This window comes from Euphorbia lathyris, chromosome 2, assembly GCF_963576675.1.
Source record: "Euphorbia lathyris chromosome 2, ddEupLath1.1, whole genome shotgun sequence".
NCBI classification, from domain to species: domain Eukaryota; kingdom Viridiplantae; phylum Streptophyta; class Magnoliopsida; order Malpighiales; family Euphorbiaceae; genus Euphorbia; species Euphorbia lathyris.
The window spans coordinates 94,143,505-94,215,593 of NC_088911.1; the positions used below are offsets into that span (position 1 = coordinate 94,143,505).

Sequence of the window (72,089 nt, forward strand, 5' to 3'; positions counted from 1 at the left end):
TTTCTTTAGTAGTATAGAAATTAATATGTAATTTCAAGGCGCCATGGAGAAGACGGAGGACCTAAAGAGAAATATGTAATAGTTAGTATTTCCTTAGGTTTGCCCTTTTATTCCGTCTCTGGCTCGACGGAATAATTTAGATGATATGTCCATAACGCCAATGTATGTGTCTGATGTATGCTAAAGCAAATCAAGACTAAGTTAGATTATGAGACCGAAAATAAAATCCCTCATTAAAAAGTTAAGTAAATAAACAAGTTATTAAAATCGGTTGCCCCTCCCTAATATTATAATTCAGCCGGCAGTGCTGAGGGCCTTTGGGTTGTTGAGTAAACTCAAGCTCGGGGTCCTTTCGGTAACACCTGAATTATCGAAAATCATTTTTCATGAATATGAGGTAATACTTAAATTAGATTATGATAATTGGATGAGTAAACTCATGTTGTCATAAACTAATGGGCAAGACGGTTGGGATTAATATGAATAGCATATTAGTTACTAATGTGGTTAGTAACCCAATAACCTAGGAATCACATTAAAGATGTGATTGATTACATGAATCTACCTAATGAATGAGACTAGCTTGTTGAGTAAACTCAAGGCGAAATCTCAGGAGTTCGGATCCTAGCTCACTAAAGGATTTGTGAAATTCTTCGAATTAATATGGAGGGCTATTAATTTGGCAAAATAGTGGGAGCAATCTAAAATAAACTAAAAGGCCTATAATTTTAGATTGATATACTTTAAGCAAATGAATGACATACGTTTACTCTTTCTCACTCTCAGGTTTAATTAAACCCACTCTTATAATCATGACTAAAATCAATCTGCAAAACATTCTTACCGATAACAAATTGAATGGTTCAAACTTCACCGATTGGTTTCGTAACCTCAAAATTGTTTTGAAGTTCGATAAAATAGGGTATGTACTTGATACATCGATACCCCCTCTCCCTGCTGATGATGCTCCCATTGAGGAAATTGATGCTTACCAGAAGCATAAGGTTGATGATGATCATGCCGGATGCATCATACTTGCATCGATGACACCAGAATTACAAAGGCAACATGAGGAAATGGATGCCTATTCCATCATCATGCACCTAAAGGAATTGTTTGGGAAACAAACCAGGTGCGAACGCTACGAGATATCCAAGTTGCTATATCGTAGTAGGATGCAAGAGGGCACATCTGTCATGACATATTGTGTCAAGATGATTGGCTACATTACCAAACTTTCTAGTATTGGATTTGCGATGGATAACGAATTAAGTATAGACTTAATTCTTCAATCCCTCCCAAAAAGTTATTCACAGTTCATTATGAACTATCAGATGAATAACTTGCAAACCTCTCTTGAAGAGCTTGCAAATATGCTCAAGTCAGTTGAGCCCAATATGAAGAAAGACAAAGCCATACCGGCTCTAGTCATAGAGGGATCAAAGAGGAGGAAAGGGAATTCTCCCAATCCTAAATATCCCAAGAAAGGTAAGAAAGTCGTGCCCAACAAAACTAAGGGAAAGGAAGTGAAGAAGCCCAAAGGAGAGTGCCACTTTTGTGGTAAAGACGGGCATTGGAAAAGAAACTGTTGGTGTACCTAGCCTTCCTCAAAAGGGGAAGAAGCTGGGACTTCAACATCTGGTATGTTTTATATTGAAATTTCACAGTCTGAATCTTTTGGTACTTGATACCGGATGCAGCCTGAGGATATTCCAGGAATATCTAGAAATATTATTTCTATTAGCCGCCTTGTTGACGACGGCTTTTCATATTTCAATAAAAGACAAGAGTTGCAATTTTTATAAAGATTCGATCTTTTATTTTTCAGGAATATCACAAAATGGGATTTATGTGTTAGATGACAAAATTCCTGTTTTTGCAATTGATATCAAAAGACATAAGCTAGATAATTCAACTTACTTGTGGCATTGTCGTTTAGGCCATATAAACAAGAGACGCATGCTAAAGCTACATTCAGATGGGCTTATAGATCCAATCGATCCCGAATCATTGGAAACATGCGAATCATGTTTAAAAGGTAAAATGACAAAGACACCCTTTAGCAATAAAGGTGAGCGTGTATCAGACACTCTAGGACTCATTCATTCAGATGTATGCGGTCCTATGTCAGTCCATGCAAGAGGAGGATTCAGATTCTTCATAAGCTTCATAGATGACCATACCCGATATGGTTACATCTACTTGATGAAGCACAAATCAGAAGCTTTTGAGAAATTCAAATACTTCAAGAATGAAGTAGAAAATCAATTAGGAAAGAAAATAAAGACGCTTCGATCTGATCGAGGTGGCGAATATCTTTCAGATGATTTTCTGAATTATCTAACTGAATGTGGGATATGCTCACAATGACACCTCCCTATATACCACAACACAATGGTGTGTCCGAGAGGAGAAACCGTACCCTATTAGATATGGTACGATCCATGATGAGCATGGCCTTACTTCCAAAGACGTTCTGGGGCTATGCCTTAGAAACTACCCTCTTCAACCTAAATCGAGTACCAACTAAATCCGCTAGTTCCACACCATATGAATTGTTCGTTGGTAGGAAACCCGTGTTTTCATTTATGAGAGTATGGGGTTGTTCAGCCTTTGTCAAACGCATTGCGTCCGACAAACTAGATTCAAAATCTGATAAATGTTTCTTCATTGGATACCCTAAAGAAACTATGGGATATTACTTCTATCATCCAGATGATCAGAAAGTAATCGTATCCAAACACGCAACCTTCTTAGAGAAAGAGTTTCTCGAAGAAACGCAAAAGGGAAGCATGATTGAACTTGACGAAGTTCAAGAAGAAGAAACACCGACTGAAACAACATAGGCGGTTGAGGTACCCGAAGGAGTCCCATTAGATGAGACTCCAGTGCCACCTATTCGTAGATCACAAAGAGTTCGTGAACTCCCAGTTAGATATGGTTTGCTAGTGGGAGATGATAATGAGGTTCCCGTGTTAGACGACAAACCCGAAAACTACGAAGAGGCTCTTACTAGTCCAGATTCTAAAGCATGGCTTGAGGCCATGGATTCTGAAATGGATTCCATGTATACTAACCAAGTGTGGACTTTGGTTGATCCACCCGAAGGGATAATACCCATTGGGTGCAGGTGGATCTTCAAAAAGAAGACAGACATTGATGGAAAGGTTAGCACCTATAAAGCTATGTTAGTAGAGAAAGGATAACGTCAGAAGCAAGGAATTGATTATGACGAAACTTTCTCTCCCGTGGCTATGTCCAAATCAATCAGAATCATGCTTGCAATTGCCGCTCACTACGATTATGAGATTTGGCAAATGGATGTGAAAACAGCTTTTCTAAGCGGAAACCTGCTTGAGGATGTATATATGATGCAACCTGAAGGTTTCATATCGAAGGATGCAAATAAAGTTTGCAAACTTCAGAGATCCATTTATGGACTCAAGCAAGCATCTAGAAGCTGCAATAAGCGTTTTGACGAAACCATAAAACAATTTGGTTTTGAAAGTATTTACAAGAAAGCAAGCGGGAGCTCTATAGCATTTCTCATACTATATGTGGACGATATATTATTAATGGGAAATGACCTTGCTCTCTTACAGTCAGTGAAAGTATGGTTATCTGGTAACTTCTCAATGAAAGACCTTGGTGAAACAGCTTATATACTTGGTATAAAGATCTATAGAGATAGATCGAGAAGACTGCTTGGTCTTTCATAGGCTACATACATTGAAAAGGTGCTAAATCGGTTTAGCATGCTTGAATCGAAACAAGGTAACTTACCCATGTTACATGGAGTAAAGTTAAACAATCATCAATGTCCTAAAACCGATGATGATAAACGACGCATGGCTGTAGTCCCGTACGCCAGCGCAATCGGTTCGATTATGTATGCTATGCTATGCACTAGACCTGACGTAGCGTTCGCGTTATCTGTAACGAGTCGTTACCAAGGGAATCCGGGAGACGAGCATTAGATTGTCGTCAAGAACATTCTTAAGTACTTGAGAAGAACTAAAGATATGTTCCTAGTGTACGGAGAAGGTGATCTGAAAATAAAAGGATTTTCAGACGCAAGTCATCTCACAGATGAGAATGATTATAAATCCCAATCAGGATACCTGTTTATCTTGAATGGGGGCGCGGTCAGTTGGAAGAGTTCCAAGCAGGGAAGGGTAGCTTTCTCTACGACCGAGTCAGAGTATATCGCAGCTGCGGAAGCGGTTTGGATTAGAAAGTTCATTACAGAACTAGGTATGGTGCCTGACATTGTCAATCCCATTACACTGTACTGTGATAACAATGGAGCCATTGCGCAAGCAAAGGAATCACGGTCTCATAATGCATCCAAGCATTACCTTAAGCGATACCACATCATTAGAGAGATTGTGGCTAGAGGAGATGTGAGAATAGAAAGAGTACCTACAGAGGACAACGTTGCAGATCCATTGACAAAGCCTTTAACCTAGAGAATACATGATCGTCATTTAATTTCTACTGGGATAAGTTTTAGAAACAATTGGCTTTAGTCCAAGTGGGAGTATGTTGGGGTTTAGTGTCCTATAGACAATTGTTCTAGGATACAAACTTAATGTAAATGAATTGTTCTTTATATCATTTGTTTAATGAGATATATGTTTTATAACTATATAAAGGCAATCCCTTTTAAGCACTAAATTAAGTCTAATAAAAGGAAATCCGTAAGTTTATTTAAAGTGATTATAAAGTGTTTATACAAGCATGAAGTGAGACAAAACTTTATAGTAAACTGATAAACTTAAAACCACCCCAAGTCAAGTGATATGTTTGGGATTGACATATCACTGTTGAGACTCGTATGTAACAATGTCTTCTGTCCGATAGAAAGCTGATCTCACAAGCTTCGTATATACAGATATCTGGACAGTTACATAGATCCGATGAAACGTTGTTCATTAGGATTGGGGATCCGATTTGAGATAACAGGATGGGTAGATTCATCCTTGTCACATGTTCATCTCATTGGTATTAATAGGTATAACTAATCCTCAGACTCAAAGGAATATTAATTGGTATTCTGGATTACGGAATGTGATGCTTTGACTCTGGTGTAACACGATCCTTAACAGAGATGACTCTAGGGTGTGAACAGTAGACGTTGGGTATCACAGGAAGTAATTGCAGAGTCGTTATATATTGGATTGAGCATTTATCACTCCCGATAAATGGGAGATACATCCATGGATCGCTTGTGAAAGACTCGACTCTAAATCTTTGCAAGGTGATACCTTAAGAGTAAGAAATACAGATTTCACTTAACCTATCTTTTTGAGTTGACTCGGCCTGTACAAGTAAAACGAATGTCTCGCTATATGTGACTTGACATCACCCATAGTCATAAGATTCAGTTCAAGGATGTAGTTGATAAAGGATCGAATTATACTGTAACTAATATGGAAAGGTTAACGACAGAATCAACCTGTCTTCTTATAGCTCTGGGGGAATGATTACGGACTTGCTAATCACATACTCTGTACATCATTCCGTTATGCAAAGATTAAATATAATTCTTTGAAAATTAATTTAATAACGTTGCATACGGCTAGAAGCAATAAGAACCTAATGGATCACACATAAGACTTGGAACCTAAAAGAGAGATGGATGTTAATTAATTGATAGAAGCCCAATTGAGCCCAATAAGGCCCATGGACATAAGGGGGGTCGAAATTCATGTAGTGATATACATGAATAATTAATTTGATTTTGTTAATCCTAATTAGATTAGGAATATGAATTAAATTAATTAAGAGATAATTAAGTTAGGAGTTTTAATTAGATTAATATACTCCTATTATTATCCAATAAGGTTATTATTATTATCCTTAATATATTAGATATATAGTGAGATAATAATTGGGAATTATATTCCGAATGGAATTCCTATTCAGTAACCTAATTCTATCTAACTAGGGATTAGATACAAGAGATTATAAATACCCCTTCCCTTGAGATTTTCGAAATCCAAGCAAGCCATACCCTACTTGTGATTTTTGAAATTCACCTACAGTAAAACCTCTATAAATTAATACTCGATAAATTAATAAACTCTTTAAAATAATAATTTCTTCTGGTCCCGACTTGGGCCAGTTCAAAAAATGATCAATTTTAATAAATTAATAAGATAATAATTTTCTGGAACAACCCCTTATAAATACATTGTATTATTACCTCTATAAATTAATAATTTCTCATATACATATGCGAAATATATATAGATATACATACTTGGGATAATTTAGCAAAATATGAATCTATAGTATTTTGTTTTTTCTTGAAATTTAAATCTAGTTGAATTTCATCTCTAACTATTCTTAGTGCATTCAAAAGTTCCGGTGTATCTTTGTCAAATTTTAACAAAAAATTGTAAAGAGTTGATGATGTTATAATTGCTTCATTTCTTGTGATCGATTTTAAAGGTACCAAATCATCTTCAGCTTCATCCTCAATTGAATTTTGCATAACGCTTGATATAATTTTTTCTAAACTTTGGACTTGTGAGCATTCATTGTTTTCACCTGGATAATCTAATATTTGATTGACATTCATTTGATTGTGGTAACCAAGCTGACCAATCATTCCCTCAAGTTCATGAATGTCTTCTTCCGTGATTCTTTCCTCTAAATTCATTGTGACATATTCATCCCTTGTACGAATTTTACAATGTTTGAAACAATTAATAATTTAAAATTTATTTTTTAAAAATTTAAAATACTCTATAAATTAATAATTATTAATTTATCGATTAATTAATATCTCTCTAAATTAATAAAATTCCATGGTCCCAACATTATTAATTTATAGAGGTTTTACTGTAGTCCAAGAGAGAGAAAATTCGACACCCCTAGTTCGAGGACGAGATTTCTCTACGGCTTCGTTTGATCAATTGATTTTCATCTATTTCTTTTATCCTTGATCTTGTGTTGATTAGTTAGAGGCAATCTACTTTGGTTGCTATTCAACGGTTGATACTAAATTAATCTTTCCGTGTTTTATTTCGTGTTTGGGAACTCAAAGAAGAAAAACAAACAAAAGGGAGAAATTCGTTTTACTACTCCTACATCAGGTCAGTTCAAGATTTCGCGGATTCCCGGATATTGAACCGTCGGATCGTCACGATTTTTTGACAGGAGCTTCTAGACATATTCTTCCACGTTTCCACCGAAGGGATTGTCGTTCGGAGGTCTGGAAGGTCTGTTTTGGATAGGGGAAGATTGGTAGACAGTTTCTATCTCTTTTGAAGTTGTGGGCACTTCGTTTGCAACGGTAGATAGAACTTCTAAAAGGTATTTCTTCTTATCCTTCTTTATATGAAATAACGGTTAACGGATCTTGTGGTTAAACGGAAATAGGTTAAAATTTTATATTTTCGCTGCTATACCTTAGCCTAATTTCCAACAGTCCTCATCCTCTACCATTTCCTCCTCGACCTCTTCTGCGTCCTTCGCTGGACTGGCTACTTTTGCCATTTTTAAACACAGTCTTCATTGCTAAGACTTGTTCTGCGGAATCTTCTCTTCGTTTCTCAAACCGCTCCTCGTGTGCTTGTAATGACCCTACAACTTCATCAACGGACATTTCACTGATGTCTCTAGACTCCTCCATAGCCACCACTACGTAATCAAATTTTGGTACTAGTGATCGTAGAATTTTTTCAACAATTCTGGACTCTTCAATTTTTTCTCCATACTGCCGTATCTGATTTACAACAGATTTACTCGGGATGAGTAATCACTAATGGCTTCCGTCTCTTTCATCCTCATTGTCATAAAACCGTTTTAGCTAAAAGCTCAAGCTGATAGTTAAAGGTCCACTTCATATTAATAGTTGACACTCATCATCTCAAATTCTCCTCTCAGCATCTGCAAACGAACCTTTTTAACTTTCTCCTCCCCTTGAAGAGAAACTCATAGGATTTCCCACGCTTGTTTGGCGGTAGTAACTTCAGCTACTTTTTCGAACATTAATTCATCGAAACCTTGATGGATGAGAGTAAGCGCCTTTTGATCGCTTTTGCGATTTTTCTGCAGAGTATCTTTTTCTGTCTGCGGCAACGCTGTCTCGTTGGCTAGGACTACGTAGCCTTTTTCAACAATGTCCCAGACATCTTGACATCCGAGTAACACCTTCATTCGAATACACCAACTTGAATAATTGGTTTTGGTGAGCTGAGGGTATTGATAAGGAAGTTTGAGACCATTTGACATTTTTATAGGATCTGTTTTGCGAAAGACTGACTCTCGTAATGTGGCTCTGATACCACTTTGTTGAAGTAGATGGACTAAAATTGTAATTTATAAAGGATTAAATTGTAATTTTGAAGGAATATTTTTGTAATTTGGATGATAATAATTATGTGGAAGAAATGACACAAAAAAAAACTCTCTACTTCAGCACTCAACTCTTCTATTATTTCACTCACAAATCTAAAAGAAAGATTACATAAAGCCTTTATAGGCAAACATAATAATTTCATCATATATTACAAGACTTGTAGATAACACAATGATGGTCAAAATCAACTTCATCTCCATCCTTCCCAACTACTTCTTTTTGACATTTTAGATTCAATGACAAAAAGTAATTAAATGTACATTTATTTCTTGTTTTTATTTTTTATTTTTTATTTTTTATATAATAATAAAATTAAGTTTATTATTTTAACAAAGTCCTCTTCTAGCGCTTCCATGATAAGGGGGTAGTCGATGAGATGATTGGATGCCAAATACCATTGCATACTCCCCTCCATTGACACCCTTATTCTAGCGCATTAGAAAACCCCATGCATTCCTCACTACAAGAGTCGATGACCCAAAAATGAGCATTGTGCACATTTATGAGCATCATGAACCTGTACACAAAATGATGCAATGTTGTGCAAGATATTTCCCACCACCCTATTGAGGGTAGCACAATAATGGTATAGAGTGTTTGCGGTAGGTTCCATAAACTCCTTCAGACACCTCAAAGGTCTCTTCGTTGCGTAATTTGTATGAGCAATCAAAACCAGGCAAATTTGCACTTCCTTGCATGATTTCTGCCAGCGCGCTACAAATTCGCACTCTCTTAAGCCATAAGACACGCCTTAAGTGGATCTTTCAATGACTACATATCGATATTGAAATATGTATCCTGTGATGATATCCAACAAAGAAGGGATCAATGGAAGTATTTTGGAATACATATGAATGAGAATAAAAATTCATAGGAAAGGTCCAAAGTCAACATTTTGATCGGAGAAGAGTTAGGCATTGAATATACTTTTGCGTATACTGGCCAGCTAGTAAAGTAAATATACTATTACAAGTGAATGTTCAAGGGTTGTTACCTACCTGTCTAATGGAAATATCGACGGTAGAACCTTATCACCACATCAAATTCTTTTTTCTTCCAATTTCATTTATGTGGGAGATTGTTGGAAAAAAAATGTATATAAATAACAATTTTAGAATGTTATTTTTTTGTCAACTTGAGGTTTAAATATATAATGAACAAATGGAGTTTAGAATACTTGAAATACGTCAACGTATTCTATGTCATGATCTTTTTAACGGTATATTATAAGCTCAAAAAGGACATATGATGAATGAGAAATGGATGCTCAAAGTGAACTATCTGACATGGTTTTGAAGAGGATAAAAAGAACCAAAGCAAAAGTAAGCTTTCTCATCCCACATAAGAAAAAAGTAAGACTTTCCATTAGTTTATGGCCATGTTTGGTACAGAGTTTTTTTTTAGGTAAAATTAGAAGTTTGAGCCACTTTACATGTTTTGATTAGTCAACCCTTTAATTTTGGTGTTTGGTGAAGAGATGTTTGAAATAGCTTATTGGATCCAAAAAGATAATTTTGAAAATTCTCATTTTATGAGCATTTTCAATTAGCTTATTCCTCCATTTCTTTTGTCCGTTCATGTTTTTCTTGTTTTCTGCTCCGGTGATAATAAATTTACGCGCATTTTAAGAGTTCGCTTATGTAACTTGTTGTATCCTAAGAGATGATCGTCATTATCGACAAAATATGTCTTGAGGAGACTGTTAATACACGCCTCATATTTCTCTATTTATGTGAGTAAATTACACCCATGGCCATTGAACTTTACCATTTTAACATTATGGCCACTGAACTTCAATTCATAACAGTATGGCCACCGAACTTTACACTTTTTAACAACGGTAGCCACTCAACACCTCAAAATGATTGTTGACAGTCTCAAAATAAAAAATTAGAAAAGTTAATGATATTTTAAGAAACTTTAATTCTTGAAATTTTTCGTTTTGAGGTCATTTAGGTGTTTTTGGTTAGGAGAGAGAAAATAATTTTTTAGAGAGAGAAAACTCCAAAAAATGTGATTTTGAAAAATAAAAAATGTGGTTTCATAGTAAATGTTCTAAACAACTTTAATTCTTGAATATTTTCATTTTGAGGTCATTAACGGTCATTTTGAGGAGTTAGTTAAAATTGAGTAGTCACCAATGTTAAAAAGTATAAAGTTCTGTGGCCATACCGTTAAGATTTGAAGTTATGTTGCCATAATGTTAAAATGGGTAAAGTTCAGTGGCCAGGGATGTAATTTACCTCTATTTATGTTCTTCAGAACTGTTTATAAGTGTTTTATATAATTTCGTACACTTTCACTTTATTTCACTTCCTTTCACGTACCGTCACTTAATTTCTATCAATCCAGTTTTTTTTATTGCATATTTATGTATCTGGTTTTATTTTTAGATTAATCACATCTAACACAATTATACCTCTAATATTTGCAAGAATAAATAATTTTACTCCTAATTACAGTTATGAATCTCGTAATCTGTACTTCACATGTGAATCATCTTATTACTCATTAGTAACAAATCAAATATATTTTCACATACATGCAATGGCGGAGCCAGGATTTCGTATCTGGGGGGGCTAATTTTAGCCAGATGGTTTAGAGTAATTTTCTAATGTCCAGCCCGTCAGGGCTGGACAAATTTTTTTTTGCTCTCTAACATAACTTGTTTCGTTTTAGTGCATATACACATTTAATTTTCTAAAATTTAACGCTAGTTTCCTAAATTAAAACTTCTAAACAAGTATATTTTTCTTTATTTGAATATTTACATTGGCATTTTGATTAAAGAAAAAAATTACAATTAATTAATAATAATGAAAAACAATTAAATTAGATAATAATATAGATATTTTAATTTAAAGAAAAACTATAATTAGATAAAAACAATGATGAAAAAAATTAATATTCACGTTACATAATAAAAAAAATATGGGACATATTTAAACAAAAAAGGAAAAAAAGGAAAAAACTATGGGATATAAGGAGTACAAGAAAAAAATTAGAAAGAAAAATATGGGATATACAATTTTGACATTTTAAATAGGAAAAAAAGGAAAAGAAAATATGGGATATAAGGAGTATGTACAGGAAAAAAAATTAGAAAGAAAAAATATGGGACATATACAATTTTACAAAAAAAAGGATGAGCTGGGGGGTTCGAACCTGGGCATTCTAGAAACCAAGGGATTATTATATAGCACATTCACCAACGGAGCAACTCCATTTTCGTGTTATATGTTTACAGCCTAATTATAAGTAAAATTAAATTATTTTGGGGGCTATCCCAAACAGAACCACTATTCCTTAAGGGTGGAGTCGGAGTCCGGGGGGCTGGAGCCCCCGGGCTCCGGGCTGTCTCCGCCCCTGCATACATGATTTTTTTAAATATTGAAAAAAAACTGTCAGACTAAAATAAGAATAACATAATAAATCATCATCGAGATTAGAAAATCAATAATTGTTGATTTTCTTATTTCTCAACAAAAAATGGGTCCAAATCTTCGATGTAGACTTAAAAACATGATCACATAAGACAACACTGATCAAAGCACATCAAAGAGGGAACTTTCTCAGCCTTATTGAGCTATATTTGAACATTTTTCTTACGTTACTCTTTCAAATCCCAATCAATTGTAAGATTACACACGTATATATGAATTAAAGTTTCTCACTCAATCATTGAGAAAATTGAGCTAGGTTCTCAAGTACCGTTGAAGCTGCTTAGATTTCATTCTTAATATATCTTGTAAAAATTGAGTAAATAGTTTCTCAAGCACTTTTGAAACTTGAAAAAGTGAGTATTGACTAAATATTAAAAGCTTCATACAGGATATATTTTTGCCCAACAAAAATTGGAGTAAACCAAATTTTCTAGAAATACTTTTAAGGAGAGGATGTAGTACAGAGTAGTCGAACATCCGGTCTCTCTAATTCCTAATCCCTTTACACTATATATTGCATTAATAGTGAGATTGCTAAATATATTTATATACTATAACTATATATTATATTCATAAACAATATCATGCATATTTTTTTTTTTTTTTTGAAGTAATATCATGCATATTTAGGAGCGTTTATTTCACATATTCATGTTTAATGTCGCTGTTAGCTATTATTTATAAGTAATGGATATTTATTGGTTTTTCTGTTAAAAGAAGCTGTTTCGAATTTTTACCCAATATTTTTTTTTATCTCATGTTTATAATTAAAAGGTAAAAAAAGGTTCCATAAAATGGAATCAAATGGACACTTAATTTGGATTAGGTGTTATGGAGTTACATTTGAACTACTGTTTTAAAAGTGATTGCACATTTATATTAATTTTGGTAATTATGTGGAGGACCATTTAGGGAAATTGTTACCATTTTGAAAGTATGTAGCCGCCTACATGGAAAACCACAATAAGTAAAAATGAGTTGCTATTAATTGCCGTCCACATGTACTTTCTATGAAATTAAGATCACCTATTGTATTGTATTGTATTGTAGTATTGTATACCACTAACTTCTTATCCATATTCTCCTGTCTCAACACACTTCAAAAATATACACATAACCAAACTTTGCTACTCATTTGTATTTATGTTATTTGGCAGAAATAATTCTAGGTATTATAGTATTGACTTTACAACAGATCACAATATAATGTTCAAGATCATGGTGAGATTGCTAAATAAGCGATAAATATCATGTTCAAGTTCATACCATAAATCAATTTTCTTAATCACATCAGATTGGATGTATTAATCAAGTCTGAAATACCCAAAGTTGGTGTTATCCTCTCAAAGCAAAACCGACATTTTTTACGAGAAATTTTACACTACTTCACATGTAATACACCCGACCAATAGAAATCGTTTTGCCTACTGCTACATAGAAGATAATTAGTGTAATGAAAAAAGTGTATATATGTAGCATGAATTGATTGGTAGGGAGTGTTACTCCAGAAGTAAATACAACTGAGCGTATTTTGAGGTCTATATATATCTATTACAAGTAGTGCGCATCTCATACCCAATTCAAACACACAACTATGGAAATTATCATCTTCCTTCTGTCAGCTGTTACTATTTTCCTCTTATTTCTCCTGCAAAAACATAAAACAAGAAGAAATCTTCATCTTCCACCAGGGCCTCAAGGTCTACCCTTCATAGGAAACTTACTTCAGCTTGATAACTCAACCCTTCATCTATACCTTTGGAGACTTTCCCAAAAGTATGGATCTTTAATGTCCTTACGCCTTGGTTCTAGAAAAGTCTTAGTTGTTTCTTCATCCAAAATGGCAAAAGAAGTAATGAAAACTCATGATCTCCTCTTCTGTAGTAGACCTTCCTTTCTTGGTCAGCAAAAATTATCCTATAATGGTTCAGATATAGCTGTATCACCTTATAATGCTTATTGGAGAGAGATGAGAAGAATATGTATAGTTCATCTCTTCAGTTCTACTAAAGTGCAAACTTTTCGACCAATTCGAGAATACCAAGTCTCTTCTATGCTCCAGAAAATATCAGAATTAGCTGTTGCTTCAAAACCTGTCAATTTATCCGAGGAAATGATGTCTCTTACGAGTATTATAATATGTAGGGTTGGTTTTGGGATGAGGATTGATGAAAAGGGTATACAAAGAAGTAGATTTCATGAATTAATTGCGGAAACTCAGGCTTTGTTTACAACCTTTTTTGTATCAGACTATTTTCCTGTGTTAGGTTTCATTGATAAACTCACTGGATTGATCCGTCGTCTGGAAAAGAACTTCCAGGATTTTGACATATTCTATGAGCAGATAATCAAAGAACACCTTGATCCAACCAGACCAAAACCCGAGCAAGAGGATATTCTTGATGTCTTGCTTCAAATTTGCAAGGATCGTTCTTTCAAAATTCAACTGACATTTGACCACATCAAAGCAGTGCTCATGGTAATTAGATTACCATATCCATGACAAAATTAGAGGCAAAAAAAACTATGATTGTGCCTATAAAATTGAGATTCTCACCTTAATTATTTTCTTTGCAGAATGTATTTGTGGCTGGGACAGACACTAGTGCAGCTGTTGTCATTTGGGTCATGACTTTCCTAATGAAGAATCCTGCAGCAATGAAAAGAGCTCAAGAAGAAGTTAGGGATGTGGCTGGGAAGAAAGGATTTGTAGACGAAGACGATGTTCAACAGCTATTATATCTCAAAGCAGTGATCAAAGAAACAATGAGATTACAACCACCTGCTCCATTATTATTGCCAAGAGAATTATCTGAAAATTGCAAATTAGATGGATATGATATAGCAGCAAAGACTATTGTTTACGTGAATGCATATGCAATAGGAAGGGATCCAGAAGTGTGGCAAAATCCTGAAGAATTTTGTCCAGAAAGATTTATTGGTAATTCTATAGACCTAAAAGGTCAGGACTTTGAGCTAATACCATTTGGAGCAGGTAGAAGAATATGTCCTGGAATGCATATGGGTCTTGCAACAGCGGAGCTATCCCTTGCAAATCTGCTTTACAAATTTAATTGGGAATTGCCTGATGGAATCCAAAGTGAAGACATAGATATGGATGTGAAACCAGGCGTTACTATGCACAAGAAAAATGCTCTTTGTCTCATGGCAAGTACATGTGAACCATATAGTGGTGCAAATTAAATTTGGCCAGTGGGATTAAAATGTATGCTTATTATTCTTTAGCTTGTGCTTATTATGCTCGTTTATTGTTACCCTATGCATTTATTGTTAGCTATAAATATGGAGATTTCAATTCAATTTAAAAATCAGAATGCAAACAAATTTCATATTTCTTCATAAAATTCCGCCAGCATACTATTACACACATGGTCCTCAATGAAGAGAAAAATGAAAAATGAAACTCCAGGATTAGGTCTGGGCGAGACCTCCAAAAATTGCAGAAGACAAGGGATTTCAGCACTTGGTCTTGGCGAGACCTGTGCAGTTCTCAACTGAAAATTGGGGGCTCCTCACTTCAAGAAACGCTCATACTCCTCCACATTTGGATACTCAAGACCATTCAATGCACAAATCAAAAATGTACTGATTGTTTGTTGTTATACTTATACAAACTCCACATTGTATTTAATATTAATCTATCTGACTATTATTCTCAAAGTATTTCAGGATGCCTTTGGATTTTAATTATATTTGCAAAGGTAGAAAACAAGCATGTTTTGGAATCTAGAAATAAGAACAATTTGGAAAAATTAATGGAAAAATCAATGGACTATGTCTTAAGAGACTCATTGACAAGTGGAATTTCCCATATTGAAAGGGGTGAAATTATTTTCATTTAAAAAATGACCACGGTTCTAATTGCTAATTGTTGTGGTTAATTTATTATATATTTTAAAATTGTTTAAGATGGTCCTTTAAACTTGTTGAAAGTATACGCACTTCAACTTGTTTAGAATTTCTACTTTCTCAATCACGTGAATTGTAGAAAGTCAATATGTCATTTTAAATAAATTTAGGAAATAAATAAAAAAGTTTTCAAAGTATAAGAAAACAATTTAATTTTCTGAATAAATATAAGGTTTTAGAAATGTATAATGTTAAATCCCTCAAATCAAATTTAGGTCATCAAGCTAACTAAGTAGGAACAAAAATTGAATACAACTCAGACTCTTTAAGTAACCTAAGACTCTTAATTTCAAAATAATTGAAATAAAATAATATAAATTAATATCTTACACTCAAGAGCTTCGAGGTTCTGGGTGTAGGTTGTCCCAGGGGTGCCAACCTAGTTGGGATTCCTGTGGTTTGCCTTCTCCTCTGCTTTATTCAAAGAGTTCGAGGAGACTTTTTTTTTTTTTTTTGATAAATCAAGGTGACATTTTTAGTTTTATATATTAAAGGGTTAAGGTGCAAAAATACCCCTAACGTTTTGGACCAGGAACAATTTTACCCTTAACGTCTAAAATTGTGCAATTTTACCCCTAACGTTGGAAGCCAATAACAATTTTACCCCTAACGTTGATAAATTGGATCAATTTCAGACACTATTATAAAACACAGATATTTTTATTCATTATTCTGCGCCAATTGCATAATAATTCGTTTTAAAAAAAGGATTTCATGTTTTTTGTAATTTAATAATAAAATTTGAGATTAATATTTATAAATTCGGTGGATTTTTTGAATTTTTTTTGTCTAATCCGTACAAAAAGACAGTATATTTTTTATTTTTTTATTTTTTTTTTCAGATCCCAACGAATGTTTGTGATTTGTTACTGATAAAATGACACACGTATGAAGTGTAGATAACAAGATTCATGACCGAGAAGAAAGTTTGATGAATTATTTCTCAAATTGATCCAATTTATTAACATTAGGGGTAAAATTGCTCTTGGCTTCCAACGTTAGGGGTAAAATTGCATCATTTTAGACGTTAGGAATAAAATTGGTCCTGGTCCAAAACGTTAGGGGTATTTTTGCACCTTAACCCTATATTAAAAGGCAAAAAAAAAAATGAAAAGACATTGTAAATCCTCGATTGAACAAACAAGCCAATGGAATTTTCTTTTTTTATAATTCACAAGTCCCTAAGTTTGCAATGTTGTAAATATAAATATTTAAAAAATAATTTAAGATTATATTTGTACCATAAATTAAAAGTGGGAAAATTATAAAACTAGGTCAAATGTGAGGCTCATTTACATATTTAACTAATTTACTCAACCTACTACATATATAGACTGATTTTGTGTGACTTTCCCATAATACTCCTAACCTTCCCACTTTCCACCACATCGCGAACGGTCGCTCCCCCTATCTCCTTGGTTACGCAAAAAGTTGGCTCCTCCATTAATGATTTCAAGACTTTTGATCTTCCTTTCTTCCTTTAAATTACACGAAATCTGCAACATTTCGCCAAATCACAATGAATTTCTCTTTTTCTTCTCTTCATCTCTTGATTCTGCAAGTTCCTAACCCTAGAAAATGAAGTCATGGTTCTTCATCTTCCTGTTCGTTACTTTCTTTCTTCTTGTTACCATGTTAGAAATGGTTATTCTACGTTATTTCCTTCGTTTTTCCCATGTTATCATATTGTTATTGTTGCTTTTAAGGGTGAAAGGGGCGAAAAATGTAAGTATCTGTTGTTTTTTTCTGCGTTGTTTCATGAATACACTTCGTGAATCGATGGTTTTGCGAAGATTTACGAAGAGAAAGAGCCTGGAAAGTAACGATCTACTTCGTGAATCGATGATTTCGCGAAGATCTGCGAAGAGAAAGAGTCTGAAACGTGTGGATCTACCTCGCGAATCGATTAGTTCGCGAAGTCTGCGAATAGATCGTCGCGTTTCAGACCTCGCAGACTTCGCGAAAGCATGGATATGCGACGTAGATCGCCACGTTTCAGACCTCGCATACCTTGCATACCTCGTGAAAATATCGATTAGCGAAGTAAAATCACCTCTTTCCATGCACATTTACATTCGCATGCTTCGCTAATCTTCATTTAGCGAAGCCAAAATCATCTTTTTCGCTGCCTAACACGATTAATTTTTTCTGAAGGTGGTTGAATACGTAACATCCCTTTTTGGAAGGCGGTGTACTGGGCTGCATGGGAGATAACTTTCCTTCCTGTATAGGGATGAACTTCCCTCAAGATTGACACATTCACTCCTGAAATGGTTAGTTAGGAGAGATTGTACCAATAATCCGGTACCAATTTTGAAGCGGATGAATAATCTTGGTGTGCACCATAGGACACATCCATCCCAAAAGGTCTGGACTTCCATTTCTCATCCCAAAAAGAAATGGAAGTCCAGACCTTTTGGGATGAGAAATGGAAGTCCAGACCTTTTGGGATGAATGTGTCTCACGGTGCACACCAAGATTACTCATCCGCTTCAAAATTGGTACCGGATTATTGGCACAATCTCTACTAACCAACCATTTTAGGAGTGAATGTGCTTTGTTAGGAGTTTATTGTGGTAATCTTGTTGTAAGTTTTGAAGTTGTTGTGATTTTAATGTTGTTATTGTGGCAATCTTGTTGTAAATTTTGATAATGTTATGATTTTAATGTTAGAATCCGTTGTTGTTTGCCATTTTTTGTTATATGCCACTTCGCGAATTAGCTTCAAAACATATCTAGGCTTCGCATATGCGAACTAAATTCATCAAGTAAACCAAACTTTAGCTTCGCAGGCTTTGCATATGCGAACTAAATTCATCAAGTAAACCAAATTTTAGCTTCGCATGCTTCGCATATAAACCCAAACATTAGCTTCGCAGGCTTCGCATGCTATGGAATCTACGAAGTCAGACGGGAGGGAGCGAGACGCGCGTAAATATTGATGGTATTGGGAAAGTCACACAAAAACAGTTTAGATATGTAGTAGGTTGAGTAAATGGGTTAAATATGTAAATGGACTTCCAATTTGACCTAGTTTTGTAATTTTCCTATTAAAAGCATGAGGTACTAGTAAAAGTGTTCGTTTTGTTTTGAGTGTTGGTTTTGTTTTCCTCTTTCCATGTTTCAACTTTGTGCTGGGCAAAACAAATGAAGAGGTAAATTTTATATATGATGTATAATCTTTGTATGTTTTACATTTTGTGCAACTTTCAATTTTGTACACCATAATATATAACTTTATGAGTGACGTCTCAATGTGGTGTAAGGGCTGAAATTATAGCCGGTCAACGCTGGTCAAACTACCACGTTATCAATTTTCATCTAGTAAAAGTGGAATCAACACATGTGCTATTACTAAAGTACCTTTATTTATTATTATCTGGGTGGTCGAAAATCAAACTTTCCATACCATTGTAAAACTTTTTAAAAGTAAGATTTAATGGTTTTGAATTCCTGTCATATGTTAATTAAATACAAACTTCAATCAACTAATTAACCACTTCGGATCTTAATTTGTTCCGGATAAAAACGCTGAGACCACTCCAACCTTAGTTTGCCGCCAGAGTATCCTGTAGGCATATTCCACGGAGAAATACTGTAGATGTTGAAAGCAGTTGAATGTTAAGGTAATTTTGCCAGGCACATGATGACATTCATGGCTGATTGATAGCTATGTTGTTTAATAAGTTAATTGTAATATTTCCAACTGTTAAAAAACATAAATTAATATAAAATATATGCATTCTAAGTCGACACATTCAATAACGTTAGACAGAACTTTTCTAACTCACACTTGTCACAAATTTAACTGGTCAATTGGCCCCATCGAAGTGGGGAAATCCTAATTAACACTTTGTTTTTACTTCAAAGGAATCTCCAACCCCAAGCTGAGGGTTAAAAACAAACTACAAAATCTACTTTACCAATTCAACAACACAGAATGATTCCAGTTGGACAACATGCCTTAGAATCATCAAATCTAATGTCATTTTCCATGAATTATCATGCCATATCTTTTATAACCAAAGATTCCAATATTCATTCCCTCAACAATAAATGAATCTCTGCCGGCAATCACCATTAATTTATACACTTGGCATAATAGATAATGACAATGGAAGATTGATATAGGCCTGCACTACATTAAACAATTCATACTAATTGCATATAAAAATCAATCAAGTACAATAAGCAATCTATGTCCATATTATTTGATGAAGCTAATTAGAAACTAGAGAGTTTCATTACTACCAAAATGGGAGGAAAAGATAGTATGTTTCGAAATGCGGATCGAACCGACAAGTTGCTAATGCTATTTGGGGCATTGGGTAGCATTGGAGATGGTTTGCAGTACCCTCTCACTATGTATGTTCTTAGTGATGTGATCAATGAATATGGAAAGCCTAATAGCTCTTTGTCTCATGATACTGTAGATAAGGTAACATTTATTTTCTTTAATTCTCCCCTAATTAAGCAATCATACACATAAATAAACTAATTGATTTAACTAAGTACTTGTTTATTTTCTCTAATTTACCTTGACAGTATACACTCAGGCTGCTGTATGTTGCAATTCTTGTTGGAGTTTCTGCTTTTGTTGGTAGGTTCCTTCAAAATAACTTCTTTAAAAAAGTCCTTTTGATGAGAAAAAAAGGAAAAGTATACTGTAGACATGGTCCGTTTTGGCCCAAGTCCTATTTCTTGGGTTTCACGGCTTTAAAACGTGTCTACATGTATTAGAAACACACCTTACTAATATACTCCAGTAACTCTATCTCCATTTCCAATGTGGGATTGAGTTCTGTCAATCCCGGCACCACCCACTCCGGACCGGGTTATTACAAGAAGCTAATGTGTTGGTGTTAATATATGCAGAGGGAATGTGTTGGACAAGAACAGCAGAGAGACAGACATCTAAAATGAGAGCAGAATATCTGAAATCCGTGCTTAGACAAGAAGTTGGTTTCTTTGACACCCAAGAAGCTGGTTCTTCTACAACTTATCAAGTTGTCACAACCATCTCCAATGATGCCAATACAATTCAAGTTGCAATATGTGAGAAGGTTGGTTAATTTCACAATACTCCACTAATTCGGTTCAAAATGCAACTAGTTTGATGCTGAATTAGCCTGTAAATGTAATCAAAATGGACGTTTCGTGATTGCAGATTCCTAACTGCCTTATGTACATGTCAACATTCTTCTTCTGCCTCTTGGTTGCTTTCATACTATCATGGAAGCTTGCCTTAGCTGCTCTTCCTTTATCAATAATGTTCATAGTTCCTGGACTTTTCTTTGGTAAACTCATGATGGATGTGATAATGAAGATGATTGAATCTTATGGGGTTGCCGGTGGCATTGTAGAACAATCAATTTCTTCAATAAGAACTGTATATTCGTATGTCGCGGAAAGCTATACACTCGATAAATTCAGTCAGGCACTTGAGAAGACTATGGAATTAGGAATGAAGCAAGGTTTTGCAAAGGGTTTGATGATGGGGAGCATGGGGATAATATATGTAGGTTGGGCTTTTCAGGCTTGGTTTGGTACTTATTTGGTTACTGAAAAGGGTGCGAAGGGTGGTTCTATTTTTGTTGCTGGAATCAATGTCATTATGGGTGGATTGTGAGTCTATAAACTCCTCTTTACTGCTAATTTAGTTTAACTTATGTCCTTTCTGAGCTCATTATTTCACTTTGTTCTTTGCAGGAGTATCTTGGGTGCACTTCCAAATCTAACTTCTATTACAGAAGCAAAACTTGCTGCTACTCGAATTTCCGAAATGATTGACCGAAATCCTAGCATAGACTCAGAAGAGAAGAAGGGGAAGGCTTTATCATATGTAAGAGGAGAAGTTGAGTTGAAAGACATTCATTTTTGTTACCCATCAAGACCTGATACACCAATCTTACAAGGGCTGAATCTTACAATTCCGGCCGGTAAGACTGTTGGTCTTGTAGGTGGAAGTGGATCAGGAAAGTCAACTGTTATTTCATTGCTTCAAAGATTCTATGACCCCATTGAAGGAGAAATTCTCCTGGATGGATACAAGATAAAGAAACTTCAACTGAAATGGTTCAGATCCCAAATGGGTCTTGTTAATCAGGAACCTGTCCTTTTTGCTACTTCTATTAAGGAGAATATATTGTTCGGAAAGGAAGGAGCGTCTATGGATGATGTGATCGATGCTGCTAAGTCTGCAAATGCTCATGACTTCATTGTTAAGTTGCCGGATGGATATGAAACTGAAGTAAGCTAACCTTGTTCTGTTCTCTCTAAGCATCCTAAGCTGCTTTTATATATTGAGACTTTGATTACTTCGTTTTGGATTAACATCAGGAGATTTGTCCATTTCCAGGTTGGCCAATTTGGATTCCAGATATCCGGTGGGCAAAAGCAGCGAATTGCGATAGCAAGGGCTCTAATCAGGAACCCGAAAATCCTGCTGCTTGATGAGGCAACTAGTGCACTTGACACACAGTCTGAAAGATTAGTGCAAGAGGCAATTGATCAGGCATCAAAAGGAAGGACAACAATCACCATAGCGCATCGCCTTTCCACAATCAGAACAGCGAACCTGATTGTGGTTCTTCAAGCAGGGAGAGTAATTGAATCAGGGTCTCATGAACAGCTAATGCGAACGAAAGATGGACAGGGCGGGGAATACTTCCGGATGGTACAATTGCAGCAGATGTCAGCAGAAAGCAATCAATCCCCTAGTGATTTTAGTTATCAAAATGATAGAAGGAACTTGCATAAAATGAATGTTGCTCCGAGTCCAATTAGTAGGAGGTCAAGTGCTCAGAGCACTCCTGTGCCATACCCTTTTAGCCCTGCATTTTCCCTAGGAACCCCCTATTCTTATTCGGCCGCATATGATCCTGATGATGACAGTTTCGAAAATGACGAAAAGCGAATGAACTATCCTACTCCTTCACAATGGAGACTGTTGAAAATGAATTCTCCTGAATGGGGAAGAGCCTTGATTGGATGCTTGGCTGCCATAGGTTCTGGAGCGGTTCAACCGATAAATGCTTACTGTGTAGGATCTCTCATATCAAACTATTTCCGCACCGACAAATCTGCTATCAAGCACAAATCGAAAATCTTGTCTTTTGTTTTCCTAGGCATTGCTGTTCTCAACTTCATTACCAGTCTCCTCCAGCACCACAATTTCCAAGTTATGGGTGAAAAGTTGACGAAAAGAGTAAGAGAGAAAATGCTAGAGAAGCTGATGACTTTTGAGATAGGATGGTATGATGATGACGAGAACGCAAGTGCAGCAATTTGTGCAAGGTTAGCCACTGAAGCCAGCACGGTTCGGTCCTTGGTTGGAGACCGAATGTCATTACTGGTACAAGCAGTATTCGGCTCACTTTTCGCTTATGCATTATCACTTGTTCTATCATGGAGGCTGTCCCTTGTGATGATTGCAGTGCAACCATTGGTTGTCGGGAGCTATTACATGAGGAGTGTCTTGATGAAAAGTATGGCTGGAAAGGCACAAAAAGCACAGAAGGAAGGTAGCCAACTAGCAAGCGAGGCGGTAATTAACCACAGAACAATAACTGCATTCTCATCACAGAAGAGAATGCTGGGGCTGTTCAGAGAAACCTTGAAAGGTCCTCAAGAGGAGAGCATCAAACACTCCTGGCTCTCAGGTTTCGGTCTCTGTAGTGCTCAGTTTTTCAACACAGCTTCCACTGCATTAGCATACTGGTACGGCGGAAAGCTCTTGATAGAAGACAAAATATCACCGGAGAACCTTTTCCAAGCATTCTTGATACTTCTTTTTACTGCTTATGTAATTGCAGAAGCTGGAAGTATGACAAGTGATTTATCCAAAGGGGGTAATGCCGTTCGATCAGTTTTTGCGGTCCTAGACAGGAACAGTGAGATTGATCCTAATAGCTCATGGGGATCAGATGTTAAAAAAGAGATAAGGGGTCGTGTAGAGCTCCAGAATATCTTCTTTGCATATCCAACACGACCTGATCAGATGATCTTCAAAGGCCTCAACCTTAAAATCGAAGCAGGGAAAACAGTAGCATTAGTAGGGCCAAGCGGTAGTGGAAAATCGACAATCATCGGCCTTATTGAGAGATTTTATGATCCGTCGAAGGGAACTATCTTAATTGATAAACAAGATATAAAGAACTATAATTTGAGGATGCTTAGATCTCATATTGCATTAGTCAGTCAAGAGCCAACCTTGTTTGCTGGAACAATCAGGGAAAATATTGCATATGGTAGAAGGAATGCAAAAGAATCCGAAATAAGAAAAGCTGCAATTCTGGCTAATGCACATGAATTTATAAGGTAACATTAAACCAGTAGACTCAATCTAGAACAATATATATGCAAATTTTTGGCATTAACTCTTGTTTTGATCTTTCTGTTTTTCTGGCAGTGGAATGAAAGATGGATATGATACATACTGTGGAGAAAGAGGAGTTCAGCTATCCGGAGGTCAAAAACAAAGAATAGCACTTGCTCGTGCCATTGTAAAGAAGCCAGCGATTCTGCTATTGGATGAGGCTACCAGTGCTCTAGACAGCGTCTCGGAGAGCTTAGTTCAGGAGGCTATGGAGAAGATGATGGTTAGCAGAACATGCATAGTTGTTGCTCACAGGCTAGCAACAATACAGAAAGCCGACTCCATTGCAGTTATCAAGTATGGCAAAGTTGTTGAAGAAGGCTCACACAACCAACTCCTTTCTCTCGGTCGCAGCGGAACATACTATTCTCTGGTAAAAGAGCAAGGCGGCAGCTCGCCTTATCGTTGAGTAACAAAGACAATAAAGCTAATGAAGCCTTAAACTATATCTACCATGTCTCAGATAGGAAGTTTTGGAAAAATGATAAACTGCTTCAGCTTGGTCAAGGTTTTTGCTTGTAGTTTATTGAAACATTGAGTGGATGATGTTCATTTAATTTCAGATTGTAAAGTTTGTAATTATTTGCATAACTCATGAACAAGTTTGATGATCTTGAATCATCTGCGTACACAATCTTTGGTTGAATATAATATTTTACCAGGTATCATGATCCTGATAATAGAATTTGCAACAACATGATCTTGAAATATTAACAAGCTTGAACTCTAACTCCCTCAAAAAATTATGTATATGAACAGTTGCAGTCCCAGAAAATACAGAACACATCAACACAATATTATAACAGAACTCGACAAAGTCTTCTGTTAAACTTGGGGGATAAACACTCCAGTGGCTGTATCGTGAATAAACAGTTTCTAGGAACAGAATATACATGATACAACATACCCGAAAGGATGGGAAAAAAAGATCGATATCTTCCAGGTTGGATATTGTTCCAAATGATTGAATAATGTCTGTATGTTTTAATTGCACAAGAGCATGTGACTATATCCAACCTGTCAATCCTAATCTATCAGCAACATTGTACATAACAAGTTTATCCCAAACCGGACCAAAGAGTTCCTCCCCTCCAATGGAGAACGTCAAAGCCCATGAGCAAAGAAGAGTCGTGAATACAGTGAACCCAACTGCTGATCTGAAAACATCTGCAAGATGATCATTTACGATGAAAATGGGATTCACCAGATTAGAACAAAATATGATACATAAAAAGAAAACAGACATAGCTACTTTACAATTCAACAACCAAAAACACCACCAAGCATAACAATAAAACCATAGTCCGTAAGCACAAGACTGGAAACCTAGGCGAGCAAGCATACAAAAGAAGCAAATTGGTCTTACTATTTGAAATAAAATCCAAAATTGGGTGTGCATAGCTCGAGAATTCATTTATTCGTAAATGTACGCATAGATCTAATTTTGAAAAAGATGGTACAGAGTGGAACTCTAACGACAGGTTAAGGAAACAATACATTTTGTAACGTTTTTCCATCTAAACTTGAGAATAACAACATAAGTCAATGGTTTGGAATAGCTAAATTGGGTCTTTAATATTCACAGTATGAGCTTCAAAAAAGGGCATAAAATAAACTAAATAATTAGGTACTTGTTGCTGCATCTGCATGGATGGCATTCTGGCTGATATTTTTCCAGATGTAAGCTAACCAATGAACAATTCCACTCAATTACCTCTTAGTGCATAACAATTACTGCTTTACCGTACATACCATTCATAAAACGTATTAAAATGTGAGAAAAATATGTAATATTTCATGGTAAGGGATTGATTCGGCAAGCTAGAATAAGGATAAAATTCATTAAGCAAATTGAGTCTACAGGAAAATGTAGTATAGTAACTGATTACCAGAAAAACAGTTACAGTGATAGGGATCTTGTATGGCCTTTTCAGAAAGCAAAATTCTCATAAATGTTGCATACAGGGGGCAGGGGCTTAATTATCACATTCATAACTAACACCAATCTAAGTTTCACTTGAAATTATACTACAAATAACAAAAGAATATCGAACACCATGTCAAACTCAAAGTAGCGGATCGTGAAGAAGTGTGCAACAGGACTTGAAATTTTTCACTTGGGAACTCGCAGAATGCACAACACATTATGAACAAATTCTTGTCAAAATGCAAAATTAAGGGAACGAACTGAAATTTTCAGTCCATTAGAAACTTACCAATTCTGATAAATAGTAGCTATGAACCCCAAAAAACGGTCAGCCAATATGAAAGACAGTCGCAGTGGACAATTCACAAGAAAATTCAAAGAAATGCACCTATTTTCAATAGTGTCGAGATCATCAATTCTAGGAAAACCTATACTATTCCGGCCAATCACTATTTAGTTCCTTAACACAAATGAACTGTTATCCTTTTCCTAAAGGAATAGTAGGACACGATGCCTCAATGGCTCAAAACTTTCACCAAGATTCATTACCCTAAAATGCAACTTAGAACCCGAAATTATTGAAATCTAGAAGAAGCCAGAGTCCCTAACTGTGATCAAGGGAAAACACAATCCAAAAATTGGAAATCGAAATTAAAATGAAACAAAAAATAGTGCAAAAGCAAAGAGAGAGAAATGATTACAAGGACGAATGACGGGGAAGGAGCGTGAGTGGCGGAGAACAGGCCAGAAATAGAAGCAATTAACGGCCCAAAGCCACGGCAAGAGAGCAAATCCGAACTTGTAGAACCTACGGGCATAGCTCAAAGACTCATCCTCGGAGAGACCCAGTGGACCATCAACTGTCGGCCACACCGGTGCAGATGATAATACAGAATTGTTGGTCAAATTAGGAATAGGGCTCGGAGTGGTTGATGATGGAGTGACAGGGGATGTGGTGGAGTTGGTGTGCAAGTCTTCCATTCCAAGTCAGATGCCGATGATGAAAGAACCGGCCCCGGCTGGCTTTGATTGAGATTAAGAGACTGAATTTCTCTGTTCTTCTCTGTTTCAATTTTAAAAATCAAGCAAGTTTTGTTTTGTTTTGTTTTGATCTCTTTAAATATTTTATCAATTGGGAAATGAAATGAAAAATTTACGGTTTCAATCAGATTTATGAGAAAATTATGTAATGATGAGGGAATTAAGAAGATAGGCCCATAAGCCCGTTACACCATTCAGTCTGCAAAGGCCAATACCCTTGCCAAGGTCCAAGACGCTAACAATACATGGTGAGTTAATTAATTAATTATGTCACAGATCTTGATCACCCTTATGGCTGGCTACTAATTCGTTGCTAGGAGTTACGAGATTGAGATTAGTCTGTCAAGTTTGATCACACTTATAAAGAATGAAATCGCGTTGTTAATTGGTTGGCGAATTTCATAAGTTCTTGTTCTATGAGTTATCATAAGTTTGATGCGTTTCCTGCAAGCCTCCAGGAGATCATGTCGTTTGACAGAATAGTTAGTAGAATAGTTGGTTCATAGTTTTCTGTTTTTGGTTTTGTTTTTGGGCCACGAGCCTTTCCAGTCAACCAAAAAACTAATTATTTAGATATGTTAATTTAGTATTTAACCTTTAATAAATTTACCAAGAATTATATTATAGTTACTAAATTTTTAAAAATAAAAAAAAAATCATATAATTACCTAAATAATATGGTAAATTAATATAATGGCATAATAAATACAAAATAACAAATTCAAATTTCAAATCATAAATATAATAAATTATTTAAAATTAGTATTACAAACATACATTATCTAAAAATGAAATTAATAATATACATTGTCTTTTCTAAAAAAATAATAGTATAAATTGTCTAAAATAAAAATAGAATTCTCAAACATAATAATAATTGAAATTATGTTTATGAACTTGTGATAGAAGGTCTGAACGTCTTGTTGGATCTTCCTAATTAAATTTGTAAAACAGAACCAACGGTCGGAGAGGGATCGGAGTCTGGCGAACCCACTCTGATACCTAAGTCGGTAGACGATTATAAGGTTGAGGTCAAACCATAAGATGTGGTTGTACCTGTCTATTTATAAGGTTGAGGTCAAACCCTTCTTCTTATAGGAATTCTTTCAATATGAGGATTCCTTCTCCTATTAAGATTCTAGTTCTTCAAGGTGTGGAATTCCTCGATCTAGCCCTTTTAGAAAGGAGACGTTCCATGGAAGCTTCTTAGTAGATTCGAAAGCCTATATTGGAACACGTGGTATATGATCTAAAGGCTCTTCAGATACCACGTGTATGATATTATTTTGTACCAAAGAAAGCATAGAAAACACCAATAATAAATGATCTTATATATTCTTATTGTCAAGTATACCTATATAAATTCATCAGAAATTAAATTCATGTAATGAAAAAAAAAAAGAAAAAAAAACCCTAATAAATTCAAATACGCATGCCTAGTACAAACTTAAGATTTCTTCAAAAAAAAGTACAAACTTAAGATGAAACACACAAAATATCCTAATAAATTCAAATACGCATACCTAGTACAAACTTCATATGTTTCATATTGTAAAGGTCTCATTTATCAATAAGTATGATAAACCTTTCAAAAAAAAAAATAAGTATGATAAACCGTCACACAAACAGAATTTTAAAAAAAGTTAAATAGTATGCCAATAATTATTTTCTATCACAATTTACCAATAAAAGTGATAAACAAAATAATTATACCCAATTTTTTAACTAATTATTATATTTTGTTTCGGTTGAAAACTAAGAAATCACTGTTATTCTCATTCCTATATAAACCATCTTAGCAATCCAGGAAATAATTTCCAGTATCCTATATATTTATAATATATACTCTTAAGGCATTTGTTTTCGCTTTTTGAACCTACTTTTGTTATTAGTTCACCAAAATAATATACTTGAATTTATGTGAAGTTTAAAATTATTAGTCTTTTAATTTGTAATGTAACATTTTATGTTTTTCAAGAAAACATCTATGCAAGATTTGATACCTTTAATTTTATATATACATTAATGACAATGTATTATTTAGTCTGTCGTAATGCCTTGAATCATTATATCTTGTTTCCTATTCGGAGTAGTATTGGGTTTCAGATTCCTAGTTGGATTAGGATCAGGGCCGGCGCTGAACCTAGGTCAGGAATGCGCCGGCCTAGGGCCCAAGGCGGTAAGGCGGCCCAAAAATTTTATAAGTTATAAACATATATATATATATATTATATATATATTATAGAAACCAATTTTACATCAAAATTAGTTAAATGTTTCAGTGGTAAAGCTTGCATTCCTTGTTCCCAAGAATCTTGTATTGATTCCTAACACAAGCATATTTTTTTTAAGATATCCTCAAACTAATGATCCTATTATGTGTTCTATTCTGGAGAAAGCAAAAAACAATTTCCAAAATTGTTTTTTTAATTCAAATTCACTTTTTTTAAAAACTCAGTTTTATAACATTGCTTTTAAATAAATAAAAAATTCCAAAATTGTTTTTTTTTATTCAAATTCACTTTTTTAAAAACTCAGTTTTATAACATTGCTTTTAAAAACTCAATTTACAAATGTTTATTTTAAGACTCTAGTATATATTTATTAAATTTATCAATTTATGTCAAATGATATTTTAAGTTATGTCAAAAATTTATAAATTAAAAGTCCAGGATATATTTATTAAAGTTTAGAATTTATGAATGGAAAAAAGCATCATTAGGCCTATGATTTTTCATTTTTTGGTTCATTAAGCCATTGATCTTTTATTTGGATACATTAAGCCACTGATCATTTATTTTTTGTCTCATTAAGCCCTAATGACCAAATTAGTAAGTTGTGAACATTTAATTCTGTTAAAAATACGTTATTAACTTCATCTGTATATAAAATTATTAAAAAAATATTTTTTACAGTTTGAAGTAAGGTTTGTACAGTTTTTCTATAGACATATTACACATCCAAAACTGCTTTCAAACAGTTTAAAAATATAAAATTTGAATGCATGTACAATGAATAACATTTTGTTAACATAATTAAATGTTCACAACTTACTAATTTGGTCACCAGGGGCTTAATGTATCCAAATAAAAGATCAATGGCTTAATGAACCAAAAAATGAAAAATCATAGACCTAATGATGCTTTTTGCCTTTATGAATTGAGGTCTAAATTTTTTTAATTAGAGTATTAAATCATACTTTTGTTATTAGTTCACCAAAATAATATACTTGAATTTATGTGAAGTTTAAAATTATTAGTCTTTTAATTTGTAATGTAACATTTTATGTTTTTCAAGAAAACATCTATGCAAGATTTGATACCTTTAATTTTATATATATAACATGGACTTTATATATAACATGGACCTTAATGACAATATATTATTTAGTCATTTACTGTTAGATCTAGGTTTATTAATGTAAGTCGTTGTTTTCTATCACTTGCTGATGATGATGCTGAGTCAACAAGTCAGCGTAATTGTAAGTCAACCCATCAGCAAGAGTAAAATCAAGAAGTCGGAATGTTGAGTTATCAAGTCAGCATGGCTGTGGTCAGCATGGCTGTGGTCAGCATGGTACTGAGGTGATAATACAGGTCAACATGGTCTTGCTGTGTTACCACTGGTCAGTAGGTCTTGCTGAGTTAGTACATTTTGAGTAAGGATATTTTGGGTATTTTCACAACCTTGTAAAGGCTATAAAAGGTCTGGGTTGGGAAGTAGTTTCATACGAGAGATTCTTAGACTAAGTCATAAGTGTACACTGTGATAATCTGAATTGGGGATTGGGAAAACACGAGAGTTTCTGGAAAAGGAGAAACTGTTTCAATCTTGTTGTAATCTCCATTGATTAGTGAAGTTGCTGGATGTAGGCAGTTAAGCCGAACCAGGGTAAATTCTGTGTGTATTCTTTTGATTGTTGTTTCAAGATCCAATCTGTGATCTTTGTGTACTTTGTTTCTCTGTGTGGTTGATTGATCGTTCGAAGCGTAGTTCAACAATTGGTATCAGAGCTAATCAAGAACAGAGCAATGGATTTTACAAAGATCGAGATCGAGCGTTTCAATGGTAAGGGAGATTTTGCTCTATGGAGACAGAGGATGAAGGCAATCTTGGTTCAAATGAAGGTTGCGAAGGCTCTGAAGGGCGAGAAGGAATTTCCGGCGACAATGACGAAGGAGGAGAAAGAAGATCTTCTTGAATTGGCTTACAGTACGATCGTCCTGTATCTTGGCGATAAAGTGCTAAGAGAAGTTTCGAAGGAAACCTCAGCTGCTGGGGTTTGGCTCAAGCTTGAACAGTTGTACATGACGAAGACACTCACCAATCGGGTTTATCTCAAGGGAAAGCTTTTCGGCTTCAAGATGAACGAGGACAAGCCAGTTGAAGACTATCTTGATGATTTCTCAAAGATCATAATTGACCTAGAGAACATAGAGGTAAAGATTGAAGATGAAGATCAGGCCATAATGATCTTGAATTCTTTACCCCAGTCTTTCAGTCATTTTGTTGAAACCATGAAGTACGCTAGAGAAACACTAAGTCTGGAAGAAGTTCTGATGGCGCTAAAGTCAAAACAGATTGAGGCCAACACCAACACTGAAGCTGCAGAAGGATTGTTTGTTCGTGGAAGGTCTGAGAAAAAGGACTCTCACAAGCCAAAGAACAAGAACGGGAAAAAGTCCAAAACTACATCCTCAAGCAATAAAGAAGGCAAGGTCTACAAGTGTTTTCACTGCCATAAGGAATGACATTTCAGGAAAAACTGTCCTGAGAGGAACAAGAGTCTAGGTCAGCCTAAAGATCAAGGCGAAGCCGCTGTGGTAGAAGAAGGTTATGAGAGCGCTGAGGTCCTTGCTGTCACTGATAAAGATCCAAACACTGACTGGATCTTGGACAGCGGATGTACGTTCCATATGACTCCCAACAGGACGTGGTTCGAAGACTTTCAAGAGGAAGGTGGGAGGGTTCTTCTAGGCAACAACAAGTTGTGCAAGGTACTGGGTCAAGGCTCCATTAGGCTGAAGATGTTCGATGGTCAAGAAAGGATTATGACCGGTGTGAGGTATGTGCCAGAACTGAAAAGAAATTTAATTTCTTTGGGTACGCTTGATAAACAAGGATACAATTATAGAGCCGAAGGGGGTATCATAAGGATATCTAGAGGACCTTTAGTTGTTATGAAAGGTACCATGAGTAATGGCCTATACACACTCCTAGGTAGTACTGTGTTAGTCTCTACCGCAAATCTCACCGAGTCTAAAACTGATAGAACCAATCTTTGGCACCTTAGACTAGGTCACGTGAGTGAAGTTGGTTTACATGAACTTAGGAAGCAGGGTTGTCTTGGTAAAGATCACATAGGAAAGATAGATTTCTGTGAGAACTGTGTCTTAGGGAAGTCTAGTAAAGTCAAGTTTCCTAAGTCAGCAATACATAGAACCCATGACATTCTTGAGTACATTCACTCTGACCTATGGGGGCCAACAAGAACTAAGTCTCATGGTGGGAGGACCTATTTTATGACTCTTATTGATGATTACTCTAGAAGAGTATGGGTTTATATTCTAGCTCATAAGAATGAGGATTTGCAAACGTTCAAGGATTGGAAAGTGTTAGTGGAAAACCAAACAGGAAAGAAAATCAAAAGGTTGAGAATCGACAATGGTTTGGAGTTTCTTGACAAAGATTTCATCACTTTGTGCAAGAAGTCAGGTATAACTAAACATCATACCGTTCCTGGAACTCCACAGCAGAATGGCCTAGCAAAGAGGTATAATAGGACTATCCTAGAAAGAGTTAGGTGCATGTTAATCCAATCCAGTCTCCCTAAGTCTTTCTGGGCTGAAGCAGGGCAAACTGCGTGTTACCTAATCAATAGGTGCCCATCATCTGCTATAGGTTTTAAAACACCTATGCAAATGTGGTCTGATTACCCAGAGGATTGTGGAAAACTTAGAGTGTTTGGTTGTTCATCTTTTGCACACGTTAGACAGGGAAAATTAGAACCTCGGGCTCTAAGATGTGTTTTTATAGGCTACCCTATAGGAGTCAAGGGCTATAAGTTGTGGTGCCTAGAATCTGGTTATAAGAAATCCATAGTCAGCAGAAATGTTGTGTTCAATGAGATGGATTTTCCTTATCGGAAAAACCAAGAAAAAACTCAGTTAGAACCGAGTAGTCCTAAGTCCATTCAAAACCTTGAGAGTGTTAAGAATGAGGTGGAGCTTGAAGAAAATAGTGAAAACACCCGTAAAACCGAGCAAGAAGTCAGTGATGGTAATGATACTGAGTCCAGTCAAAGCTATAGACTTGTTAGAGACCGTGAAAGAAGAGTCCCTAGGGCCCCGGTTAGATATGGTTTTGAGGACCTTGTAGCTTATGCATTTAGTGTTGCTAAGGAAGTACAAGAGTCTGAACCTGTAACCTATAGGGAAGCTGTGAATTCGGTTGACAAGGAACAGTGGCTTAACGCTATGAAGGATGAGATAAAATCCCTTGATAAAAATGAAACTTGGATTTTGGTAGATAAACCTTTTGATAAGAAGTTGGTCGGTTCAAGGTGGGTGTTTAAAAGAAAGGAAGGGATACCTGGTGTAGAGGAACCTAGGTTTAAAGCTAGGTTGGTGGCCAAAGGGTTTACTCAGCAGGAAGGTATAGACTTTAATGAAATCTATTCACCGGTTGTTAAACATAGGTCTATCAGGATTATTCTCTCTCTTGTAGCTCGTTTTGATCTAGAATTAGAACAGTTAGATGTCAAAACATCTTTTCTTCATGGAAACCTGGATGAGGTCATATATATGCAACAACCAGAGGGTTTTGAAATAGGAGATAAAGACCAGCGGGTATGTTTGCTTAAGAAGTCTCTATATGGTCTGAAACAGTCCCCTAGACAGTGGTACATGAAGTTCGATGAGTTTATGATAAGTCAGGACTTTCATAGGTCTAGTTATGGCTGGTGTGTGTATAGTAGAGACCTTAGTGATGGCTCTAAGATTTATCTCTTGTTATATGTTGATGACATGCTTATAGCTTGTCAAAACAAAGCAGCCATAAATCAGTTAAAGGCACAACTAAACACACGGTTTGAGATGAAGGATCTCGGGTCAGCACGAAAAATTTTAGGGATGCAAATTTCTCGAGACAAAGGAAGAAAGAAGCTATTCCTAAGTCAGTCAGTTTATCTGAGCAAGGTGTTAGAACGTTTTGGTATGACGAATTCAAAGGCCGTTCTCACTCCACTTGCAAGTCACTTCAAGCTGAGCAGTAAGCAAAGTCCTCAAATTCGAGTGTTGTAGGCTGTCTAATGTATGCGATGGTCTGTACACGTCCAGATTTGGCTCATGCTGTGAGTCTCATCAGCAGGTTCATGGCAAATCCAGGAAGAGCTCATTGGTCAGCGGTGAAGTGGGTGCTGAGGTATGTCAAAGGCTCACTGAGTAAAGGTTTGAGTTATGGTGGAGCTGAAGCCCTAGTGGATGATGTAGCAGGTTTTGTTGATTCTGATTATGCTGGTAGCATTGACACCAGAAAATCCCAAACCGGGTACGTATTCACTGTGTTTGGAACTGCAATAAGTTGGAGGGCAAGTCTATAGTCAGTTGTGACTTTGTCAACAACCGAAGCTGAGTTTATTGCTGTTACAGAGGCAGTAAAAGAAGCTATGTGGCTGAGAGGAGTCTTAATGGAACTTGGAGTGACACAGATTGATGGTTTGAAGATTTACTGTGATAACCAATGAGCTATACATCTGTCAAAACATCAAGTTTTTCACGAGCAATCCAAACACATAGATGTGAGAATGCATTTCGTCAGGGATGTGATTAGCACTGGTACTGTTCAGGTGGTGAAAGTGTGAACTGAGGATAACCCAGCCGACATGCTGACCAAATCTGTTTCAAGTAATAAATTTGAACATTGCTTGAAACTGGTTAGGATGGTCAGTGGTCCTTGAGTGTATTTTCTTCACTAGTTGATGGAGTGATTAGAAAGACAAGGTGGAGATTGTAAGTCGTTGTTTTCTATCACTTGCTGATGATGATGCTGAGTCAACAAGTCAGCGTAATTGTAAGTCAACCCGTCAGCAAGAGTAAAATCAAGAAGTCGGAATGCTGAGTTATCAAGTCAGCATGGCTGTGGTCAGCATGGTACTGAGGTGATAATACAGGTCAACATGGTCTTGCTGTGTTACCACTGGTCAGTAGGTCTTGCTGAGTTAGTACATTTTGAGTAAGGATATTTTGGGTATTTTCACAACCTTGTAAAGGCTATAAAAGGTCTGGGTTGGGAAGTAGTTTCATACGAGAGATTCTTAGACTAAGTCATAAGGATTAGGAAAACACGAGAGTTTCTGGAAAAGGAGAAACTGTTTCAATCTTGTTGTAATCTCCATTGATTAGTGAAGTTGCTGGATGTAGGCAGTTAAGCCGAACCAGGGTAAATTCTGTGTGTATTCTTTTGATTGTTGTTTCAAGATCCAATCTGTGATCTTTGTGTACTTTGTTTCTCTGTGTGGTTGATTGATCGTTCGAAGCGTAGTTCAACAATTAAAATTCTAAAGTGGAGATTCAAAACATCCGGATTTTGCTCAATTAGATTTTTTTTTCTTGTCAGAAGTCTCTACTATACCAATAATTTTGAAGTCCTAATTTGATATAAGAAGTAAAGAGCCACCTAATACAATACAGATCAAGTCATAAATCTGAGTCCTAAAAACAACAATGCTTACTTGAACACCTATCACAAAGAGAAAAACACAGAATGATGCCCCCATGAAATACACAACACATAGCAGCATCTTCAAATACAACAAATCTTCATTACCAGCTTGTAGCTAAATCCTCATCTTCTCGTGCACCATCTTCGTTCAACACAAAAGAAAAACCTTCTACGAAGATAGTGCAAATCGTCGTGTTCTTGCGAGTCACGACGAACTGCCCAACCCAAAATCCCCCATGCTATCAAACATGAATGCTCAGCCCCGTTCATTTCAGGGCACAATGTTATCATGTATACAGAAGCCAAGCTACTACAGTGTCAGGATTAATTTCTTTCCCTCATTTTGGCTCTAGCAAACAGTACTCCAGCCACCAAACCTGCACAACCCAATTCCAATTAACTTATTCAATTGAAAACTGCATCTGCAAGCTCAGGACGAAACACATATCTGCATATGTTTGTGAGTTTGTCTCAACAAGTTAGTAGAAGTGACCATACCAAATAAGATGCTTGCGGAGTTCTCCAAACTGGTAGGTACATGAAACAGAAGGATGCCAGCAACAGACAGAGGAATCTTGTTCAGAGATCCCACGAGGCTGCAGATCGCAAATCAGCTATTAGGAATTCGGTAAATTTTTCAATAATTAGTCAACAACTATTCAACAACCATGCCTGTATGTGGTGGCCCCTGTTTGATGCAGAAACCACATAGAAGTGAAGCTAATTGCCAGACCCAAAAATCCACTTAGTGTCATTACTAACCAGAAGTCAGGTAACTTCAAGAGTGGTCTGCACAAAATGAGTTTGAAGTCATGTTCGTAGATATATTCATATTTGATGGAGATATCAGATAAACAAATGCAATCAGCTTTCATGTCCACCAGTCACATGAATAATTAGAAAATAGAACAATGGATAAATGGTATTAATCACCAATTTAAAGGAACCTTTTGGTATGTATTGCCCCCTAACTATAGATCATATCCACCGGAGATTAGATGGTAAGCACAAAAAAAAAGTCCAAGAGCAGACAAGGACAGAGAAGAGGAAGAAGAAGAAAAATGGGCCAGTGATGCTTCAGAAAAGAGCAATTGGAAACAAACAAACAAATGTAGAGACAATATGGGTTCGGAACGTCAATTGAGAAGTAATAATATTGTACAAAGTAGCTAGCAGATCCCAGCAAGGCACCTGCATTTCAAAACAGTAAGAGAGTGTTTGCAAACCTCATTTTGGATGGAATTTCAATTCAATTGCATTCTATTTCGTAAATATCCATGTCAAAAAAATGGAAGAGTTGAATTCTTGCATATTTTAGATTAAAGTTGTGTGAGAATTAGAAATCATGCAAAAAAATGACATGGTTTTGGGGGAATGCAATTGAGAGTAGCAGATTATGGAGGATATATTTGCTCAATTAGTAATTGACTATTAAGAAGGAAATCTACAAATTTAGTCCTATGGTTATTGGGGGAGAGCAGATTTCACCTCCACGTAAAAAACAGTGAATCTCAAACCTAGCATTTACTCGTTGGTGCAATTTCAAACCTAATTGGCGAAAAATGAGTTGTTTTCATTAACAAAAGATGTACAGTTTCAAGCTTTATTGGTTGGCCAAAACGTTGGAGGTTGGAGGGTGACCAGAAATTACACATGAAAAAACCCCATCTTTTGTCAATTAGCCTTGAAATTGCACCAACGGGTAAACGTTAGGCTTAAGATTGCATTGTTTTCTACATGGAGGCTAAATCCGCTCTCCCCCAATAACCATAGGGCTAAATTTACCTTGTCCCATATTAAAAACGTTTTCAAACATAAGGAATTATTTGGTAAATGAATTAAATTGAATTTTTAGTAAAGTAATTCATCTCTGTTCTGTTCTTGCATAGAAGTTTTTCCAAACAAGGGGTTACAATTCTACTTCTACATCACCCAAGGAATTATCATCTATATAAATTTTGAAGTAGATCTTGCACACATCAACATAATTTCAACTGCTAGTCATGCAAGATAATGAGAGAGAGAGCTTACGTTTTGGAAAGATACTCCACTTCATTGAAGACAAAAATAAGAATAACTCCCAAAGGCAGTGATAGAGTGTTGTTCAACAGAACCATTGAAAACTCATTCAAGTTTCCAGACCTTGTCACTTGTTTTGCAGTATCCATGACCCTTCGTAGAGTCAGCTGCAGGAACACAATAATAAAGATGAATCAATGAGCTACTGTTGAAGAGTTGGAGATCAACTAAGAGAATTTGTGTGAACTGGACAAATTTCCTTGAATCAGTCTATTTCCTAGAAGACAACTATAATAGTTAAGGCATCTAAAAATGAGCTACTGAATTTGCATCAACTCCATAGTCTTTATGGCTGAGAATCTTGAGAGTGGATGTTTGGCCATAAAGTGCACAATGAATATGGCAATGAACCACAAAATAATGTAGAAAGCACGAAATAAACAAAATTTTGCAACACAGCACAACACAGCACAATCCATAGCCCAGGCATGTAAGATGGAAGAAAAAAAAAATTGAGCTGAATTATCATCCTCTAGTTGATCCTTGCAGTATCTGTTTTTTAAGCTCAATCTCTCAAAAGAAGCTTCAAGTTCAAGTTCAACCCAATTTGGATATACTTAAACGAGAAGAATACTCTGCCCCCCAAAATTACTAAGACATGGAGTCTTAATTCTTAAATATGAAATAGTAAGATACAAATAACTAAACAATATTAAGATATTAGGGCTGATAAAACAACAATGAGCCCAGAATGTAGCAGGGAATAAAGGTAAAGCCAAAATCTTTTAAATCATACACTTACAGAATAAGATGCAGTTAAAAAGCAGTTGATAATCTGCCATGTATAACCAACAGCATGAAAAGACAGATCAGTAACCCCTCCAGAAATGGCTGAAATAATCTGTGCAAGGAGAAGGAAAAAATAATTTAAAGAACTCATATTTAAAAACTTTTCATAATAAATAAATAAAGCATCAAAATCTGGAGGAAAGCATTCATAATAACAATAACAACCAGAATTACAATAAAAAAAAAAAACTATTGAATCTAAAGAAAGCATTATTATTATAATCAAAACAGGTATGATCACCATTGTAACAAACAAAAATGCAGCTTTCTCTATTTGTTATCTTTCTGAATCTTCAGCTTGTAATTTAATGTTGATAAGCCCCAACCTTTTTTGCAATGTCTTACATAGATGCAAAAGATAATTATGAAATAAATTTGTCTTAACTGAATAAAGAGGCAGTTTCTCCATATCACTACAAAGAAGTCAGTTGATTAAATTTGTTCCTAGATAGTGAACTACATGAGAAAGATGCATCAAAATCATATACCACAAAAGAGGGAAGTTTAAATTTTCACCCCTAGTTACCATAAGCTATTGCACCCCATAATACATCCTTATCTAACATCAGTTGCTTTTTGTTCTCTCATCTCTTTTTGCCCTTCTAGCATAGGCTTCTCTAACCCTACAGCTTCGACAACTCACTTTTATCATCTAACTGTTTTCCTTTTTTCTCATAAAGAAAAAAACGGAAGTTGATGGCAGTTTACATGTCTATGTGAGATATGCACCCAGCTGACTAAGAAGAGAATGAGTTTCAGAGATGCTAATAGATGCAACCGACAAACCAATGACTTAAACCAAAATAGTGGTTTCAGCATGTTATTTTCCCATCCAATGCGAAAAGGACTAAAAATGTTAACATAGATGACGATGAGCAACCAAAATAGAACATACCATTAAGAACAGAGCAGCCCACACTCTGCTTTCATGGTGCTTACTGAATAGGTACATTTCACCAACAGCAGTTATCACATTAGTAACATTCTTCAAGACTGTGACCATGGCAACATTAATGAATTTCAAACTGCAGAAACAACCAACCAAATTTCAATAAGTCGATAAAACTCCAAAAGTTAAGTGCTCAAAGGTTAAACTTTCACTGTTCCATAATATCATCAAAAGCTGCTGAGTTTTAGTTGAAGCGACCCAATATCTAATAAAGACTGCAAAAACAAATAAATCACTATACCTAAACATACTTGTAACGAGCATCCCAACAAATATAACATTCACAGGCAACCAGACTTTAATCAATCGCCAAGTTAGTGGTTCAGTTGATATTATGCCCAGATTACTCAATAATGACACAATAATAACTGAGATCAAGTTCTGCATCAAAAAAGAAGAAAAAATTGTCATCGTTAGACACCGAAATCAATTTACAAATCTTAAAACAAAGAAGCATAAAGCAAGAAGGAATGAGAATAGAAAAATAATTTCTGAAATAAAAGTTACTAATTTACAAAGTATGGAAATTACCTGGTACAACATCAAAGATATCCCAGCATTAAAACCATAGCTGGAAAGCACAAATTTATTCACCAGTATCATGCTGCAGGAAGAAATGCAGTATGCAAGGCCAGATAATAAGGCCGGATTATGTAATTTAGGAGCTCGATTACTACGTGTTGTTTTATCTCTGTCCTTTTCCAACTTTCCACCTTCCAAGTCAGTTTCTTCTTGCTCAAGTGACTTCATTGTGAAAGATGACCTGATGAAAATAGATGAAAAATAAACAGTAAGTAATTATTCCAGCCACAGATCTTTTTTTATCGTTCACCAACTACATATGCAACGGTCCAGTATCAACACTGACTGGCAATGGTCATATCCCACATGAGAAAGGAAAACGAAGGACTTGATAGTTTTATGGAAAAATGAATATTTTGTTAAGTTGTCAACTCTACCCCCCTTTATCTTGTTCATTTAAAAGAAAAAAAGAAAATCACAATTGTACCCAACTCTTTAATGCACTTAAACTTTATTTTCCTATCCAAAAGAATTAAATTACCATAATCAACTTTTTGAGAGAAGGATGGTATTACTAAATAAACATTGCACAAAAATTACTTTTAGTGGCCATTAAAAAACTCAACCTCAAAATAGTGAACGAATCTGAAAACTCTTAGCATTATGTTAAACTCAACCTCCATCCATCAGAAATAAAATAAACTAAACTCAAGTATCATAATACTCATTCAGGCAACTCAACCTAGTTGCTTTCTGATACAATATAACATAGGGTCATAAAGTTTTACCTGTCTCGCATCTTAAATTTATCACTTCTATTAATCATGTGAGGGGGAAAACTGAATGTAGGCAAAAAACATGGCTAGAATACAACACTTAAGTATAATAAGAGAAAAAACTCCGAGTATATAATAACATAAAACTAAAATGTAGCATCAAGTAACCCAGATAAAATACCTATTTAATAGTTCTTTTCTTCCTGGACTAGATGTCTGATCAGCTACCACATTTAACTCATGAAGTTTGAGGACTCTATCCCCACTTCTGATAACTTTATTTACATCTTCCATGATTTTCTGCTCATAAAGATAATCAGGAAAACTAAGACCAAACTTTCAAGATATATAAATAAATATCTTAGGGTAGTTCACAAACTATGAATCAGAACATGAACTATAGAGACCATATAATCTGAAGATAACAAATGTTATACTCCTAACAAATATAACAATGTTAACATCAAGAATAACACATCCCATCCCTGAACTGCTATAAAGCTCTCAGAAACATAAGGACATGATTGAACACCATGTAACATAACAGATTGCAGAACCTCCTTCTATCGGAAAAGCAAAGGCTAAATTATTTTCTTAGCATGTTAATTTCTGCAATTTGATAATCAACCTTCTAAATGAGGGAAAGCAAATTTTTGTGCACTTTCATACTGTTCAATGTAGGGCATGTTACATATGTGTTTGTGCCTTGTGTTGCATTTATCATGTTCCCATTCTCATCAAAGAATTCCGCAAAAAAAAAAAAAAAAATTGCCAGAGTTTGCACTTTTCCACTAGGTGGTGTAATGAATCAGATCTGAGAAAGCCTTTGGTATTAGATGAAGTCTAAAGTTAGGAAAGTTGCTTATAAGGCGGGAAAAATGGGAGAAAATAAGGTGGTAGAAATAAATTATATAAAACTATAATGCCTTATGATACATTTGATTAGAAAATGACAAAGCAATCATCTCAAAAGAAGTAATGAGACAACAACATAAACTATTATATAGTCAAGTCTAAAGAAAAAAAAATCCATTAGTTAAGCAAGAAGCTAAGCAAGGGTCATGAGCACTAGTCTGGCATAATCTTTTAACTGCAGTATATGCTTTTCCTCTTGATTAAATATAGCCAGTTTCAGTTGGAATATTTGTGATCCCCCTGAAATTTTGTATCAGGGATCTTCCTTGGCCCTCTTCAGTTTTTTTAAATAACTCTGACATCCAGTAAACGTTTCTACAAAGTTCAGTTACTTCCAGTCGTTTAAACTGATCTCAAAGCTTGAGCTTCATTCCGACATCAAAAATAAGTGCTCAAACTGGTTCTTGAACTTTCGAACAGTGACAAACATATAGTATAGATAAGTCTGATAGTAATCATATTATTCATACAAAGTTTACTCCGTCCTTCCATAGTATAGATAAGTCTGATAGTAATCATAGTATTCATACAAGGTTTACTCGGTCCTTCCATCTATTCTCCCCAATATAGTACATGGTCAATAGCAACGTAATAAGTCCTGAGCACCCAATGATGCTTGTGTATTCTCAACTGGAAAACAAATCCAAGAGTGCCATGCAAGTATATGAACACAGAAACTAAACTTGCTATATTTTTTATAGTCTTTTCTCCTGTTCCAGAGAGAATTCTACCACAAATTTCAGAACAGAAAATGAGAACAAAAGAAACAGGTAACGAGAAACTCTTAACAAGCAAAAACACAATTCTGAAGATGTTAATTTTAACGTTTATAGCTAAAAGTATTTTAATTTAAGTAATGTAATCAAATTGGAAATAAAATAACGCCAGAGCCAGGAATTTTACAATCTTACATTATTAGCTTTCCAACCAAAAACCCACGAAGAAAGGAAATTTAATTAGACCAACTAATGAAGAAATGGTCAAACTGATTGTCTCAATAACCCAGCAGAAAGAAGGAATTTTAAATAAAACCCAACTAAAACCAGCTAATGAACATGTGCTGAAAACTATTTACCTCACAAACCCATCTCAAAATTGATGAAAATGGCCAATCAAGGCTCGATTGGATCTCTGTGTGTGTGTTTGCGTATCCCCCAGCTCAACAGAACCAGCTTAGGACCCCTAAGAAAACACGATAATGGTAGATAAATCCAGCGTCAAACAAAACAAAGAGGGGGAAACAAAAAGAAGGAAGTGCTTATTAATTTTTACATACCGCTATTCAATTTTATAATTATTTCTCCAAGAAAAACGCCAGGTTGTGATCGAATTTATCAGGCACTAACAGGAGCGGGTGCAAAGACGAAGAGTGAACGCACAGGCAGCAAATTGTTTGTATTATAGAATGTTGAAAGGGAAGACGACGCGAGGGAGATCAGTGATAGTAGTTGGGTTGGGGGCGCAGACACTTGAAAAGGAATCAATGAGAGAGAAGAAAAGAAAGAAATGAAGAGTAAGGAAGTAAGGAAGTCAAAGGGGGGGAGATTTATGATCGCCAAATTAAAAAATCTGAAGAGCAGTTCCATCTACACCACCCCCTTCTAGCTTATAAAGCTTCAAAAATGGAGGCTCGTGCTCTTTAATTTGTTTGGTAGACTTAAAATTATGAATTAGACATTTATTTTTTAAGTTAATTTTTTTTTTACACATTTAGACAAGTAACAAGTACATAGCTAAATGGAGGACCGTAAATAAAGTGGGTTATTTGACATAGCCACTAATTTATACTTCTAGCTCCGGGAATAGACCGAACTACCATTTGCACTAAATTTGAAAAACCAAAAACCTCTCAAGAACCCTATACGATTTTTGCACAAATCCGGACAAATTAGTGAACCGAATCATGGATGGTGACAAAAGCCGTAAAGGGAAAGCTAAAATGGTAAGATTTACCGTTTTATTTCGTTGATTTTAGCTTTGATTTGAAATCAGTGGTTCGTTTTCTGAAATCGCCGGAATCGCAGTCGGGCGTATGAACATCACGCCCGACCTGTGGTTCCGGCGTAAGGGAATCACGCCCGACCAGTGGTGCGGGCGTGATAGCCACATGCCCGCACCACTGGTCGGGCGTGATGCTCGAACGCCCGAACCACAAGTCGGGCGTGATGCGCTTACGCCCGCACCACTAGTCGGGCGTAATGTTCATACGCCCGACCAGTGGTACGGGCGTGATTCCCTTACGCCCAAGGATTTTTTTTATAAAAATTTATATTATTTACAATTTTATTAATTTAGTGTAATTTTATAATTTTAGTTTAATTTTAGTATAATTTTAGCATAATTTTTACAATTTTATTAATTTAGTATAAATTTAGTATAATTTTATTATAAATTTAGTATAATTTTATAACTTTAGTATAATTTAGTATAATTACAATTATTTATAATTTTATTAATTTAGTAGTATTTTAGCATAATTTTATAATTTTAGTATAATTTACATTATTTACAATTTTATTAATTTATATGTTACCATTTTTTATTAACTATATGTAATTTTTTTTTGTAGACGGAGCGGCCTACTAGGGGTGGAAAATCCATCCCGTCATCTTCTCGTCGTCTAGATATGGACGGCGAGGATGATACACCACGCCATACGAGATTGCGTGGTATTGATATATCCGGTCATAGGCGTAGAGGGGCTGCGACGGACCAGTTGAGGAGGGGACCGACTGTGGAGCATCCCGATATTGATGGATCGGAGGGGGCGACAGATTTTGATGACAGAGAGCCTGATAGCGATACTGTGGAGGACTACCTAGATGTGGCAGCCCGAGCAGTGCGACAGTCTGCAGTTGCACGTGATCACGAGGTTGAGGATAGCGATGAGCAGCCGACCCCGGGGAGACAACCGACCCAGCGCGTAGGAGGTTGTTTTGCGAGTACAGGTATTTTTTAGTATTTTAGTATAATTTTAGTATATTTTAGTATAATTTCAGTATTTTAGTATATTTTAGTATAATTTTAGTATTTTAGTATAATTTTAGTATAATTTAGTATAATTTTAGTATATTTTAGTATATTAGTATAATTTTAGCATTTTAGTATAATTTTAGTATAATTTAGTATATTTTAGTATAATTTTAGTATATTTTAGTATATTTTAGTATTTTAGTATTTTAGTATAATTTTATAACTTTCAGGGACAAGCAAACGTCCCAAAGCTAGTGAGGACGAGAGCTGGCTAGTTACTGGACCGATGGATGGTGGCCCGTTGATGGTTCCGTGATTCCTAGTTTTCTAGGACATGTTGCCTCACGGATGCTGGGAGGAGAGATTCGGTCGTTTTTGACATGCTACAACAGATCATCAGCATGCCGAGATTTGTGTCAGTGGTTTTCTGGTGCGTCACCCAAGGTAAGAATAATAATGTGTCAACATTTATTGTAATTTGTATTTTTAACTATAAACATAAAAAACATTCAGTAATTGTATAAATTGTATATGTGTCATTTTACAGCTGAAGGAGATGATCGGGAAGACTAGTTTGTCTCACCTTCCACATGCCATGTTTAAGAACCTCGACACTCCGCTGTTGACAGCGTTCGTGGAGCGGTGGCAGCCCGATACGAACTCCTTCCACATGCCGTTCGGGGAGATAACTATCCAAATGCATGATGTGTAGCAGATTCTTCGAATCCCGATCGACGGTCCAATGGTGTCCGAGTCTCCCACTACTGACGGGCTTCATGCCATGTGCATGATGATGTTTAGGGTGGATCAGGATCAGCTTCTGTTGTCGGACCGATATTTATGGGGTGGTGGAGGTGTATTTGTTCAGGCTGTACACGGGCTTGTCATCCAGGGTAGGGATGACGCTACTCGGGCCACAACGTGGATGTGGCTTATGCTTGGATCCACTCTGTTTGTTGACAAGAGCGGAGATAGGATTAGGCCGGCCCATCTTGCTGAGGTTTACGGGGGTGTCAGCGGGGCAGTTGGACTATCATGGGGGTCTGCTACACTTGCCATGTTGTACCGGCAGCTGGGGATAGCGAGCAGAGGAGACTGTTCAGGTATATGCGGATGTTTGACCCTACTGCATGTATGGATATACGAGAATTTTCCGGTGTTCCGGCCGCATAGAGGAGCTCACTTGATCCTAGCTGACCATGTCCGTGCACTGAGATGGGAGGTCGGGATACCAGGCAAGACGACCACCTGACCAGATACCATACGCGGGCAGCTAGACCGTATGACGGCAGCAGAGGTATTTTATAAAATTTTAGAATTAATTTAAGTATTATTTATAGTATATTATTCTTTTTTATTGAGTATTATTTTTTTTCAGGTGACGTGGTTGCCTTATGGTCCTGTCCCCGATGATGATCGGCTTCGAGTGTCCTACGCCGGTTGGATACGGTGTAGAGACATCGTCGAGCCGTATATGCCCGATCGAGCGCTGCGACAAGTCGGATATACTCAGCCTATCCTAGCTGAGCGTATTAGACCTGATAAAGCAGTACGACCATGGAGATCTATAGCGTATAAGCTCACGCATTCCTTAGTCACAGTTGAGGATACCTGGCGGAGATTTCCATCGGCTCGGGGCATTGATCGGAGGAGATGCCGACCAGTTGGATACGATCCCACTGCATGTGATCCTGCTTATATGGACTGGTATATGCAATATTTGCATCCTCATCTCCTTCATGCACGACAGGCTGGACTGGTACAGCATGCTCGCGCCAACAACGAATTTGTAAGTGCATTATTATTTAATATTATTATTTAGTATTAGTTTATATGTGTTTAATTTTTAATATTTATTTATTAATTTTTTTTTTTTTGCAGTGGGTTAGCTGGTTGTGGCGTGTCACCCAACTATCGGCTACCCACCGATCTGACGAGGATGCTCCACGCATTAAGAGGGAGATGGATGAGTTTATGGATGCGTGGCGTCGGGCGAGCTAAATTATTTTTGTAGAACTTCATACATTTTAACACTTTTGATATTATATTTACTCTTTTATGTTTATTAATTTTTATTTTAATGTTTATGTTTTTAAATTTTATTTGCTAAAGGGTAATACGAGTTAAAATGCCGTAATTTTATTTCTAAACGGATAATTCGAGTTACCACAATTATGAACTATTTTTTTTGTGATTTATTCATGCGGGCGTGAGGTAATCACGCCTCACCATGTGGTGAGGCGTGGTTACCTCATGCCACGCCTCACCACAGGGTGAGGCGTGATTACCTCACGCCCGCGTGCCGGGAGAGGTTTTTTCCCCCAATTTCCCACCTCAAAGCCTGAAATGGTACTTTCGTCCTTTCACGGGGCTAGAGGTGGGAAATTGGGGCTGAGTTTAACAACACCGTAAATAAATTTAAGAGGCCAATAAATTAAGATGGACAATATATTATTTTAAACAAATTCAGAAAACTAATACATACTTTATAAATTTAGAAGGTCAATCAAGTTTTTGGAAGAAGTTGAAAACTCTTAATGTATTAAATCTTTTTGTATTTTTTCAATTTCATATCAAAACAATTTGTTCAAGATTTATTAAAAATATAATAACGGGAAGAAGCTCCTCATTCTCTCTACTTTTTTTCTATTCTCTTTTGCTCTTCTTTCTTCTCGGATCCCGCATTGCCGTCACCGTCACTTTTTCATGTCTAGTTAGAGGTTTTCCTCCTCCCATTTTATGTTTTAGTCTTCATTTTTAACTTCGGTTTTAACTTTTTTTTGTTAGTTTGAAGTCTATATACCTTCTTGAATTTCTTTTTCCGTCAGATTCACACATGTTAGTTATACTTCTTTCTTTTATCTTTTTTTCGGTCTTAGCAAGAGCGGAAAATATTCATCTTGTCCGTAGATCTACATGGTTGCAAAAACAGAAAAGAGTCAGATCCGAATGTCTGAAAGAGCCTAAATGAAGCATGAATTACATCAGTTTTTCAACGGGATTTGACTTACGAAAAGGATATGATTTCTATGTTTGTTGTATTTGTACCTTGTATGGGTTATTTTCGTACTGTATCTGTAAGTTTTAATTAATGGAATGGCATTTTTATAAAAAAAAAAGATTTATCAAGAATATTACAAAAAAAAAAATTCCTTTTTGTATGAAATAATAAAAATATATTACTTTGTAATAATCTTTAAATGTAAAAAAAAAATCTAAGGTAAGAAATAAAAAAACAAACAAATATATATAACATGTTATTTAGTTTATTCTTCTAAACATAAAAAAAATGAATAAATTTTTTTTTATATAAAATATGTATATTCGGATGTATAATTTTAAATAATTTATATATTTAAAATGTTAAAATGGTAAAAAAAATGTGAAAATGGGAAAAACAGAAAAAGAAGTTAGAAATTGGAAAACATGAAAAAGTTCAAAAAAAACAGTAAAAACGTGAAAAAAAAAGAAAAAAAAGAAACATGAAAAACGAAAAAAAAATTACAAAAAAACGAGAAAAAATGAAAATTGTGAAGAGGAGTATAACGAATGAAATGAACAAATAATCTGATTTTCTTTTTTTTTTCATTTTTCGTGTTTTTCACACTTTTTACCATTTTTTCTCATTTTTTAATGGTTTTTAGTTCTTTTTTCGTTTTTCATACTTTTTACCGTTTTTCTCATTTTCATGTTTTTCTGTTATCATGTTTTTTTTCGTTTTTCATGTATTTAGTTTTTTAAGGCTTTTTTCTTTTTTCTTTTTTTTTTTAGTTTTCATGTTTTTCGTATTTCCCTATTTTTGCTTTTTTTTCTCGTTTTTTATGGTTTAAAAAAAAAATCATTTTTCATGTTTTTCACTTTCATGTTTCATTTTTTTTATTGTTTTCACATTTTCTTTTTGTGTCTTTCAAATTTTTTTTCTTGTTTTTTTACGTTTCATGTTTTTTTTTTTCATTTTTTACATTTTCATGTTTTTTCCTATTTTTTACTTTTTTTTACATTTTTTTCAATTTTGATTTTAAATATTTAAATTATTTTAAGTTATAAAACTAAATACATAGTAACATAGAATAAGAGTTTTCATAAATCTTTTAATCTCCTTCCTTAATAATTCTCTTCTTTTTTTTTATATAAAAATGCATACATCATTTTATAGATAGAAAAACATCAAGTACAATAAAAAAAGTAAGGAATAAAACCTTACATAAGTACATGCTATGCCTATTACAAAATCCATAAAGATAAAAAAAACGACTACAACAAGCAAAATAAACCATCAAAAGTACAAATAAAACAAATAATCCATAATTCTCTTGAACCTCCTATACTTAAACCTCATCTAGTCACACAATAACAGAAGTATATGGTACACCTCAAATGTGAAGACAAAAAACATATCAATTCTCTCTATCCACTACCTATAGTGCCAAGAAAAGAATTTGATGAATTAATTTCTAAACTCTTTGGCTAACTACACCTTTTTTATTTTTTTATTAAAGAAAAATAAAAATTGAGTGGAGTTATAACTAGAGTTAGATGGATCTCCAATTGGGAATATGGACCGTTTCCAATTGTTTAATCCTGACCTGACATTGGGGATGGGGGATGCATGTGGGAGGGAGGGAGTAACCTTTTGCATAGTGGATTTCTTGGTGGTTCGGTTGTCACCATTTCATTTGCAAATAGCCAAGGCATTCCAATATTTTAAATTTGGTGTTAATCATAGAGAAGAGAAGAGTATAACTATGTTATTCACACGATAAATATGATTATAATTTTAGTGGTTTATAAACTTTTATATATGATTTCATTCGGCTCTATATGCATGAATAGGAATTTTAGTCTACATAAAACTAGTCTAAATAGGTTTTGTTTTGTAAAATCATTAAATTTTTATTTTTATTTTAATAAAGTTATTTCAATTTTGAGATTGAGAAATTTATCGATAGTGATGTGATAATCATATTGAAAATAACTGATTTTTAAGTATAACATGTATACGATAGTCACGTGATGATAAAAAAAAATTATTTACTTAAATCAATTACTTAAGACTACCATGTGAAAACCAAAAAATAGATAGTTTTTTAAGCTGTTATGTGATAGGGATATGTTTTATCCCTATATTTTGGGATGGTTTACGGTTCATTCTTGAGAAAATAATTAAGTTTAGTACCTAATTTCATGCCTATTTCAGTAAAATAACAAATTATGCACTTTTAGTTAATTTTTGTCATTTTTAGTCCCTTTTATTATAAATAAATAATTTGATTAATCTTGGGTTCAATGGTCGTATTTTACAAGCTACAGGAACGCATGATAAAGCGTAAGGAAATGAGAAAAGACCAAAAGAGCTCGTCACACCACACGCCATGTAAAAGGAAGAAAAATGGCCTTTCAACATCCCACACGGCGTGTGGATGAGTCAACACGGTGTGTGACGTCAAAATAGACAAGATCGGTGGAGACTGACAGTCAATAAAGTCAATTGTCCCCTTGTTTTACAGTTAACACGTCGTGTAAGCCATCCAGGTTAAGACATAAACTTCTCAAAGACCCACAAGGCGTGTCACATAATCCACATGTCGTGTGGGTTACATCCTCGCAAGACTAAATGCGCAAGATTCACCTTGGTCAACCACCAAAAGCAGTCAACACAGTGCGTCACTAGTTAACATGTCATGTGTAACCCCCTCACTTGGATCACATGATATCTCACACAATATCAGTTATAGACATGCTTTCAATTCTCAATCATATAAACTTCAATCTCATATAAACTTTACATATTATACATAAGAGAAAGCATTGACAATACACATTTAAGTCATTATCCTACATAGAGGATTTACAAAACAAAAGTACATCACAAGACTCCAAAATGCCTAGATGAGAATGGACTGACACTGCCGATGCGACCTTAAGCAAGAAGAACTCCTCCTAACCTGTAAAATCTGTTGGCAAGGGGTGAGCTGCCTACTCAATAATCATATTACGCATATATGTATACAAAAGTAATGTAAAGAGCACAAATCAAAATATATCATCAATACCAAGTTAGAATTTATTCACCTGTTTCACTTATCATAGTAATACTTATTTTAGAAAGGCCTTGCTGTACTTAAACAATATATATAAAATGGTCCTTGGGCCCAATCTGTATTCCGGCTCACTAAATTCGGAATACAATCATCTGTGCTACGGAGGAGTTACACTCAACTCACGTACTCATATATCTCAACACATGTGCTTCCGGCTCACAATATTCGGATAGCACTCTCAACTTGGACCATTTCACATATCCATCTAAGCAAGCTCATATTCATTTATAATCCAACCATTATTCGGTTCCAGTATGTGCACAAGGCTCAACATGCCGTATTCACTCATAACACTGCAACATACTCAATCATATCACTTTCTTATCAATCATGACGTATCACAAACACTCAAACATTATCCACATCATTCACATCAGATTCAACCACATCTCACACTCAGCAAGTCACAAGGCACAATACAGTCATACACATATATAAGCAATATGCTTACCATCGCTCTTGGTTCGATCTATTCAACACGATCGGGTGTGCGTTCAGTTGCACCTTTCCCTCCTAATGTCACATAACATTTATACAATTAGCCTTAACATAAACTTAATAAAAATATAAACTAATGAATGCTATATGATTTACAAGACACTAACTCCACAAAGTTCATGCAATCTAATCCTTTTGTCTTAGATCATCACATGACCTACTTGCACACATTCTGCCATAACTTTCTCTATATTAATCCAAATGCCCTGATTCTTGAACCTACTGAAACTAGACATATATGGGTATAACATATCCAAAATTCACTTTAATATCACTTCTACATAATATATGGCATGCAAAATGATTGTCATGTTTTCAGCCAAGAAACAGACTATCCAGATTTGCATCTACCATAATGCACTCAACCTATCTCACACTAAACACAATGGATTGCCAAAACCTTTTACAGACATATACTTAAAGTAGTTAGGAACACGTTTGTATAAATAACATTTCTCAAATTATGACTCTAAGGTCCTCAAAATGCTACATCAACATGGCTGCCTCACATGACATTCAATTTCGAGGCAGTCATATTCCATCTAGGTTTTCTTCATCTATATATGGAATTAAAGTCCCATATTTTACAGAGGGTTTCATAACACATATAGCAACATATGTTATTCTTTATGTATCTTCAAATTCGAATAATATCAATATGAAAAACATGCTTCAAAATGACTGAAAGCAGTACCCTAGATTTCTGTTTAGGGCACTTGATACATATCTTTCATTTGGACAGCCTATAACCACTTTAAACAACACCAAAACTCAACAAACTCCATCACAACTCATCCACAACAAATCCTATGATCATACCTAGGTATTTCAGAATCTCAAACTCATAGAAAACAAGCTAAAACAACATACTAACCTTCAACTCGTGTCTATCACCTAGTATGCTTCCTAACTTGACTTGTTTGACTCAAAAATGGAAGAAATTGGAAGAGTTTTCTTTGGAGAGGTTTAGGGTATGAACAAGGAAGGTTTTGCTGAAGCTTTGGTCGAAATTGTGGCTGGAATAGATAAAGAATGAGTTGTGCACATCATTTGGCAAATGAAGAGGTGTATTTTGTCTTAATATTGGGGTGACACCTCGTGCTTGCTCACAAACCTCAAATTCAGCCCTCCTAAAGTGTAACTTAATCAATTTAGGACATATGAATTCATTCATTCATTCATTTAAGTCCTAACTCAATTAACCAATCGTTACATCTTAACGATACACTAATCGTCTACTAATCGCACAGTAATCGCATTATGCATATGAAACTTCTAATGACAATGCGATGAATCTAAAATGTATGTATTCAATCATGAAAACATATATGAATGTGGGAAGATGTATATGTTAGGGTTTTAGGGATGTTACATCATGTGACCCCAATTTTAGTGTCTTTTTGTGTGAATGAATGTAAGAAAATGTAATTTATGATTATACCCCTGAGCCTAATTTTTGTATAAATAGGTGTGCTTAACACCCAATTAGGCATTCATTTTTTATGCAATAAAAGAACCTTACACCTTGAGAGCTTGTTGTAGAAAACTTCCTCTATCATCCTGATAAAGTTACAGTTTCATCCTCTTTCCCCAATCTTGAAAGTTCCACTTCCAAATCTGAAGTGACCGGAGAAGGAGAGAGGTGCAATGTGATCATCAATAGTAGTAGCCGAGAAAATATCATTAGCAATTCCATCGTCAAGAAGTCTGGGTTGATTATTAAGGCCCATCCAAGCCCATATAGTGTGGTGTGGATCAAAAGTGTGGGCGAGTTGAGGGTGAACCAATGGTGCAAGGTGTCGATTGTCATAGGGGATTACTAATATGAGGTTTATTGTGATGTATTGGAGATGGATGCATGTCATTTACTCTTGGGAAGACCTTGGCAATATGATCAGGATGCTACTCATGCCGGGAGGATGAACACTTCTAGTTTTGTGAATGAAGCGGTAAAGTACATTCTCACTCCTATGTTGAGAAAGTCGAACCTGAAGAAGAAGAAGAAGAAGAAGAAGAAGAAGAAGAAGAAGAAGGCGAATCTGATTGTTTGCCCAACTCACAAGTCATTTATCAATGAGTGTGAAGAAAGCCAACTCATTTATCTACTGATAGTGAAAGCGAGTGGTGGAACGAAGGGTGAAGAAGAGCGAAAAGTGTTAGGTGAAGTTTGTGTTATGCTTAAAGAGTCTAAACTCAAAAGCAACTTACTTATTCATGAGCAAAGAATGAAGAATGGTGATGGGGCAGGACAAGTATTGGTGAAGGTGACTTATGAAGAGAGAATAAAAAGAGGAAGGGGCAGAGGAAGAGGAAGCACGGTCAGAGGAGGTCGAGGAAGAGGGAGAGCATATTTTAACAAAGCTATTATGGAATGTTATCGATGCCATAACCATGGTTCCTAGATTCAGGATCTAGCAATCACATGTGCGGAAACAAGGCTTTGTTCTCTGAGTTAGAGGAAGTATCTCAACAAATCGTAAAGCTAGGAAACCACACCAGAATGCAAGTTTCTAGTATGGAAGCATCAAAATGGAGGTAGATGATGTCAAATTTCATTATTGGTGATGTTTTTTATGTGCCTGGGCTAAAAAAACAATCTTTTAAGCATTGGGCAACTTCAAGAAAGAGGTCTCTCCATTCTTATGAAAGCTGGGATGTGGAAAAAATTTAATCTAGTAAACAGTTTGATCCTTCAAATCAAAACGACATCAAATCGGATGTTTATTTTAGTAGCTAAGATGTTGTCCAAGTCTTCCCATATAAAGCAAAAAGTATGTTTCAACAGAGCAATTGAGAACCTCACTCACCTATGGACTACAGATTAGGACGCACCAACAACATAAGTCTTCAGACTTTGCAGCGTAAGAAAATGGCCCACCGCCTACCTCAACTAACAATCTCAGATGAAGTATGTATTGACTGTTTTAAGGGAAAACAACATAGGGAGCCTATTAAAAAATAAGCATATGGAGGAAACTTAGAGGTTAGAACTTATCCATGCTGATTTGTGTTGTCTAATTTCCCCTGTTTCTAATAGTGAAAGGAAATATGTGTTATGTTTGATTGAGGATTATAGAAGAAAAGCTTGTCATGTTTTTTACAGGTAAAGTCAGAAACATTTGTTATATTCAAACTGTTTAAAATGTTTGTTGAAAAATAAACTAGGTTGGTCATCAAATGCTTACGAATAGATAGAGGAGGGGAATTCACGTCCGTTGAGTTCCATAATTTCTGTAGAGAGAATGGAATTAAAAGGTAACTGACATCAACGTATACTCCACGGTAGAAAAATTCGTAAAAAATAAAAACTGAACAATGATGAATTGTGTGAGAAGCATATTATCTGAAATAGGCATTCCAAAGTCTTTTTGGTCAGAAGTAATAAAGTGAGAAATCCATGTGCTCAATTGGAGTCCTACTACAAATTTCCAAGATATAACACCAAAAGAAGTTTGGAGTGGAGTAAAGCCATCGATTGAACATCTCAGAGTCTTTGAATGTGTATGTCACATACATGTACCTGATGCAAAAAGAACCAAGTTGGAAAGAAAAAGTACGAGTGGTGTTTTCTTGGGGATGATGAATCAAAAGGGTACAAAATATATGATCCTATAATGAAGAAGGTAGTAACTAGCCAAGATATAATGATCGAAGAAAAGAAAAGAAAAGAAAAGATGGGATTGGGATAAGAGTTATGAGCAACATATACTTGTTGAGTTGGAGTGGGGAGAAACAAAGCTAAAGTAACTGAAAAATTGCAAATGATGATGTTTTGAAAAACATGGTGCTGAAATGACGACAATGACGTTGAAATTGGAGATGAGAATGTAATAATAACTCCTTTAAGTTCTAATTCCCCCTCAAATTCTAATACAGTGTTATAAATTGGGAGACCTCCCACTTTGATGAATGAGTACATGAGTGGAGAAGGACGTTCAGAATGTGAAGAAATTGATGTAATTTCATCCTAAGTGGAAGTATTAGACCCTATGAGTTTTGAAGAAGCTTTCAAATAGAGCTTGAAACTAATAATATAGAGAAGAATGATACATGGTTCCTTACTGATTTACCAGAAGGTGCAAAGAGAATTGAAGTCAAATGGGTCTTCAAAAGAAGCTCAATGAACATAGTGAAGTGGAGAAATTTAAAGCTTGGTCATTTGCAAAGGGTATGTATAATAGTACGTAATTGACTATGCTGAAGTCTTTGCATAAGTGGCTTGAATGGACACTGTCAAAATTATCGTCCACTAGCTCCTCAAGAAGAATGGAAGGTATATCAACTAGACGCTAAATCATCTTTCTTACATGGCGAGTTGATGGAGGATGTGTATGTGGACCAGTCTAGAGGATATGAGAAGAAATAGGAGCCCAACAAAGAGTATAAGGTGAGAAAAGCCTTATATGGACTAAAACAGGTCTCTCGAGCTTGGTTTAGTCACATTGAAGCCTATTTTTTAAGGAATGGAATTGAGAAGTGTTCCCATGAGCAAATTTTGTTTGTAATAACTTCCACTGGAGGTAAACTTCTAATTGTAAGTTTATATGTTGGTGGTTTAATATATATATACTAGTAATGATCAAGCAATAATGGGAGAATTCAAAGAATCAATGATGAAAGAGTTGGATATGTCAGACCTAGGGAAGATGAGGTACTTTCTTGGCATTGAGGTGCAACAATTGGAAAATGGGTTTTCATTAATCAAAAGAAGTATGCATGGGATGTGCTTAAAAGATTTCAAATGGAAGAGTGCAATGTTGTTTCGAATCCTATAGTTCATGGTTCCACAATAATGAAAGATGAGAATGGAATTGTTGTTGACAACACAACACTCACTACAAGGAACTAGTTGGAAGTCTAATTTATCTAACATCAACTCATACATATTTGATGTATGCAGTAAACTTAATCAATAGGTACATGTCTCAAACTATAGAGCTTCAGCTTTATGGCCGTAAAAAGGATGGTAAGGTATGTGAGGGAACTACAAATTTTGGCATTCTATATTAGCAAAAAGGAAGTAGTGTGTTGACTACCTAAACTGAAAGGGACTATGCATGATGTTTGGAGATAGAAAGAGCGCCTCGGGGTATGCTTTCATGATGAGTTCAGGCATAATAGCTTAGTCATCTAGATTTCAACCAATTGTGACATTATTAACAATAGAGGCTGAATATGTAACAGCAACATGTGTCTGTCAAGCGATGTGGATGAAGATGTTTCTCAAAAGACTTAGTTGGAATGGTGATTAGTGCACAACTATATTTTGTGACTATAGCTCAATAGTAAAATTGTCAAAAAATCTAATACTTCACAAAAGGAGCAAGCATATTATAGTTCAATTTCACTTCTTAAGTGACTTTTGTAACGAATGATCAATCCATTTAGTTTATTGCGGCTCACATGATCAGGTGGCGAACATTCTAACTAAACCACTCAAGCTATAACAATTTCAGAAATTACATGCTTACTTGGAGTATGTGAATCACTAGAAATAAACTAAGCAATCTCTTTAGTTTAAGGGAGGGTTTATTGTGGTTAAAGTCCTTTATTTTAGGAGTTATTATTTACTGTTAATAAGTTACCTAATTTTTGGTTAGTCCTATTTTTAAGCTAGTACTTTTTATTTTCAATTCTGTTTAGATTAGGTATCTACGTGGACCATAATTTTCTCTTATTGAGTTTTGTAAATATTTTAAATAGCTACCATTTTTAGTTGATTAAACAAGTTGATTGCTCCAAATATTAAACACTTCATTATGTTTAACAATTTTTTCAAGCAAATATATACTGGAAAATTAGAAACATATTTTCTTGCATAATATTTTTCGATAAACAAACTAGTTTTAATCTTGTGAAAAGTGATTTAAATACCTTTCAATCTTGAGATTGTACAAATTTCTCGTTTTTCAACTTGTAAAAAGTGATTAAAATCTGATGCTGGTAAGAGTACGTCGTAGGTAGAGATGTCAAACTTCTACAAAATGTTTTGAACTGTCCTATGTACAATATATATCTTCTTAGAGCAACTCTAATGGTTGGTTACACCAACCATTGACACCTTACCAAAATACACTATTACAAAACACTCTTCATATTAAAACACACTTCTTAAAAACTATGTCTAGTGGTTGGATACTTTTATTTTAGTCTAATTTTTCTATTAGTAATATTTATTAATGTTAAATTATTCAATAATATTTAATTTTATTGAATAATTATTATTAATTCAAAATAATTTTTACTATTTATTATTTTTCATAAATATTATTAGTTTAGTTAATGAGTTTTTTTAGAGAATAATTTAATTAATGAGTTAAATTTCGATTTTTAGATTAAATAAAAGTGAGTGTAATAAAAAATAAAAAATCCAATTTACTGTTTCTACCAAAAAAAAAAAAAATCCAATTTACTGTAATAAATAATAATTTTTTGTTTAACTTTTTCATCAAAAAAAGAAAATGGAGCAAATTAAAAAAAATGACAATTTTTTTTAACACTTTTTCTTATGTGGGCCCTATCCAAATTTGGACACCCACCAAATTTAGATACAATACTCTTTACCCTCTCTAATGGTTGGACACTCTCATTTTATATTTTTTTTTTGTATTTGCTAGTTAATCCTTTTTGAGTTGCTCTGAGCATCTCTAATGGTTGGATACTCCAATCATTGACACATCATCAATTTTCACTATTACAAAACACTCTTCTTAAAAACTCTCTCTACTGATTGGATACTTTTATTTTATTTTAATGGGTCTCACACGTCAAAAATTTTGTTTTCTTTACTTTAATCTAATCTTTTTTAATAATATTTATTAATATTGAGTTATTTAATAATATTAAATATTATTGTAATAATTAAAATTAATTTTTACTATTTATTATAATTCAATATGAGAAAAAAAATTGAGAGTAATGAGTAATAAATAATAAAAAATACAATTCAATTAATTGCAAGCTTTTTTTTATGTTGTTGGACCCATTTGTAGAAAATGGCTCTCTTTTAAGAAGCTCATAATGTTAGTCTAAAAGGAAGAAGTTGAAAGAGTGCATATTAGTTGTTCAAAGTCTCACATTGAAAAGTTAGACTTTTTGAGGGAATTTGGAAGGCTATATATTTGGGCTTGGGTTTTAGGCTTAAGGCACCCCACAACAAGCCTCCTCTAATTTCTAAGGCTTAGTTGTTTTCTACTCCTTTCTCTATTGTAATTGCTCATTTGCAATAATATTTAGTAGTGTCCGAGGACGTCGGCAATATTGGCCGAACCTCGTTAGATTCTGGTGTTTTCTCTATTTGTTTTATGCTTTAGCTTTCAATTTGCTAGTCGTTTCCGCAACAATTGGTATCAGAGCCTTGGTTTAGAAACTTAGTATGCTCTGTGCACCGCAGTTAGACTGATCGGTTGGCACATCAGAAAAGTTTCTTTTCTCGGGGTTTCGTTGGTTTTAAAAACTTAGTATGCTCTGTGCGCCGCAGCTAGACTGATCGGTCAGCACATCAGAAAAGTTTTTTTGGTTTCGTTGACAATTTAGCAAATTGAAAGGTAGTGTTTAAAACACTCATTTGGAAAAATCTTAGATAATATATTGTCTTAAGTGCTTAGGAAAATTCTGTCAAAAGGGCAATAATCGCCTAAGAAAGCTGGTACTTAAGTGAGACCGTTTGTGACTCCACCAGTGGCCTGGGAATTTTTCTAGTGAAGTTACTTAAGACAATTTATTATTGGTGATTTTTCAATTTGAGCTGAGATGACAACTGATGAAACATCACAGGGTCTCACATCGGTAAAGACATCTATTCTGTCAAGAATAAGCATGTCAAACAGCAGAATTATTGTGGAGATCTTTGATGGTATTGGTCATTTTGGCATTTGGCAAAGCGAAGTTTTGGATGCCTTGTTTCAACAAGGTCTAGATATTGCCATTGAATGAGAGAAACCAGAAGATGTTGATGAGAAGGATTGGAAAACAATAAACCGTTTGGCGTGTGGTACAATTCGATCATGCCTTTCCAGAGAGCAGAAATATGCATTCAGTAAGGAAACTTCTGCAAGTGTTTTGTGGAAGGCATTGGAGGACAAGTTCTTGAGGAAAAGCAGTCAAAATAAGCTTCATATGAAAAAAAGGTTGTTCAGGTTCTTATATGTTCCTGGTACGATGATGAATGATCACATCACGAGTTTTAATAAGCTTGTTGCCGACTTGATGAACTTGGATGTGACTTTTGGAGATGAAGATTTGGCATTGATGTTGTTGGGATCGCTTCTTGAGGAGTTTGAATTTCTTGAAATGACTTTACTTCATGGAAAGGCTGAGGTGTCTCTTAAAGAAGTTTGTGCTGCATTATATAGCTACAAATTAAGAAAGAAAGTAGCAGTGGCACAGCAGAAGCACTAGTCATGAGAGGTCGTTCCCAGAAGAAGAGTAAAGGCAAGAAGGAGAGGTCAAAATCTAGAGTTGGCAAAGATGAATGTGCCTTTTGCCGAGAGAAAGGGCACCGGAAGAAAGATTGCCCCAAGCTGAAGAACAAATCTGGTAAAGGGAAGGCTGTTGCAGATTCAAATGTTGTTGAGTATGATGATAACTCGGACTTTTAATTGGCTACCATGGCATCATCAAATGGGTTGAAAGCATGGTTTCTAGACACGGGTTGTAGCCACCATATGTGTCCTAATCGGGAGTGGTTTTTTGACTTCAAAGAAATAGATGGTGGAGTTGTTCACACAGCAAATGACAGTCCTTGTAAGACAGCTGGAATTAGTTCAATTCAGTTGAGGAATCATGATGGAGCAACCAGAACTTTGACAAATGTCAGATACGTGTCGAGCTTGACGAAGAATCTTATTTCAATGGGAGTCTTGAGCAAAAAGGGCTTCACCATTGTTATCAAAGAAGATTCCATGAAGGTCATCTCTGGCGCACTTGTGGTAATGAAGGGAGTTCAAAGGAGCAACAACTTGTACTATTATGATGGTAGTATAATTACTGGAGCAGCAGTAGTGGTTTCAAGTGATGATAAGAAGCTAGAAGCAACCAGATTGTGGCATATGCGGTTGGGGCATGCAGGCGAAAAGTCCTTGAAATCTTTGGCGAGTCAAGGGTTATTGAATGGAGTTCGAACCTGCAAGTTAGATCTTTGTCAGCATTGTATCAAAGGGAAGCAGACGAGAGTGAAGTTTGGCACTGCAATCCATAATACTAAGGGTATTTTGGACTATGTTCACTCAGATGTATGGGGACCTTCCAAAACAGTTTTGTTGGGGGAAAATCCTATGATGTTACCTTTGTTGACGACTTCTCTAGAAGAGTGTGGGTGTACACTATGAAGTCGAAGGATGAAGTGTTGGGAATTTTTCTCATGTGGAAAAAGATGATTGAGACTCAGACGGGAAGGAAGATCAAATGTCTCTGATCAGATAATGGTGGAGAGTACGAAAGTGACCCTTTTATGAAAGTTTATCAAGATGAAGGAATTGTCTTTAAGTTTATTCAGGTCAGCCGCTGACCTGACTTGCTTGTCGCTCAACTCAGCAGCTTCGTCTTGAAGCTTTTGGTCGAAGGCTTCTCGATCCTTCTCATTGCTGGGCCTGCGTTTTGTTCAACTGGAGCTGCGTTTTGATCTGCTTGAGCCGTGAGTCTTTCATCCGTTGACTTGGGCTTGACTTTCTCTTGTGGGCCTTTGGGCCTTACAACTTAATGTCTTAGGTATTAAATAACTCAACATTGAACAAACACATTAGTATAAATAAATCAAAGCATTTAAATTTAATGTGTTAGAATATCTTTATCATGGAGATTTAATTCTTGTTAAATAATTTTGTCAAATCAAAATCATGTGGAAAGGTGTTTCAACAAAGTCTCCCTCCAACCTGCAAGGCGACTTCTGACCCTATCGACAACATGATCGCAAGATCGTCCGTTCACTCTCTCATGCGCAAGTTGGACTCCAAGGTACTTCCTCAAATTCCAGGTGCTTTTAATTCCCAATATCTATATAATCAGTTCCTGAATGTGGTCCTGAACATTAGTTGAGAAGAAACAGCAAGAATTTTCCAAATTGACTTTCTGACCCGATCCATCACAAAAGTAAGCTTAGGATGCTTTTAATTGTGCTAGCCTAATCCCCTGAGGCTTGCGCCATCAAAATGATATAATCTGCAAAGAAGCAATGCGAGATTTTTGGACCATTCTAAGAAAGCGTGATCGGCTTCCACTGACCTATTTCAACTGCATCCAGAATCAGATGGCTCAATCTCTCTAAACACAACATAAAAAGATAGGGGGACAAAGGGTCTCCCTGCCTGAGACCACGAGATGGGGTAAAGCCCTCCCCCTTCACACCATTCCAAAGCATGTGCATATACAGAGATGTCACACACTACATAATTACAGAAATCAAGCCAAGAGGAAGCCCCAGAACGGTTAGAGTATTGTTAAGCCTAAAATATACCTAAAATATCATTAATATTTACATCAGTTTTGCTATAAAATCATACTGTTTATATCTATTTAGAGTACTTTTACGTTCGAATATGTTTCTTTCATGCAAGGTACCTAAATATTTGGTAAAATCCAAATAGGAAAAAAAAGAGGTCAAAAACGAAGGAAAAACCCTACAAAAGGAGTCAAAGACGACGAAAATCAAACGCATCGAAACGAGGACGAGGACGAAGTCAGAAACGGAGAATAATCACCCATGTCGTGACCGAGAATCCTCCATTCTCGGTCGCAACACGCGTCGCCCTGATACTTCCCCTTTTTGTTCGAAGGCTGAAAAAAATGTTTCTCCATTCTCGGCCGAGAATTTACATTCTCGGTAAGTTCAGATTTTCAGGCAGCCCAATATACACTTGTTCGTTTTCAAAGATACGCGTCCGTTCGATTGGATAAGAACGTCTCTTCATAGCAGACATGTTCCTTAGACTCGACTCCTCAACATCTATAAATAAAGAGTTGATTTCAGAGTTGACATGATATATTGAAGAGAAGATTTAGTACAGAATTAATGCAGAAATTCTGAGTTAGAAGTTCAATTTTGTAAATATCAATATGATGTACACACATTGTTTATCAAATAATTACAAACACAGTAGCATTTAGATTTAGATTAAGATCTGTTTATATTAGTTTACATTTTGGTAGTAGAAGTACCCGTCTCTATTCCGAAGATTCAGCGAGAAGATTAAGTAGCGGATTCGACCCCGGAGCCTGACAAACTCTAACGAGGTTTGAGGAAAGGATTGACGACCTGGAACTTGAATGTCGTTTTGAATGCTTCCATGCTTTCTGTTCTCTGTAAACTTGTATCAAATTTATACTTCATCTAATAAAGTTTATGCAATTCAATAGATTTTTATGTAGCACTTCTGTAATTGATCCGAAGTGAGTTCTGGTGTTTTCATTAATACGTAGTTGAATTCAATATCTTTACAAGAAAACTTTGTTGAACACTTAGGCAAATTAATTCTTATGCATATAAGTACTAATTTGGTTAAGGTAGCAATCTAACCCGACCGTAGGATGATTGTCTGCGGTTCAAAGCCCTTTAATTGAAGGAGTTTACGTTATTACATTTTCATAATTTATACAAAGTTTAAAGTTGTTTTATTTGCTTAATGCAAACAAACACATTTATTCTCTTTTTCTAAACACTAAACGTTTCTGTTTTATAATTCATTCTCAAAACAGAATTGATTTCTAACATTCTACATATTCTAATCTAATTCTTATTTTATCAAATTTCAAAACCAATTTCAAATAACGATTATCTATTTATATAAATCTTAAGTCGTATTTAATCTACACATTAATAAGTTTTTGTTGAAAAACATTCCTTGTGGGATCGATATCTTTTTATTACTACAAGCGAAACCGTGCACTTACGGAAATCGCTCAACAAGTTTTTGGCGCCGTTGCCGGGGAACGCCAAAATTTTTAACAAAAATTTAGATTTTTCATGTTTTATTTCGAATCTAGGTTTATACATACTTATTTTAACTTTTGTAATTTATAAATTTTAATTTACTAATATATTTATTTTTCAAATTCTGTTTTGAAGGTAGTTTCGGTTCGTGCAAGATTTCAAGTTCATGCGCAGTTCTCGAAGTTCAGGCATTACACCAAACCCAATTGACCCAGAAATTGAAAAGACCATTAAAAAGAAAAAGAAAGACAAGAAAAACAAAGAAAAACAAAATTCAGAACCACAGCTAGAAAATATGGCAAATCCACCAACACTTATGGAATATGCTAGGCCAGGAGTGGCCGGTGTAACTGTTGTCTCCTTTGTGGACTCTAGCAAGTGCACTAGATATAAGTAATAAAGTGATAAGTCAAGTATCGTATCCACATGGATTGATGACCAAAGTTTATGAGAAATACTTTGTGAACAGGGTGCTCGTAGTGCGTGATTCTTTTATATTGACAGATGTTGGTAGTCGTGAAAACTGGAGATTAAACATATTACTTTACGTGTTAAAAATGATTAGTTGAAGATGATAACAAAGTGAACAGGCTGTGCACAGCGGAACAGGTTGCCGTAAGCTCTACCTTAATGAATCATGATCAATGCAACTAAAGCCAAGGTTTCTGCTTTAACTCTCACTTAAGTCAACTCTCGTGTGTTCTTAAGATTCTAAGACTTACTAAAACCAATAGCGTCCTAAAGGCTTGTTCTTTCTTGCATTAAGACTGAAGCAACATTTCAAAAGAGAAAACCCTTGATAAAACCACCTAACATTTCTGCTTCGGGGTTGGATGCTTGATAGAGAGTTCAGTGAAGATGAAAGCAGTGTCCTATCATTCATCTAACACAAGCATACATGCATACGCAATCAAATATATAACCTTAACAAACACTTCATGCATAAACATCGTTCATTCATTACTAGGATAGAGAACTTACATTACCGGCCCCTACTAGCCGAGCCCATTCAAAAGGATTACTCACTCATACAGGCGAGTGAGCAATCAGATAATTCAAAGCTCAGAAACTCCATCTCTCGAGCTCTCTCTCCTTCCAAAAAGTCTATCTTGTTGTTTCTTCCAAAGTCCGATACCTTTCCTTCCTTACTACCTCTATTTAAAGGAAAGGTCAGAGTCTAAAAATCGTACTAGAAAAGTATCCGCACAAAATATATTACAAAACAAAGTCAAAAGTTCAGAAATCTAAAAATTGCTAAAAGTGGTTGAAGATCATTTTGACCCTTGAACACTCAAGGGTCGAGCTTTCTTGTCATCTTGTTACTTTCCGCCTGCACTTCTCCGCCTCTCTGCCAGCAGCTACTGTCGTACCTGCCTCCCGTCTAGTCGCCGTCCATCATCAGGGGTTCCAGCATTTGACCGCTGGATCAAAGAATGGCATAATCTCCTCTTGGTAGTGCGAACAGGCTGCTTCCAGTCTATTCGGCTAAATCTTTTCTTATCTGCATAAAAACACCTATAAAGCCTTCTTTCATGTAATAAAACACTACAAACACCCTTAATTCATTATAATTAACACCTATAAATGTAGTCAATTTCATGCCTAACAAACACCCCCAAATTGAATCTTTGCTTGTCCTCAAGTAAACAATAGATAGAAAGCAAGTTAATCTAAAGGACAAAGAGTTAGGAATGAAAGAATACGGAAACAAGAGTTTGAATGTTACAGGGAACTGAGAGGGTGATAGCAATTGCTTTGTTCTCAGGAGATAATGACAGAATAAGTGCAAGTTGTGATCTTTTGATGAAGTTAAACCAGTGCAGGATTGTGTACCTTTCTCTAGAAATTCCTTAAAGCTTAAAATTAGACCTCAAATTTCACAAAGAACTACCTGTTTGCCTATTTGCCTCACCAAGGAATGGAATTTTTCGCTCACTCTCATATGGCCTTTGTTTGCCATAGGGGAAAGAATGCAACTTCACTCCTCAGCTCAGCAAATACATGCTTAGGGTATGAGTTTGCTTTTTGGTCCCATGTCAATGGATCAACAATTTTCCAAACATAGTCAAAAGGTCTTGAACATGGTTGTAATGTTAGGCTTAGGCTAAGGTATGGGAGTGAATGGCTTTTTAAGTGTCAGAATTCTGTCTTTATGCAGCAGTATTTAATTATACCCAATTCTCAGCATATGAGCAATTCTTGTTCTTAACTTAAACAATCTACACAGCCTGTTGCTTAACATTGGCCAGACTATTCTTTTAAACACACAGACGTCAGTCATCCAAACATTTTATTTCAGGCTCAAGATTAACAGACTTTATTTATTTTCCCATATTCCAGTGTCATACCTCAATTGTCAGCATCTTTATTTACATAACTCATATTTTTGTATTTTTCTCTTTGTTTCAAAGCATGAGACAGAATCAAGGTATTATGGGATAATAGTGAAAGGAATGGGCTTCTTCGTGTGATGTGTATTTAAGAAAGAACAGGCTAAGGCTCAAGTTGGTTATCCTAATAATGTGAGTGCAATGCACGGGTAGGATCTTTGTGTAGTGAATTCGGAATCTAGGTGCCTTTTTCCTCCTATGGTTGGCAAAAAGAATCTCCATGTCAACAGGGCATACCCAAGCAAATTCTCCCTAAAGATAGTAAGTGTTGGCCCACTCTTAAAAGGAAACAATGCATTTTCAAATGCATTTGCGGGCTCAAGTTCTCACTATTTTAGGGGGCTATGCATTAAGGCAAAAGGTTCCTATTGTGAAAAATGATTTAAAATTTCAAATTTTGTGGAACTTCATTGTTCGGGAAAACACAAATCAAACACTAATTTAACTTCATACATTCCACTCATAACCAGCACAGTCTGGTCAGTGATTAAAGTAAAACAAAACAATCGAAACACAAGAATATGTACCAAGGATTTAACATGAGGAGGAATATATACGAAGAGAATTTACTGAAGACAAAATGAATCAAAGATCTCAGGGGGATACTTGTTATTCATAAGATTTAACTAATTAACAACTTGTTCAGGCTTTTTATCATGTTCATGCATACAGATATTGTAATTGTAATCCCTTCCCACCCCCAAATTAGAATGAAACATTGTCCTCAATGTTGGTATGAAGGAACACAATAATAAACAATAAACAAATGCCGCATGATAAAGGACAAAGTGAGTAAGAACAGAAAACGAAGGGTGATAGGTGTTACCAGATGCTTAGGACAACGACATATTTGACGTAATCAGACGGGAGGGGAAAGAGAGGAATCAACCTCTCTATCCGCAGCGGCAGTAGCGCCATCCCCTTTCGAGGAGGCAGCGGCGTTGGCAGGTGTGTCAAGTTTAGTTCTTACCGGACTTTTGATCGAAAAACCAGAAGAGCTTTCCTTTCCATGCTCCTCAATACAAAGATTTTTCAACATGTCGATCTCTCCCTGCTGTGCAGCATACTTCTCCTCAAGAGCAAATATCATTTCTCTGTTGGCCTGGTTTTGAGCGAACAGGGCATGGAACTTGGTAAGAATGTCTTCATTGGTGAGCTTGGCACACTTCTGGTAAAAGCCCAAATCTTTGGCGTGCTCGATATGTTCCGACTCGGAGGATACTGACACAGTGGGCTTATGCTTTCGCTTTCTACTTTCAACTCTTTTAGCTTCCACAAAATCCGGCATCCAGACCCATTTCCCATTGACCATCCTTCCAAACAACATACTCTGAAGGCTCTTTAAGTCAATCTGGTCTGGGTGGTTCACCACCGTGAGTCGATTCTTATCCTCAGGTTTGAACACCCCAATGGCTTCCGCTATACGGGTTACAATACTTCCACAGCAAATTACCGATGAGTTCTTCTTTCCAAACGCACTAATATACTCCCCAAACCAGAAACCTAGGTTCATCATTTTTCCGTGCACCATACTCCATAGAGCGGTGAGGTCGGCATGAGGGATGGTGGTCTGATTCTCACGAGCGAATATGGTGCCTGAGACCAGCTTGTGTAGATACCTGATAGCAAAATCCTCGATACACGACGCCTTGGATGCACTTCCATCATAACTTGGCTGGCCCGAGATTGATTGTCAGAAAGTCGAAGGGTCGAACTCATCAGGGGTTTCCGTAAAAGAACCTTTGTAACCTTCCGACTCCAAGTCGTCATCATCCGCCGCATCTAGTAGATTGTTGAATGTGTTCAAGGATGGCCATTAAGTGTGGGTCATGAGCTGGAAACTAAATTTCCCTTCCTCATCAGGGTCCATGATTTTGGGATTATGTTTGAACATTGCAAGAAACTCCAAGGTGAGTTCTTTATATGTTGGTTCTATCATTTCGAAGAAACATCCGAAATGCCCCGCCTCCATGAGTTTCCGCACTTTTTCATCAAGCTTGAGTCTTTTCAATGTATCCCAACACACAGTTCATATCGGCCCGAACTCGAGCTGAGCGAGATCATCATAATATTTTTATGTGGCGGCGTCCTTGAACTGGGCGAGCTTCTTTACTAATTTTTCGTCGAGAACAAATGCAACTGTGCTCGTTCCCACCATTTTGCTCTTTCCCTTTTCTTTCTTTGTGCCCTCGATTTTAACTTGCTTACCAGATCCTCGAGTTCTCATACTGTGCTCAAGTCTAAATAGGGTTTCCAAACGATAAAGATCACAGAACATGTGGTGAACAGTGAAAATATGTGTGAAAAAGAAAGCAAGTCGAACAAGGGGCTGTAATTTGGTTGGTCTCCTTAAGTAGGGAGAGGAATGAAATGGCCTGGTGCCAACCCGTCTTTATGAGAGAGGTCCAATGGACGCCACCTGGACAAGTGGTTGGCAAAAGGCGCGTACCTCCGAGGAGACCCCTGGGCGACGAACGGTCACTCTTCAAATTTTGAATTTACTACTCTCCTATCCATTTGATTTTATCGAGAAAAGGAGAGCATGTGGAATAGGTACCTAGTGATAGATGATTAGATGTTTTACTTTTTCAGTCTTTAGTTTGCCTCCCATTTTCCAAGGATAGCCCTTCAACGGAAGGGTAAATCAACTTCCTATTTGAACAAGTAAAAACGTAAAACTTGACCCTTGTAGAAAGGTGTAAGTTTTACATCTTTGCTTGTGCCGGAGATACTCATTACGGACCATTACACGACACAAAATTGATCTTAACTACCTTTAACATTATTTAACAAAACTAGAAATGTAAACTAATTTAAGTGCAATGTTACTTGTGCTACAATTGGTGTTTGTAGCGAACACCCTGTTTGTGCTTCTAATGGCGTCGGGGATTTTGGAAGTGAACTGTGTCGATCTTCCTTGTGTGATCGTTCTCTAGATAGGGTTTTAGTCTTTGCCCATTCACCTTAAAAGGTTCCTGACCCTCCTTGCCAATTTCAACTGCACCATGACCAAACACCTTGTTTACCAGATAAGGTCCCGTCCATCTTGATTTTAGCTTCCCAGGAAACAACCTGAGTCTCGAATTGTACAAGAGAACTCTTTGTCCTTCGTGAAACGTCTTCGTCTAGATTTTTCTATCGTGCCACATCTTGGTCTTGTCTTTGTAATTCACAGCATTTTCATACGAGAACAGCCTGAACTCTTCCATGTCACAGAGTTGAAGTCTTCGCTGGTCTCCCACAGCCTGTTGCTCAAAATTTAAGAAGGTTAATGCCCAAAAAGCCCTATGTTCCATTTCAACCGGAAAGTGACAAGACTTGCCGTATAATAATCTAAACGGAGACATTCCGATTGGCGTTTTATAGGCTGTCCTATATGCCCAAAGAGCATCGTCAAGCTTGTTTGCCCAGTCTCTCCTAGAACTGCCAACAGTTTTTTCTAAAATTCTTTTGATTTCACGATTGGAAATTTCCACTTGTCCACTTGTTTGTGGATGGTAAGGTGTGGAAATTCTGTGAGAGACTCCAAGCTTGCCCATCAGCTTCTCAAATTTGGTATTACAAAAGTGGGTTCCTTGATCACTAATGATTGCTCGTGGGACACCGAATCTGGCAAACATCCTTTTCAGGAATTTTACAACCACACGGGCGTCATTGGTGGGGCTAGCCATTGCTTCAACCCTCTTGCTCACATAATCAACAGCTACTAAGATATATTTATTCCCAAAGGATGTAGGGAATGGTCCCATAAAATCTATGCCCCATATGTCAAAAATTTCACAAACAACTATGTTATTGAGGGGCATGGCATTTCTAGCTGAGATATTGCCTGTTTGTTGGTACTCATTGCAAGTGCGAACGAACAGATTAGCATCTTTAAAAAGTGTTGGCCAGAAAAAACCTGATTGAAGTACTTTGGCTGCAGTTCTGCTAGTGCTATGATGCCCTCCAGCTTCCCTATCATGACAGTGGCTTAGAACAGCCTGTCCCTCCTCTTGAGATATACATCTTCGAATAATTTGGTCGGCGCACAACCTGAAAAGATAGGGTTCTTCCCAAAAATAATATTTAATTTCAGCATAAAACTTCCTCCTTTGATTAGTGGACATGTTGTGAGGTTTAAGTGAACTGGCTAGATAATTAGCAATGTCGGAAAACCATGGAGCAAGCTGTGTAACATAGAGACGTTCATCTGGAAAACTCTCCAAAATATATGGTTGTTTCTGGCTGCTTTGGTGAGGAATTCTTGACAAATGATCAGCTGCCACATTTTCCGTTCCCTTCTTATCCTTAATTTCGAGATCGAACTCTTGAAGTAAAAGCAACCATCGTATCAGCCTCGGTTTTGCATCCTTTTTTGCGAACAAGTAGCGTAGTGCAGCATGGTCTGTGTGAACAATGACTTTTGACAGCACCAAGTAGGGGCGAAATTTGTCGAAAGCATACACAACTGCGATGAGCTCCTTCTCGGTCGTGGTGTAATTTTGCTGGGTCTCGGTTAATATTTTGCTTGCATAATAGATAGGTCGGAATTTCTTCTCAACCCTCTGCCCAAGAACAGCTGCCACACATGTATCGCTTGCATCACACATCATCTCAAAAGGCTGTTCCCAGTCGGGTCCTGCCAGTATGGGCGAGTTGATCAGCTTGCCTTTCAATAGTTCGAAAGCTTTTAGACAGCTTGCATCAAAAGAAAATTCCGCATCCTTATGAAGTAATCCTGACAAGGGCAGCGCAATCTTTGAAAAATCTTTGGTAAACCGGCGGTAAAACCCTACGTGCCCCAGAAAACTTCTCACATCTTTTACATTGGTTGGAACAGCCAGCTTCTCTATCACTTCCACCTTAGCCTTTTCCACTTCCATCCCCTTTTCTGAAATCTTGTGCCAGAGAACAATTCCACCCGTAACCATGAAAAGGCATTTCTCCCAATTCAAAACTAGGTGGGTCTCTTTGCATCGCACAAGCACAACTTCGAGGTTGTTTAGACAATTTCCAAAAGAGTTTCCATAAACAGAGAAATCGTCCATGAAGATTTCTACAGTCTGCTCCGCCATATCATGAAATATAGACATCATGCATCTTTGAAACGTGGCCGGAGCGTTGCATAGTCCGAACGGCATGCGCCTGTAGGCATAAGTCCCATATGGACATGTGAACGTCGTCTTTTACTGATCCTCACAGTGAATTGCAATCTGATTGTACCCCGAGTAACCGTCAAGGAAACAATAGAATGCATACCCCGCTAGCCGTTCTAACATCTGTTCAATGAAGGGCAAAGGAAAATGATCCTTCCTTGTGGCTTCGTTGAGCTTTCGGTAATCCACACAAACTCGTCATCCTGTTATGGTTCTCGTGGGGACCAACTCGTCTTTCTCGTTGAGTACCACGATTGTTCCTCCCTTCTTTGGTACAACGTGAACAGGGATGGTCCACACACTATCAGAAATGGGATAAACAATTCCGGCATCCAGCAGCTTGATCACCTCTTTTCGCACGACCTCTTTCATATGGGGGTTCAATCTGCGCTGTGGCTGGACAGATGGCTTGTGATCCTTCTCCATCAAAATTCTACGGACACAGACTGCGGACTGATTCCTTTGATATCATCAATTTTCCATGCGATTGCCTCCTTGTTCCTTCGCAGTACCTCCATGAGTTGAGCTTTCTGATCAGGAGTTAACTTTGAAGATATAATAACTGGACTCCCGCTGGGTGGTTCCAGGAATGCATACTCGAGGTGTGAAGGCAACGGTTTCAGTTCAGGTTTAGATAATGGTACAGTTGGTATCTCCGGTGGTTCTTGATGAGTGGGGACAGTAGGATCTAACGGAGGTGTGGGTAAGCTGGATTCAAGAGAATAGCCTGTTCCTTCACATAAGTTCACCTCTTATCCTAATAGAGACTCCAGAGTGTCCTGTTCCTGCAAAGGGGATAGACTTTGGAACTCATCTAAGAAACATCATGTGTCATCACTAGTGTTAGCTCGTCTCATGGCCTCATTCATTTTAAAAATGATCTCCTCCCCATTAATTCTTAAAAACAGTTGTCCCTCTCTCACATCTATCAATGCTTTACCCGTAGCTAAAAACGGTTGACCTAGGATAATAGGAACATGCAGGTCTTCATCTATGTCCATTATGATAAAATCAACAAGCAATATGAATTTTCCTACTTTGACCAACACATCTTCCACAACTCCCCTAGGGTAACATACTGATCGATCGGCCAATTGAATAGACATTCTGGTGGGTTGTGGCTCTCCTAATCCTAGTTTAGCATATACAGAATATGGCATTAGGTTTATGCTAGCTCCTAGGTCACATAGTGCATTTTCAATATTTAAGCTTCCAATTGAACA

The 72,089-nt window shown here is 36.1% G+C and overlaps 4 protein-coding genes across 5 annotated transcripts; 2 read left to right on the forward strand and 2 right to left on the reverse strand.

The window, feature by feature from the left end:
- Positions 1 to 13,402: 13,402 nt before the first annotated feature.
- Positions 13,403 to 15,135, forward strand: LOC136220713 (cytochrome P450 83B1-like). Its single transcript, XM_066008507.1, has 2 exons — positions 13,403 to 14,293; positions 14,392 to 15,135. Exons 1-2 carry the CDS (start codon positions 13,409 to 13,411, stop codon positions 15,016 to 15,018), a joined length of 1,512 nt encoding a protein of 503 aa, XP_065864579.1. The 5' UTR covers positions 13,403 to 13,408; the 3' UTR covers positions 15,019 to 15,135.
- A 4,864-nt stretch (positions 15,136 to 19,999) lies between these two features.
- On the forward strand, positions 20,000 to 24,530 carry LOC136220881 (ABC transporter B family member 15-like). Its single transcript, XM_066008710.1, has 9 exons — positions 20,000 to 20,182; positions 20,290 to 20,344; positions 20,620 to 20,807; positions 20,912 to 21,369; positions 21,454 to 21,994; positions 22,103 to 23,267; positions 23,330 to 23,366; positions 23,422 to 24,063; positions 24,155 to 24,530. The coding sequence occupies exons 1-9, from the start codon at positions 20,000 to 20,002 to the stop codon at positions 24,528 to 24,530; spliced, it is 3,645 nt and encodes a 1,214-aa protein (XP_065864782.1).
- A 293-nt stretch (positions 24,531 to 24,823) lies between these two features.
- Positions 24,824 to 27,187, reverse strand: LOC136218999 (probable gamma-secretase subunit PEN-2). The gene is made up of 2 exons (XM_066006191.1): positions 26,750 to 27,187; positions 24,824 to 25,288 (listed from the first exon to the last, which is right to left on the reverse strand). Exons 1-2 carry the CDS (start codon positions 27,027 to 27,029, stop codon positions 25,128 to 25,130), a joined length of 441 nt encoding a protein of 146 aa, XP_065862263.1. The 5' UTR covers positions 27,030 to 27,187; the 3' UTR covers positions 24,824 to 25,127.
- An 8,530-nt stretch (positions 27,188 to 35,717) lies between these two features.
- On the reverse strand, positions 35,718 to 43,436 carry LOC136218998 (GDP-mannose transporter GONST1). Of its 2 annotated transcripts, none has more exons than XR_010684001.1 (11): positions 43,117 to 43,436; positions 42,916 to 43,022; positions 41,107 to 41,225; positions 40,159 to 40,390; positions 39,869 to 40,008; positions 39,574 to 39,703; positions 38,632 to 38,730; positions 37,842 to 37,996; positions 36,478 to 36,599; positions 36,309 to 36,406; positions 35,718 to 36,187 (listed from the first exon to the last, which is right to left on the reverse strand). XR_010684001.1 is itself a non-coding variant. In XM_066006190.1 (11 exons), exons 3-11 carry the CDS (start codon positions 41,217 to 41,219, stop codon positions 36,135 to 36,137), a joined length of 1,137 nt encoding a protein of 378 aa, XP_065862262.1. In that variant the 5' UTR covers positions 41,220 to 41,225; positions 42,916 to 43,022; positions 43,117 to 43,434; the 3' UTR covers positions 35,718 to 36,134. The 2 variants fall into 2 exon arrangements, 1 of the variants encoding a protein (XP_065862262.1); XM_066006190.1 differs by having other exon boundaries at positions 36,483 to 36,599; positions 43,117 to 43,434.
- Between the last annotated feature and the right edge of the window lie 28,653 nt (positions 43,437 to 72,089).

What these genes read in the sequence shown, in the direction of transcription:
- LOC136220713 (XM_066008507.1), top strand. Translation starts at nt 13,409, where the DNA reads ATGGAAATTATCATCTTCCTTCTGTCAGCTGTTACTATTTTCCTCTTA. An exon ending in ACATCAAAGCAGTGCTCATG is followed by an intron (nt 14,294 to 14,391) that starts GTAATTAGATTA and finishes TTTTCTTTGCAG; the next exon opens with AATGTATTTGTGGCTGGGAC.
- LOC136220881 (XM_066008710.1), top strand. Translation starts at nt 20,000, where the DNA reads ATGGGAGGAAAAGATAGTATGTTTCGAAATGCGGATCGAACCGACAAG. An exon ending in CTCATGATACTGTAGATAAG is followed by an intron (nt 20,183 to 20,289) that starts GTAACATTTATT and finishes TTACCTTGACAG; the next exon opens with TATACACTCAGGCTGCTGTA. An exon ending in AATGTCATTATGGGTGGATT is followed by an intron (nt 21,370 to 21,453) that starts GTGAGTCTATAA and finishes TGTTCTTTGCAG; the next exon opens with GAGTATCTTGGGTGCACTTC.
- LOC136218999 (XM_066006191.1), bottom strand. Translation starts at nt 27,029, where the DNA reads ATGGAAGACTTGCACACCAACTCCACCACATCCCCTGTCACTCCATCA. An exon ending in CTTCCCCGTCATTCGTCCTT is followed by an intron (nt 25,289 to 26,749) that starts GTAATCATTTCT and finishes ATCATCTTGCAG; the next exon opens with ATGTTTTCAGATCAGCAGTT.
- LOC136218998 (XM_066006190.1), bottom strand. Translation starts at nt 41,219, where the DNA reads ATGGAAGATGTAAATAAAGTTATCAGAAGTGGGGATAGAGTCCTCAAA. An exon ending in CTCGTTACAAGTATGTTTAG is followed by an intron (nt 39,704 to 39,868) that starts GTATAGTGATTT and finishes TTGTTTCTGCAG; the next exon opens with TTTGAAATTCATTAATGTTG. An exon ending in TTTTAACTGCATCTTATTCT is followed by an intron (nt 37,997 to 38,631) that starts GTAAGTGTATGA and finishes GTGTTCCTGCAG; the next exon opens with CTGACTCTACGAAGGGTCAT.